At 42.6% G+C, this 72,089-nt stretch overlaps 1 protein-coding gene and 1 non-coding gene across 2 annotated transcripts; one reads left to right on the forward strand and one right to left on the reverse strand.

Moving 5' to 3' along the window:
- Nucleotides 1-1,281: 1,281 nt before the first annotated feature.
- Nucleotides 1,282-33,392, reverse strand: LOC124552548 (clotting factor C-like). Its single transcript, XM_047126865.1, has 6 exons — nucleotides 33,247-33,392; nucleotides 20,678-20,839; nucleotides 14,431-14,537; nucleotides 4,905-5,081; nucleotides 1,783-1,939; nucleotides 1,282-1,678 (listed from the first exon to the last, which is right to left on the reverse strand). Exons 1-6 carry the CDS (start codon nucleotides 33,389-33,391, stop codon nucleotides 1,476-1,478), a joined length of 951 nt encoding a protein of 316 aa, XP_046982821.1. The 5' UTR covers nucleotide 33,392; the 3' UTR covers nucleotides 1,282-1,475.
- On the forward strand, nucleotides 31,145-31,219 carry Trnat-ugu. Its single transcript has one exon. It is a non-coding gene; the product is annotated as a tRNA-Thr (tRNA).
- Nucleotides 33,393-72,089: the final 38,697 nt, after the last annotated feature.

The following is a 72,089-nucleotide window of genomic DNA, read 5'->3' on the forward strand; positions in this document are numbered from 1 at the left end:
TATTGCATACCCAGGTGTGTTGAAACTATGTCTAAGCCATGCACAACCTTTAGAGGCAGTGACCACCATATCATAATTATTTAACAGGATTTTGAAACTTGTCAGCTGTCATGTAGTAATAACTCTGTAACTGGTATGAGATCAGCAAAATAGGCAACATTTTAGAACCATGTTGTAAATTTATATCATGTATTCTTCTACAAATAAGTGTCACCAGCTACAACACCCTTCAGTGTGTATATTATGCATTTGTACACTCTTACCTCCGGTATGGGATTATTTTCTGGGAAAATTCTGGAGATGCCATCAAAACATTCAAAATTAAAAAAAAAAAACATTATAAGATTAATGGAAGGGGCAGATAATCGCAAATCATGTAGACCATTGTTTCAAAAAAGGATGATCCTGCCACTTCCTTTCATATATATATATACATATATATAGATATATAATTTTGAGTGGACCACTCATCACTCAAAATTACACAATACACAGCTATGATAAAAGACAAAAATTGGATATACATGTTCAAAGCGCCAACACAAAGTTATTTCAAAATGGCCTTATCCATCCTAGTATCAAACTATACAATGCCTTACCAGATACCATTAAACACATACAAAACATTGGTCACTTCAAATCTAAACTGAAGTTGTACTTGGTTGATCACTGCTTCTACAATGTAAATGAATACCTACAAAACTAAATTTATCTGTGTTAACCCAATGTAGTCTCATTCAGAATAACATTTGTATTTTATCTCTCTGTATATAGCGTAACAACATTTATTTAAGTATTCATCATTAATTGATATATTAATGTGTTATTATGTACAAAAGTATACTATATGTAAAACTGTCAATATTAACATAAAACTCCAAATATCTCTTGCATATTGTGCAGCTGTGGATGAAAATGGATCAATAAATCAAATCAAAAATCACAAGTATGTTCATTCAGACATGTCATGTAAATTGTTACTTCAATTAATATGTTTCACAAATGTTCAAATACTTGAAATGCATACTGCTTAGAATTATTTTGCAACGTAAATTACGTTTGAGAGCCATTTCGGTTCTATAAAGAAAGAAGAAGCTTCTCTTCCGTACATTACTTCTGCCACCTTTACATACCACCTCCTCGTTTTTCTTTAAATATGGCCGTTTTCAGCTTCAACAGCTTGACCTCTCATAAAATTACTTTCTATTGCATGGCTGCAATTTATTATTTCTATAATAAAAGTCTGTTTTTACATAGACACATTTTTAAGATATCTCTTTCTAATGGCAAATAAAGCCTACAAATTCCTTCTGGAAAAATGTATTGGATTTTTTAGGAAGACACTTTATTATAGCTTAAACCCCCGCCCCTCCTGATCAAACTCTCACAAGCTTACTGACATTAAGTGGAATCCAGAATAATAAAAGTTCTTCCATGTATAATTATAGCACATGTTTCATAATGTCACTGTCTTTTTAATATTTGTCATAGTATGTCTTGAGCCAATTCAGATGACTATTCACTCTCGTGAAAAGAACCGGGTAACCGGAACACGGTTTCCGTCCTCTTGGTGAGCCTAAACTTACTATTCCCTGAATGAACCACTGCTTTGTTGTGGCTGTTACCTTCTGCTCGAACAACAAGCCACCACCGCCATCACCTGCACAAAGTGCAGTACCTGTAAAGACCACCATTTTATTAAGAAAACAACAGAGAGTGGTAATTTCCTTGAACTGCAGATTCATATTCATTTTATTTATGAAACAGTGTTAAAATACTCACCATTTCTAAATCCTGCACAGAATTTGTCAGAAGCAAATAAAGGTCTTACAGACTGGGGAAGTAGCTCGTAACACTGGCTGAACTCGATAAATGGCAATTTGGTCATTAGCAGTACATCACTTGGTTCTGGACTTTCATTGTAATCCCAGTGGGCAATCTTAAAATGACAGATGACAGAGATTTTATTATATTTGTATCATCCTTTCAAGAATGACTTATTTCTTGAATAACTAACAATAGATAAGAAAGCTTTCACATAAATTACGTGCAGTATCAGACAAGTCACCCAAACTTAAGACAAAAACTTAAAAATATGCATCAACAATTCAGACAATTAGTTTACCCAAACAAAACTGAAGTGAACACCTACAAAAATATTAGACTTGAATGCTCAGTGGAGTTCCAGTTTTACGTGTCTCAACAGCAATGGCTTTGACTGTGGGGATGTTGTCCAGTCATTCTGTTAAGCAAGATACTGCACATCTAAGATTAAGAAGAAGAGAAGAAATACTAATGTTCCACATCCGATCAATTATGACATCTTTGGGAACTGAGCCAGATCTCGGATTGACATATGATGAGACAGAAAAGGGGTTCCGCGACTTTCATAGGAACCATCAGGGCATTTTTCATCAAAGTAGACCACAGAAAACCTAAATCGAAAAGGTGTGTGTGTGTGTGTGTGTGTGTGTGATGCGATGCATATGTTTGTTTATCTAGAACACTCAGAAGCAAGTTTATTGGTGCACGTGCTAAAATAGTCAGACAAATGTGGTTAAGGCATTAAAAGCAAAAATGCCTCAAATAAAATGTCATTTTAAGATTAGAACCATTTTCTTCCATTTACATTCACCACCCAGTCGCATCTAGTCATGAAGAATGCAAAATCTGTAACTTTTTCAGTGCTAAACACATTAAAACCTTCTCCATAATAGGTTAGGGACGCAAGTCCTACATCTTACAAAAAGATAATTCCCTATTTTCAGCTGAAACAGAGTTCAGATCAACTAGTAAACTGACCTCTGCGAACTGTGCCCTGTCTCAAGTACCTCATTATGTCTCAGTGACCAGGATGTCATTTTCATTCTTGTTGTTGTTGTTGTTGTTGTGGTCTTCAGTTCTGAGACTGGTTTGATGCAGCTCTCCATGCTACTCTATCCTGTGCAAGCTTTTTCATCTCCCAGTACCTACTGCAACCTACATCCTTCTGAATCTGCTTAGTGTATTCATCTCTTGGTCTCCCTCTACGATTTTTACCCTCCACGCTGCCCTCCAATACTAAATTGGTGATCCCTTGATGCCTCAGAACATGTCCTACCAACCGATCCCTTCTTCTGGTTAAGTTGCGCCACAAACTTCTCTTCTCCCCAATCCTATTCAATACTTCCTCATTAGTTATGTGATCTACCCATCTAATCTTCAGCATTCTTCTGTAGGACCACATTTCGAAAGCTTCTATTCTCTTCTTGTCCAAACTATTTATCGTCCATGTTTCACTTCCATACATGGCTACACTCCATACAAATACTTTCAGATATGACTTCCTGACACTTAAATAAATACTGGATGTTAACAAATTTCTCTTCTTCAGAAACGCTTTCCTTGCCATTGCCAGTCTACATTTTATATCCTCTCTACTTCGACCATCATCAGTTATTTTGCTCCCCAAATAGCAAAACTCCTTTACTACTTTAAGTGCCTCATTTCCTAATCTAATTCCCTCAGCATCACCCGATTTAATTAGACTACATTCCATTATCCTTGTTTTGCTTTTGTTGATTTTCATCTTATATCCTCCTTTCAAGACACTGTCCATTCCATTCAACTGCTCTTCCAAGTCCTTTGCTGTCTCTGACAGAATTACAATGTCATCGGCGAACCTCAAAGTTTTTATTTCTTCTCCATGAATTTTAATACCTACTCCAAATTTTTCTTTTGTTTCCTTTACTGCTTGCTCAATATACAGATTGAACAACATCGGGGAGAGGCTACAACCCTGTCTCACTCCTTTCCCAACCACTGCTTCCCTTTCATGTCCCTCGACTCTTATAACTGCCATCTGGTTTCTGTACAAATTGTAAATAGCCTTTCGCTCCCTGTATTTTACCCCTGCCACCTTTAGAATTTGAAAGAGAGTATTCCAGTCAACATTGTCATAAGCTTTCTCTAAGTCTACAAATGCTAGAAACGTAGGTTTGCCTTTCCTTAATCTTTCTTCTAAGATAAGTCGTAAGATCAGTATTGCCTCACGTGTTCCAGTGTTTCTACGGAATCCAAACTGATCTTCCCCGAGGTTGGCTTCTACTAGTTTTTCCATTCGTCTGTAAAGAATTCGTGTTAGTATTTTGCAGCCGTGACTTATTAAGCTGATAGTTCGGTAATTTTCACATCTGTCAACACCTGCTTTCTTTGGGATTGGAATTATTATATTCTTCTTGAAGTCTGAGGGTATTTCGCCTGTCTCATACATCTTCCTCACCAGATGGTAGAGTTTTGTCAGGACTGGCTCTCCTACGGCTATCAGTAGTTCCAATGGAATATTGTCTACTCCGGGGGCTTTGTTTCGACTCAGGTCTTTCATTGCTCTGTCAAACTCTTCACGCAGTATCATATCTCCCATTTCATCTTCATCTACATCCTCTTCCATTTCCATAATATTGTCCTCAAGTACTTTATTTTATCTTTTTGTGTGTCATTCCTGTCCCTAGTGTTATTTCTTCAGCAATTTCAAATGACACACTTCCCTTCCATGTTAAATGCTTAATGTACGAGCACCATTTTAAAGAAATTAAACAAGGAAAGTCAGGTATTGATGCAGTGATCAGTATACGAACATGAAGATGAAACATCACAGACGACAAAAATAATAATGTTCCAAAAGATGAGTACATTATCAACAAAGCTGAACAAATGTTCGAATTTCTAGAAAGAAGTGTGTTGCATATACATACTCATACACTGGTGAGTTTAGGTGCATGCCTGATGACACTTTTAGTTTAAAGTTTAGTAATTGTGCAGTTTTAAGTGTAGTACCATCAAAGAAACATTTCTATGCAAACTAATGGAAAGGAAATAAAGCATGTTGAAAACAAAGACTGAAATCAATAGAAACATATACTCACAGAGCCAAAACTCCCAGAAGACAGTTGTTCTCTCTCATATTTACTTTCAAGATCTAGACTAGCTGGTCTCACAAAATCTGAGATTCTTATTTCATTTTTCAGAACTATTATAGCTATATCATCTGCATAATTTCGTGAAGGTCCTCTATACATATCATGAATCACAATTGACTCCACCTGCAAATTGAACACATATTATGGAATTGTATCGAAGAAGAATGCAATTGAGGAAGCTAACAAATCATGAGACAGGTTTGATGTCAAGTACTTACTTTTAAGCAGTTCAAATGTATAGTACCACCGACAGACAAATATAAAAGTGATAGGGGCACACTTCCCAGCTTTCAGAACTAGCAGTTTCTCCCTTGAAGAGAAGCATAGGTTGTGCACAGTTAAAAAGGAGGGGAAAATCATTCACATGTATCGAGGACGAGGGCCAACAAAAGTGAAAGGGGAGGTGTCAGAGAGAGCAGGGCAGACATGCTACGTTGCTAAGCACTCTGTCAGCTTCAGTCCACATGTGATAAGGACAGATTGACAAGTAATGATAGATTTGGAGAAAGAGAGAGAATAGTGTGACTGAGAATTAAGTCAGAAAAAAATTCATCTTCCTCTTCCTCTTAATCTATCTTTACTTCTCACTCTTTCCTTGTCAATCTGCTGACAGAGTGATTACGTGTCTACCGTATTGAATCTACTCCCTCCAGCACCTCCCCCTTCACCTTTATAGACTCTTGTCATCACCACACACGGCTCCTACTTATTGGGAGGCATGCCCTTCATTTTTCATCCTGCGAAACAATCCACCTCTCGTAACTGATAAGGAACTATTAGTTCTAATGTTAAGTAGTGTGTCGCTTTTACTTTTACATCAGCGCTATTCTGAATGAAAGTCTCATCATTATTTCTACATGAATACTTTGTACTAAAAACTTACACCATGGCATCGTGAACTATACATCTTGCACTATTTTTCAACATAGTTGCCACTGACATTGAGACATTTGTCTTATCTTGCAATCAGTTTGAAGAAACCGCTTTGGTAAAACTCGGTGCCCAGCGATGCAAGTAATTGTCGCAATGCTCCAACTCAGCATTGGTTTGGAAGGATATCCTGAAAGTGCGTCTTTCAATACAGGAAACAACTGAAAGTCCAATTGGGAAATATCAGGACTGCAGGCCGGCAACAAATCTGATTCTGTATGAGCCTTGCTGTGTGTGGTTTTGCATTGTCATTCAAGAGACCAACACCTTCACTAAAGGGCTCATCTCTTTCGTTGAATGGCGGACCTGAGTTTGGTGAGGACTGGAGTAGCACCTTTTGTGCCCTAGAACACTGGAGCCATAACTTTTCCTGGGTAGGTTTTTTCCTCACTGGTGAACTGGAATGCTTCCACATCGTTGAAGCATCCTTGGATTCAGGGGTAAAGTGGTGCACCCATGTGTCTCCATGTCTGTGATGATTCTGAATATGAACTTATTTCCCTCTCACGTGTACTGTGCACCAGGTGATGGAGGCTGGCTCTGATTCTTGCACTCTTGGTGATCTGGGATCAGCTTTCTCAGTACACATCTTTCAGACACTTTTTGGTAACCCAACACATCGTGGAGCATATGGTGGGCTTGAGCACAGCCAACAGGCAGCGTGGATGCTTCGCCTGACACTGTAATGTGCATGTCCACTGAAACCATGTCCTTCTACATCTACATCTACATGATTACTCTGTAATTCACATTTAAGTGCTTGGAAGAGGGTTCATCGAACCACAATCATACTAACTCTCTGCCATTCCACTCCTGAACAGCGGGCGGGAAAAACGAACACCTAAACCGTTCTGTTCGAGCTCTGATTTCTCTTATTTTATTTTGATGATCATTCCTACCTATGTAGGTTGAGCTCAACAAAATATTTTCGCAATCGGAAGAGAAAGTTGTTGACTGAAATTTCGTAAATAGATTTCGCCGTGACGAAAAACGTCTATGCTTTAATGGCTTCCATCCAATCTCGCGTATCATATCTGTCACACTCTCTCCCCTATTACGTGATAATACAAAACGAGCTGCCCTTTTTTGCACCCTTCTGATGTCCTCCGTTAATCCCACCTGGTAAGGATCCCACACCACGCAGCAATATTCTAACAGCGGACGAACGAGTGTAGTGTAAGCTGTCTCTTTAGTGGACTAGTTGCATCTTCTAAGTGTCCTGCCAATGAAACGCAACCTTTGGCTCGCCTTCCCCACAATATTATCTACACTCCTGGAAATGGAAAAAAGAACACATTGACACCGGTGTGTCAGACCCACCATACTTGCTCCGGACACTGCGAGAGGGCTGTACAAGCAATGATCACACGCACGGCACAGCGGACACACCAGGAACCGCGGTGTTGGCCGTCGAATGGCGCTAGCTGCGCAGCATTTGTGCACCGCCGCCGTCAGTGTCAGCCAGTTTCCCGTGGCATGTGGAGCTCCATCGCAGTCTTTAACACTGGTAGCATGCCGCGACAGCGTGGACGTGAACCGTATGTGCAGTTGACGGACTTTGAGCGAGGGCGTATAGTGGGCATGCGGGAGGCCGGGTGGAGGTACCGCCGAAATGCTCAACACGTGGGGCGTGAGGTCTCCACAGTACATCGATGTTGTCGCCAGTGGTCGGCGGAAGGTGCACGTGCCCGTCGACCTGGGACCGGACCTCAGCGACGCACGGATGCACGCCAAGACCGTAGGATCCTACGCAGTGCCGTAAGGGACCGCACCGCCACTTCCCAGCAAATTAGGGACACTGTTGCTCCTGGGGTATCGGCGAGGACCATTCACAACCGTCTCCATGAAGCTGGGCTACGGTCCCACACACCGTTAGGCCGTCTTCCGCTCACGCCCCAACATCGTGCAGCCCGCCTCCAGTGGTGTCGCGACAGGCGTGAATGGAGGGACGAATGGAGACGTGTCGTCTTCAGCGATGAGAGTCGCTTCTGCCTTGGTGCCAATGATGGTCGTATGCGTGTTTGGCGCCGTGCAGGTGAGCACCACAATCAAGACTGCATACGACCGAGGCACACAGGGCCAACACCCGGCATCATGGTGTGGGGAGCGATCTCCTACACTGGCCGTACACCACTGGTGATCGTCGAGGGGACAGTGAATAGTGCACGGTACATCCAAACTGTCATCGAACCCATCGTTCTACCATTCCTAGACCGGCAAGGGAACTTGCTGTTCCAACAGGACAATGCACGTCCGCATGTATCCCGTGCCACCCAACGTGCTCTAGAAGGTGTAAGTCAACTACCCTGGCCAGCAAGATCTCCGGATCTGTCCCCCATTGAGCATGTTTGGGACTGGATGAAGCGTCGTCTCACGCGGTCTGCACGTCCAGCACGAACGCTGGTCCAACTGAGGCGCCAGGTGGAAATGGCATGGCAAGCCGTTCCACAGGACTACATCCAGCATCTCTACGATCGTCTCCATGGGAGAATAGCAGCCTGCATTGCTGCGAAAGGTGGATATACACTGTACTAGTGCCGACATTGTGCATGCTCTGTTGCCTGTGTCTATGTGCCTGTGGGTCTGTCAGTGTGATCATGTGATGTATCTGACCCCAGGAATGTGTCAATAAAGTTTCCCCTTCCTGGGACAATGAATTCACGGTGTTCTTATTTCAATTTCCAGGAGTGTATGTGGTCTTTCGAACTGAAGTTGTTCGTAATTTTTACACCCAGGTACTTAGTTGAATTGACAACATTGAGAATTGTACTATTTATCGAGTAATCGAATTCCAACGGATTTCTTTTGGAACTCATGTGGATCACCTCACACTTTTCGTTATTTAGCGTCAACTGCCACCTGCCACACCATACAGCAATCTTTTCTAAATCGCTTTGCAACTGATACAGGTCTTCGGATGACCTTACTAGACGGTAAATTACAGCATCATCTGCGAACGACCTAAGAGAACTGATCAGATTGTCACCCAGGTCATTTATATAGATCAGGAACAGCAGAGGTTCCAGGACGCTTCCCTGGGGAACACCTGATATCACTTCAGTTTTACTCGATGGTTTGCCGTCTATTACTATGAACTGCGACCTTCCTGACAGGAAATCACGACTCCAGTCACACAACTGAGACGATACCCCATAGGCCCGCAGCTTGATTAGAAGTCGCTTGTGAGGAACAGTGTCAAAACCTTTCTGGAAATCTAATAATACAGAATCAACTTGAGATCCCCTGTCGATAGCGGCCATTACTTAGTGCGAATAAAGAGCTAGCTGCGTTGCACAAGAACGATGTTTTCTGAAACCATGCGGATTAGGTATCAATAGATCGTTCCCTTCGAGGTGATTCATAATGTTTGAATACAGTATATGCTCCAAAATCCTACTGCAAACCGACGTCAATGACGTAGGTCTGTAGTTCGATGGATTACTCCTACTACCCTTCTTAAACACTGGTGTGAGCTGCGCAATTTTCCAATCTGTAGGTACAGATCTGTCGGTGAGCGAGCGGTTGTATATGATTGCTAAGTAGGGAGCTATTTTATCAGCGTAATCTTTTCATTTGTGGATGTGAAGGGATGTCCACTTCAACTTTCAACCTCCATGCTCTGCCTTCCTTCTCTGAACGTGCAACACCAGCAACCAGCACCAGCAACCAACTACTTCACCATATACAGACTATAGACATTCACAGATGATGGATACACTAGTCCGCCATTACGATTCATACCAGATAACATTCACACTTCCACTGGCGATCAAATTGTCAGTACACTTGTGTCTGCCATCCTGATGGGGCATGCCAGTCTGCTACTACTCTCTCTTCTCCCATTTTCTGAGCATGCATCATTACTCCTCCTCCTCTGACCCCCCCCCCCCCTCTGTCTTTGAACCAGAAACAGCTGTGGGTTCACTATATGGCATGCATTTGTGTCACTTGATGTACCATCTCTTTAAAATATATTGATGAAACTTACTTTCAGGACATGTCTCATATTTGTCTTTCAACAGTGCTATACATTACAATGGTTTGAAACTAAGCATTAGTGATCAATTCTTCCTTGTATTTTTTCACATATTGCTTACTTATAACATAATTAAAAATTGATTATTGTAAGATAACACATTGAATTAGCATTTACATACACTTTCCACTGTAACTGATGGAACATATGGACATAAGTTCCAAAATTAGAGATTTATGTGCTGTGCAGCATATTTTCTGGTGTTTCACAAAACTTGATTTTGATGTAACATTATTCCAAATTGACCTAATAATTTCCAAACATTTTATATCACATAATATTTGTTAAACAATATAAATGGAACACTAGCAAATACCTCATGTGTGTTGCAGTGATTCAAAGAAATAAACTGTGCATGTTTAAATTCTGTAGATTGAACTACTTTTGAAAATATAATATTTTTTTGTTTTATTATTGTAAATTTGAGTCTCATGGCCAAAGGTAACATCAGTTAACATGTTTAGCTTAGACATTTTGAGTATGAATAGAATGCAAAAGCCATTTAACCTAGCTATTCTTATGATCTTCCTTGATTTCTCCTGGGAGTCTAAATACACTTGGACTGGATGAGGAAGAGTTCTAGTGATCCAGAAGTGTCAAGCTAAGCAGTGTATCGTTAGCTCTGAAGTCCCAAGTATCTGACTACCATCCTCGAAGGGAACTGGTATGGGCCTAATGCAATGAACACTGACAGATTTGCTTTGTCCCTTTAAAACTTTTTCTTTTTCTTCTTCTTCTTCTTCTTCTTCTGCACTTCAAGGCTTAGGTTCTTGTGTCTGTTCTGTCTTTACTTTTCACTGATATCTCATTCTGGGTCTTCCTGCATCCTTTCTTTCTTCCTTTTGAATGGTGCAAGGTGGCTAGATGTGGGATTCTCTCTGCATTCATTCCTTGTAGGTGATGTTCCCATAACATATTATTTTCTTCATCTCTTTATTAATATTGATATTATAAATATCTAGTTCATTCCTACTATCTTCATTTCGTATACATTTTTCCCTGGTCACACCTCTCATTTTCCTAACACTGGTGCATTGGCACGTAAAAATTAAATTTTGTGGTCTTGATGCCAATGCATCATACTTCTAGTCTGTGAGGTAGTTGCCAGTTCATTCTACTATTTTAAGAAATATGCAATAACTTGTCTGTCGAGATATGAAGTTGGTAACGTTAGTTACCAAAACTGTTTATAGAGAATAAAGGTTATTATTATCTATCTTGACAAAGAAGTTTATTTTCTCTAATATATTGTCATCGATCGCCCCTTGCAGCTCAAAACGAGTAAACCAAAAAAGTGAAACAGGAGAGGTAACAAAACAGATGGCTACCCCATATAAACAGTTCAAGGTCCTATCATATGTCCTCCATATACATGTAGTAGCAACTGATCAGAAACAGAACATAACATGTTCTTTAAATATGGGGAGTATGTCAACATAAAAGTTTTCTGTGTTTGGTATTGCATCATAATGCAAAAACTACTGCTGCTACAGAAAAGCCAACGTTTCGGCCATGATTGCAGCGGCCTTCTTCTGAGTTGAAACGTTAGCTTTTCTATAGCAGCAGTAGTTTTTACATTATGACGCAGTACCAAACCCAGAAAACTTTCATGTTGACTGACTCTGGCCGCGGAAGCCTACGCAATTATATGTGGAGTACGCATTATTCCTTCAGTTTTGTGGATAGCAGTGTTGCTGTTGTTGTCATTGTCATCTTCAATTGGAAGACTGATTTGATGCACCTCTCCATGCTAGTCTATTTTGTGTAAGTCTCTTCACCTCTGAATCATTACTGCAGCCTGCATCTATTTGAACCTCTAGTCTAGATAACAGGTTCTATTAGGTAAGAAGGAGAGTGCACAAATTTCTACATGTATGCCATAACCAGTTATAGCCATTCAATTGGATATTGTAGAGTTGACCAGTGGTGGTTAAGTTGATTGCTACATTTCATCCACTTTCCCAAGTAGTCCCAGACATCTTTTGTGGAATTGAAACCAGCCGATTTAGTGGTGTGTGTGTTTCCACAGCTTAGTGGTCAGCACAGCAGAATGATGTCACCTGACAGGCCAGAGTTCAGTTCCCAGCAGGGTCAAACTTGTCAGGAGATTGTCAAATAGGTGAATATATCACAGTAAACTGGAACTGCTAATATTTACAGAATTAATACACTGCCAGTAGGAAACATTGTTGTGCACTTTTAATAAATTTATCGTACACAAAACATCTAATCATGACTGTTGTGAACAAGTGCTGTCAGAACTGAAATCTAACAGACATTTTTACAATCTAACAGACATTTTTACTTAAGCTGGTCTAACAGTCTCTGTTAAGATATTCATCTATAGAGTCAAAGAGTTGCTTATCAAGCAATCTTTCAAACTCTGTTTAAACCGTGCTTTATCTGAAACCAAGTTTCTAATGGTCATTGGCAATTTATTTAAAATGCGTGTTCCTGAATATTGGACCCTATTTTGGACCAAGTTAAGTGATTTTATGTCTTTAAGTAGATTGTTCTTATTCCTAGTACTGATATTATGTATTGATCTATTAGTTGGAAATAGAGATATGTTTCTTTCAACAAATTTCACTAAGGAATAAATATACTGAGAAGCAGTGGTTAGAGGTTAGAATACAAAGTTCCTTGAGCAGGTTTCTACACGATGATCTCGAATTTATACCCCGAATAAATCTTCCTACACACTTTTGCATGCTAAAACTTTTGCTCAATTTGACGAGTTACCCCAGAATTTAATCCTGTATGACATAATACAATGAAAGTAATCAAACTATGCAAGTTGTTTTTATATTTATATCTCCTGTATCTGACATAATTCTCACTGCAGATAGAGACTTTTTTGGCGCGTCAGCAGTTCTGTGGTACGTGCTTCACAACTAAAGTAATTATCGGGTTGTAATCCCAGAAATTTAACACTGCTAACTTCATTCTGCATATCTTTGTGTGTTATAGGCATGCTGGAAGGAAATCTCGCACAGGTTCGGACCTGCATATAGTGGGTCTTTTGAAAGGTTAATGACAGTGAACTAGCTTCAAACCATTTATTAATTCGAGCAGGAACATGTGTGAGAGGCATTGTTAACAAGGCTGCTATCATCTTCGCCTCCGAGAATGTTAAAAAATGCAAAGACCGTACAAATCTGAGTAGGACTTCCGCTCTGAGTGTTCCATACAAATTTAATTATGTACATCCTGTAGATAGTTTTATCCATCCTGGGAATTGCGAAACCTGTCCATTTCTACCTGTTATAAACATTGATACTAGCAAAATAACGGTCCCAGGAATCCCAAGACATTCAGCAATGTTTAATTTAAAGCCTGGATTTTTTAATTTCACATTTTCTGTCGCTATTTTTCATTTATTTTATTTTGAAGTTATGTTAACATGCTACACCAATTGGCAATTGCAGATTCTCTGACTTCATCTGCTCTCATCCCTGTCCAGTTACCGGTAAGATTTGACAGAAGTCTCCAGAGAAGAAAATGGTACAGCCAGGTATAGGCCTATTATTGTTACGCAGATATCAAACTGCTGTGTGGAATGCTTCAGTGGATATTTTATGGGATGTTGGAAACTCGTTCCAAACAAAGGAATTGCAATCCTGCATCAGTTACCTGTATTACTTCACTTTGAAACATTACAGATGCTGTACGTGTCGTAGGCATAGACTGTCAGAGACAGTTTGCATCTACAATGAGCGCTGGTGTGGCATGGTAGTCAGACAGCCTTACACCTATCACCACTAGATGGCAAACTCATAATTTTCACTGTGGCAGGGGACTTCACTCCATCATAGGCAGCCAATTAGCACGACATATTTGTATATGTTATATATAAAAATGTTTCTCACGAATCACTGTACCCTTCAGTGAAAACCATATAAAAATCCTTACAGTAGTTCCTGACACTTTAGACAGATTATGAATGCAACGTAAGTTTGTAATGGCAAAAAATTATTTTTTTATGTTGTATAATTGCAGATAAAAAATTTTGGATTTTTTCCTGTACTTTTCCTGTGAAACCTTGCTTCTTGCCGAATTTCATGATTCTAGACTAACGGAAGTACCCCATAGGTTTTCATGAGAATGTTTGCGACTATCAAAATATGTGACATTAATTCCCATATCTTTTGATTGCATTGGCTTAGAAGCTTAATTTTGACACCACCAAGGGACTGTAGACCTTAATACATGATAAATTTCAACAGTATTTGTCTAGACATCCCTGAGAGAAATGGTTTTTAACAGTCAGGCAGACAGATAGACAGACAAACAGTGATCCTATAAGGGTTCTGTTATTACCGATTGAGGTATAGAACCTGAAAAACAACATCTCATTGTGTTCACAAAATTTTTTATATACATTCATCTCAGAAATTGCATCATCCAACATTTTTTAATTAAGCAGTATGTGACGCCTGTGATAACATTCCGCTTCAAAATATACTTTCTATACTCAAGACAAATGTATACTGAACTTCTACTCACTTCAAGTTGTTGTTCTTTTGGATCCTTTATATCCCAGCCTCTGTGGTGTTTGCCTGCTACAATCATGTAATCCTTAGGATTATTTGATTTTCCAAGACAGTGAGCAGCTGTAAAAACAATATTCTTTAGTTGCACGACTTTTGTGAGATAACCTAACATTGAAAACCTATAAGCTGCCACTATTTTATTATTATTATTATCAAAATTACTATCAGTGTTACAAGAAACTAGTGCTGATGCCGTTGTAATTCTGACAGACAGCAACGAACTTGGAAGAGAAGTTTAAAGAATGAACATTGTGTTGAAAGGAGATTATTAGAGGACATCAACAAAAACAAAACATGGGTAATGGAATGTAGTCAAATTAAATCTGGTAGTGCTCAGGGAATTACATTAGGAAATGAGATGCTGAAAGTTGAAGATGAGTTTTGCTATTTGGCAGAAAAAATTACTGATAATGGCAAAAACAGATAGAATATGCATTGTAGACTGTCAGCAGAAGGAAAAGCATTTCTGAAGAAGAGAAATTTGTTAAGATCAATCATAAGTTTAAATGTTAGAAGTTCTTTTCTAATACCCAGAGTGGAGCTAGCCTTGTATGGAATTGAAACATGGGTGATGATCAGTTCAGAAAAGGAAAGAATAGAAGATTTTGAAAGTCAGTGCTAAAGAAAATAGATGAAAATTATGAGATATGTTTATAAAATAAGGCCTCCAACTTTTTTCACATAGAAACCAAGTTTATTGGCAATGAATGTCATGTTGATGATAAGACTGAGCTTTCAGATATTTTTTGATGTAGTTACTGTTGTGGTCATTGCAAGTTTGCATGTGGTGTGGTCCTTTGCATACACCCCTGTCACAGAACTCCCTTGCCATATTGTGCAGGTAACACTCAACTTCGTTTTCCAAATCATCATCTGTCTGCAAATGCATTCCACCGAGATGTAACTTCACCTCAGGAAACATAGGTACTAGGTACTATGTCTGGGCTGTAGGGGTGAGGATGCCCAATCAGAACTGGGCCAAGAGATTGGCTGTTGCATAGGCAATATGGCAATGAGAGTTGTTGTAATGAAAACACACTCCCTTTGTCAGCATTCCCCTCCTCCAATTAGGAATGACATGGGTTGTTTCAAAGTCTCACAGTAGTGGGCAGCATTTATTGTTCTGCTGGTAGTTATAAACTATCACAACAATTCGCCTTATTCTTCCCAGAACATTATCGCCACCACTTTGCCAGCAGACAATATTTGTTTGAACTTTCACGGTTTTGGCAAATTCTAATGCCACCCCTGACAAGGCTTTTCATTAATTTCAGGTGCCGTGTAGTGTAGTATACCCAGGTTTCATCACCCATGACAACTGAACCAAAAAACTCCTTGCCCTCTTCTGCATAGCACTCCAGGAATCTGTGGGCCACTTCATCACGTTGCCATTTATGGCATTTGTTCACCATTTTGTGGATCGACTTCACACACACGTTGTGATAATGCAAATGTTCAACCAATATCTTGTCAATCGTAGTCTGATGGACTTCAAGCATCCTTTCACACAGTTCATGAATCGTTTTACACCAATAGTCATACATTTCTGTCTCCACTTATGGATTTGTTTCAGCCAAAACCGAGACCCAACCAGAATTCTGTCCATTGTGGATGTCTGTCTGTTTGTTCTTGAACTCTCTCACTTCCACATTTTTTCAATGTCCATTCACTTTGGCCCATAGACTTTGCATAACTGACAACGCATGTTAATGGGGGTAGTGCCCTCGGCACTCAAAAAACTAGATCACTGCAAGTAAATGGCACCTACAAGAGAAACTAGGGAAGAGCCATCGCAAACAGCTGCCCAGTCAAGACTGTGTGTTGCAGCAGTCTGAGATTAATGGGGATTTGAAGGCGGGGGGGGGAAGCCAAAACCGTTTTTCATGGTTCCAGTTTCTTGGTGATCTTACTTTATGGACGCATCTCGTAGGTAGGTAGATTGCATAACTAATGAGGAGGTACTGAACAGAACTGGGGAGAAAAATTTACGGCATATCTTGACTAAGACAAGGGATTGGTTATAGGATACATTCTAACACATCAAGGAATCATTGGTTTAGTATCGGAGGGAAGTTTTGGAAGTAAAAATTGTGGAGGGACACTAAGAGATGAATACAGTAAGAGCAGATTCAGACTGATGTAGTTTGAAGTAGTCATTTGGTGACAAAGAGGTTTCTACATCACGGAGCAGCATGGAAAGAGCTGCATAAAACCAGTCTTTGGACCAAGTACACAATAACTTCATGTAAGAGAAAGTAGTATGTTGTCAGACATGACTCTTCTTGAAATGTAAGTTATATAAATTTCAACAATAAGTGTCGGCCGTTGTGGCCATGCGGTTCTAGGCGCTTCAGTCTGGAACGGCGTGACCGCTATGGTCACAGGTTCGAATCCTGCCTCGGGCATTGATGTGTGTGATGTCCTTAGGTTAGTTAGGTTTAAGTAGTGCTAATTTCTAGGGGACTGAGGACCACAGATGTTAAGTCCCATAGTGCTCAGAGCCATTTTCAACAATAAGTTTCTCTGTTGCAGCACAATGACACACTTGTGTGCTATTCACACTGCCTGTCCTTCACCTTTGGGGCTCCAGTTGCAATAATGTGTTCACTATCCAGGGGAACATCATGAATGTTTGTTGGTGGTGACGATTCCCAAACGTGGCAGATGAGAGTGCTCACCGCCCCAGTGAGCGTAAAGTGTGCTTCATCACTCCAGAAAATGTTCCAAGGCCAAATGTCCTTAACTCTTGCAAGAAACATAAGAGCAAAGTCTACTCAAATGTTTGCATCAAATGAAAAAAGTAGGTTAGTTCAAAATGGTTCAAATGGTTCTGAGCACTATGGGACTTAACATCTATGGTCATCAGTCCCCTAGAACTTAGAACTACTTAAACCTAACTAACCTAAGGACATCACACACGTCCATGCCCGAGGGAGGATTCGAACCTGCGACCGTAGCAGTCGTGTGGCTCCGGACTGAGCGCCTAGAACCGCTAGGCCACCGCGGCCGGCAGTTGGTTAGTAAAGAGATTAGATTAGATTAGATTAGATTAGATTAATACTAGTTCCATGGATCATGAATACGATATTTCGTAATGATGAGGAACGAGTCAAATTTTCCAATACATAACATAATTAAGTTAATTTAACAACATACTTAAGTTAATATAACAACTTTTTTATTTTCTTTGTGTGTTTTTTTTATTTTTTTAAATATTTTTTTCTTAATTTATATCTAAAAATTCCTCTATGGAGTAGAAGGAGTTGTCATTCAGAAATTCTTTTAATTTCTTCTTAAATACTTGTTGGTTATCTGTCAGACTTTTGATACTATTTGGTAAGTGACCAAAGGCTTTAGTGCCAGTATAATTCACCCCTTTCTGTGCCAAAGTTAGATTTAATCTTGAATAGTGAAGATCATCCTTTCTCCTAGTATTGTAGTTATGCACACTGCTATTAGTTTTGAATTGGGTTTGGTTGTTAATAACAAATTTCATAAGAGAGAATATATACTGAGAAGCTACTGTGAATATCCCTAGATCCTTAAATAAATGTCTGCAGGATGATCTTGGGTGGACTCCAGCTATTATTCTGATTACACGCTTTTGTGCAATAAATACTTTATTCCTCAGTGATGAATTACCCCAAAATATGATGCCATGTATGGATTCCTTTTCATGATTGCAACACTTTTTGAACGGTGGACCATTGGTAGTTCAGCTCATGCACTGCCAGGAGATGGCATTTTTTAGCTATGGCAACAATAACTTCTTCAACAATTTGTGGCACGATTCACTGTCGGCTTCTCGCCAGTTAATTCAAACTTCTGAATCATGTTCTCCAACTTGATGTGGGTAGAGGGCCTTTCGTTATTCCTTTCACACATTGATGCTCACAAAGAACATCAGTCCTGCTGCTGTTTTGATAAAAAAAAAAAATCTTTATGGGTAAAGCTCCACGCTGAATGTCTGCAATTGTTTCAACTCAGCGTTGCCATACCAGTACCAGCTTCTAGGTCAAGACATGACCCTGACACTACTAACAATGCAAATGCTCCAACACAAAGTCTGGACAGTATTCCTATAAAGTTGGCTACCTGTACAGTAAATAGCTTTCCATGTACATTGGCGGAAGTAGCGAAAGTTTAATTGTAATGAACACATACAGGGTGTCCAGAAAAGGACTACCTGATTTCAACATTAAATATCTCGAAAACAAAGATCGATAGAGGAATGCAGTAAACGGTATGTTTATTGTGAAAGCTGTAAGAAGTTAGCAGTTTGAAATAATAGTTACAAAAGCTGCCAACAGATGGCGCTGTAATCGCCTTACGTAATACCTAGTATAAATAGTGATCCGAAGCCCAGAGCGATCAGTTCCACTATTGAAACGTGAAAGGAGGTTAGCGTACCGAAGGAAGTGATTAAAACCTTGTACTCCACTGAACAACGCGTTTTTCTGGTGCTAGAGTACCACAGGTTAGAAGAGAGTCCTACGGCAACAAGGCGAGGTTTTCAAGCACGATTTAATGTTCCAAAAGGACCCGATGCGAAAACCATTCGTACGCTCTTCGCAAAATTTCAATGAACAGGCAGCGTAACTGATGATCTAGTGGGGCATGTTGGCCGCAAGCAAACCGCAGTTACGCCTGAAAATATCGCCACAGTTTCTGGAATTATTCAGCGAAATCCAATGTCATCCGTCCGTAGAATCGCATCTGAGACTGGTTTGAAGCGTTCCAGCTCGCAGAAAATACTGAGAAAGAGCCTACACATGTTTCCATTCAAAATTCAAACGCACCAGGCCATACCTGTACGAGCTGTCTAACAAAGGGTTGCCTTTGCTAATCAGATGCTCACAATGATTGATAGTGAAGGATTTGATGTTGGCTGCATCTGGTTTACAGATGAAGCACACTTCCACCTGAATGGATAAGTGAATAAGCAGAACTGGCGATTTTGGGGTTCCGAAAAGCCATATTGGTGTGAAGCGAAATCCCTGTATTCTCCTTAAGTTACTGTGTGGGCTGCAGTATGCAGCAGAGGCATTATTGACCCTTTTTTCATTCGAGAAACGGTCACTGGTGCACGTTACGTTGCGATTTTGGAACAATTTGTCGCCAGACAGCAAGCGTCAGAGGATCGACCAGGTACTGAATGGTTTATGCAAGATGGCGCCCATCCACATCGGACCGAACAAGTGTTTCGCTTTCTTGAGGAATACTTCTGGAATCGAGCCATTGCTTTGGAATATCCCAAATTTACTGGTGCTGGCATGGATTGGCCTCCATATTCGCCGGATTTTGACTCCCTGTGACTTTTTTTGTGGGGCACAGTGAAAGACATGGTCTACCCGAAGCATCCCGCCACGCTGGACGAGCTTGAATCGGCGATCTCTGTGGCAGGTGAATCCATTTCGGTTGAGACACTACGAAATGTGATGGCGAATTTCATTCTTCGTTTGCACCACCTCTGTAGTGCCAATGGTGAACATTTTGAAAACATTGTGATGTGATTGTTTGCAAAGATTGTTTTCATACGATTAATTCACTTATGTATGCTGATATGAGCTGTACAGCGTACAGCGCCATCTGTTAGCAGCTTTTATAACTATTATTTCAAACTGCTGTATAAACTTCTTACAGCTTTCACAATAAACATACCGTTTACTGCATTCCTCTATCGATCTTTGTTTTCGAGATATTTAATTTTGAAATCAGGGAGCCCTTTTCTGGACACCCTGTATAACAGAGTGTCATGGATCACATAATCAATATTTGGTATTTGTAGCTCAGCTGCAAGAAAGCTAAGCAATATGTTTTAGATCTTGTTTATGTGCCTGTCTCCTGCTCCGCTCTTCAAATACATTGTGGGTGATTGTCTGTGCTCTTTATTGTTGCTTATACTCTTTGTAGATTTGTGCAGACTGGGAGTTTACGAAGGTATGTCAAGACAATCAGGTAAGTTTGTTGGAACAAGAGAGGGATACTGCAACAAAATGAGAGGCAAATACACAACAAGATGCAATAAACAGTAAGATTTACAAATCTCAGGTATTCAGAGGGGTAAAGAGGGAGTGAACAAATTATAGACTTACTGCCTTTAGAGAAGCAGCTTGGGTGATACTATGTAATGCAATCCATAATACGTTACCCTGAAGTAACACACACCGTAGCAAATATTTAACTTGTAAATAACTCACCAGTTAGAACCAACTTTCTTTTTATAAGGGTTCCACTACATAGTTGTAAATATCCATCATTTTCATGTAAATATATTCCAACATGCCATGGAAATTCTGCAGCCAGTGAAGGCTTTCCATCAAGGAGATACGATTCGTCTGTTGGAATTGGTTTTACACACTCTGCAACATTTTTATAATCACACATTTGATTTTACTTTCTGCATTATTTTAGTATTTACATGTATGATGATAAAGATCAAGCTGACAAATTTGTATTGGTGGCATAAAGTTTACAATTGTTATTTGCCAGACAAGTTCAAGCAATGTAGGCAAAATAAAGTGAATCTTCAGGAAGCATAATTTTACATCTACCTCCACATTAATACTATGGAAATTACTTTGAAGTGCAGGGAAGAGGATATTTTACAGTATGCTCATGATTCAGTAAAACAGTAGGGTACATGAGCAGAGAACAAATAATTCACAAGTTGGTTAGTATGAGCGTTTACTTAATATTATTACAGGCTGGGTAACAGTTTTTTACTTTCATACATTAAAAGTTATACATATGTTTCATAAATATAAATCTTGTCTTCCTCAGGTTTAGTAAACAATACTATTACAGAACACTCTATCATTTATCTGTACTGATCTTCCGTAAAATGGGGATCTAATACTAATTGTTTTTGAACTCACTTTAAATTGGAGAAGAGATAATAGTGTTGGCTATTAATTGAGCCCCTTGCCACAAGTAAGATAACATCTGCTGATTTCCAGAAACAATGTCTTGGTTTCTAGCAACATTATCTGTCATCGTTCATTTCACCATGAGGACCATGAAGTCTATCACTTGTATTACTATCTTTCATTGACTATCCCATTATGTTGTTGTTGCATGTTTCCATGTTTATGCATTCTCTTTTTATTGGCTCCTTTCGTTATCCACTGAAGTGATAAAAGTCATGGGATAGTGATATGTATATATACATAGTGGTGACAGTGGTATCTTGTACACAAGTTATAAAAGGACAGTGTGTTGGCAGAGTTGTCATTTTTTATTCTCAGGTCGCTATGTCAAAAAGGTTTCTGACGTGATTATGCCCACACAGCGGGAATCGAGAGACTTTAACGCGGAATGGTAGTTGGGGCAATCTCTTTTGGAAATTGTTAGGAAATTAAATATTCTGAGACCCATAGTGTCAAGAATGTGCCGATAGTACCAAATTTCAGGCACTACCTCTCACCACGGACAACACAGTGGCTGACAACCTTCACTTAACGACCATGAGCAGTGGCGTATGGGTAGAGCTGTCAGTGCTAACAGACAAGCAATGCTGCATGAAACAAACGCTATAATCAATGTGGGACATATGAGGAACATATCCATTAGGGTGGTGCATCAAAATTTGGCGTTAATCAGCTGTGGCAGCAGATGACTGATGTGAGTGCCTTTGCTAACAGCACAACATCACCTGCAGCTCCTCTCCTGCGTTCGTGGCCATGTCTGTTGGATCCTGGATGACTGGAAAACTGTGGCCACAGCAGATGAGCCTCGATTTCAGTTGATAAGAGCTGATGGTAGGGTTCGAGTGTGGCACAGACCTCACAAAGCCGCAGACCCATCTCGTGAACAAGGCACTGTGCAAGCTGGTGATGGCTCCATAATGGTTACATGCAATTGACTGGTTCCTCTGGATATTTCTTTACTTGGAAACCATTTGCAGCCATTCATCAATTTTATGTATCCAAACAACAATGGAATTTTTAGGGATGAAGTTGATGCATCATGTCACCACGCCACAATTGTTCATGACTGGTTTGAAGAAGACAGCGGACAATTTGAGCAAATGATTTGGCCTCCCAGATCACCAGTCATGAATCCCATCGAATATTTATGGGCCACAATAAAGAAGTCCTGCACCAGCAACACTTCTGCAATTATGGATGGCTATAGAGGCATCACCACGCAGTGTTTCTGCAGTAGGCTTCCAGCAAATTGTGGGGTCCATGCAGCCTCGAGTTGCTGCGCTATGTCAGGCGAAAGGGGCTCTGACATGACATTAGGAGGTATCACATGACTTATGTCAGCTCAGTGTATATTGAACTATCTTATTTATTCATTGGCATGTCCATTTTGATGCTGCTGTTCACCTTCCATGTTTTCAAAGCAAGGAAGCAGGAGTTTATGTTTCACATTTTGTACAAAAAAGAAAATACACTCAAGATGAATTTAAAATTGCTGGCTCTTACTTACCTTCAGGATACTAAGCTGTAGTGTGTTGCTACTACTCCATCTGTTATACTTTCTGCTCCCAAGAATAATTAATTTTTTTTTTTGCTATTTCATTCTATATGTAATGCAGCTGCACACTTAATAGATAATGTGTACAGTAATATAAAATTGTACTTTATGAAAAATTCCATTTAAAGTCACAGTTTATTTGTTCATATTTACGTTGTATTGTATGTACTGTATTGTATGTTAACCAGTGGCCTAGAGACTATGGAGAGGCTCCGTCGCTGCCGCAGCCGCAGTGGTCCACAACCCCACGACGACTACCGCAGTCCACTTCACCCCTCCAACACCCCACACCGAACCATTCTTTCAGGGTTATTCACATTTACTTTCCTTGTTAATGATGCAATTGACTTTACTAGAAGCCTATATAATTAAATGACCAACTGAGGTTATGACATTTAATCAGGAAACATTTTGCAGGAGAGGGAGCATAGGAGGTATTGCTACCACTCATTCAAAAGCAGACTTCCCAACTTTTTGAGAACATATTTTGAATTATCTGAAACTAATCAACTCATGAAATGATTAACATTAATAAAAGTTCAGAACCTCACAATTCCAACTGCCTATTTTGCTTTAACACCTACAAGATTCTGAAGTATGACAATGTATTTTTGTTGCTATATTTTTTTCTGAATGAAACAACACCTCTCACTAATTAATTCAATCACAGACAGAGATTTTGTATAATTTGGGGTCATAACAAATTTATTCCAAGATGGATTTCATACATGTAAACAGCGGGTTTCTGACTCTCTCTCTTTCCAAGCATTAATCTCGACTGGTGGGGTCTGCTGGTCAATCGGATGTGGCATGTTAATTTGAAGGGGTGGCCGGATGCTCTTCGTGTCACCACCCCGTACCCCCCGGGAAGGGATTAGTGTACCCCAACTGTCTGCACCTAGTGTAATCCATGGAATAGTGTGCAGATGTCTGCAATCCGTGTAACTGATGCAGAACGTGGGGACCAGTCCAGAAGTCACCTAGCGGGATGTGGAAAACCGCCTAAAAACCACAACCACGCTGGCCAGCACACGAGCCCTCGTCAGTAATCCGCCGGCACACCTACACGAGTCCAGCAAGCAGTGTGTTAGCGGTTTCAGCTACACTGGTGAGTAGGGGATTTCTGACTAAGGATGAATAATAATGTTCCATATATTTTATGTTTTACTACCATGAAACCTTTTTTTATAAACCAGATAATAGTAAAACTGTAGAGTACATGCAGTATAGCAAAGTCTACCCCAGCCAATTTTCAAAACATTATGTAGTTTCAGAAGTCACATAATCTTATGCCTGTCTTTAAATAGTCAACGTCCCACAAAGTCACCTGTCACTAACCAATGAGCAACCAGGTAAGATCTCTATGTAGGGCCATTACAGTCCCATCGAGTAAGTATGTAAGAACTAGTTTAAAGTGAAACTTCGGAGCTGCCGCCAGCTTGTCTCCGTCCTGCAGAACGGAAGTCAAGTAGCTGTTCCACTGGAGGACGACGGATTCGCACACTCCCGTCTGCTTGATGAAGAAAGTGTTGGGATTCATCAGATGAAGAAAAGCTCTGCCACTGCGCCAACGTCCAGTACCGATGGTCACGTGTTATCATTGGCATTTTTTTTTCTCCTTTATTGAGTTGCGATTCCCCCCGAAGAGGGCGGGCTGGCAGCAGCTTAGTACGCCGCTCTTCAGCCTACAGAATTTGTTTAAAAAAAATGAAAATAATAAATAATAAAAGCTGGCGATAAAATCGGTGACATAAATGGTCAAATGGCGGAAAATTGTGGAACTTAAAAAATAAAACAAAGGGTTGATGATGCTAATAAAATAAACAGGAAGCAGAAAAATAATAGACAGACAATTAAAAAACACGGCGACAGTCTGGTTTCTGTTTGCAAAGGATATGAAATTCACACCCAGCGACAGCATGATTTCTGTTTGCAAAACTTTGGATAGATGCACAACACTGAACACTCACTTGAACACTGCACTAAAAAGTTGGCACAAATATGACACACCACAGCTGAGGGAGGGCAGACGGGGGGAACTGGGACAAACAATGGGAAGGAAAAGGGGGGAAGGAGAGGAAAAGACGATGTGGACGGCAGGGGGGAAGGAGTTGATGGGGGACGAGGACCCATAACAGGGGGGGGGGGGGCAGACGTGACAGGGACTGGGGAATGCAAAAGGACTAGGGGGGGGGGGAAGGGAGGCAGAGAGAGGTTTGGTGGAGGAAAACAGGACGAAGAGGGGGGGAAGAGGGGGGGAAGAGGGAGCCCAGGGAAAGGACAGAGGAGAGGAGGGGGAGATGAGGATCAGAGTTGATAGGTGGGATATATGAAGGGAGAGAGGGCATCAGCCAGGAGGAGTAGTTGATGGAAGCCACCTTGGGAAAGGAGATGAAGGGTGTAGAGGTGGAGGGTAGGGGGGACACAACAGTGAAGGTGGGGTAGAGGGCGGGGGTTGAGAGGAGCAACCAGGGGGTGAGGGGGATCAAGGTGGTGGGAGGTGTAGAGTATGCGGATATATTCGAGGAATAGGAGCAGATGGGGGAAAGGAATGAGGTCATAGAGGATCCGCATGGGGGACGGGATGATTGCGTCGCCAGCTGCGGAATCCCATGATTAGGAGTGGTTTCACCTTGGTTTCGCCACGTGTAGAGGACACTCAACACAGCAGTGCTCGAACACCCGATGAGTCATGCGGTTTACGAATTGCTCGAGCCAAGCCTACGGGCCATCACGATCTGAACTCGACCAAACTCAGATGTAACGCGTACCTTGCCCTTTCTACACCTGGACAGTACGCCCATTGATACCGCATGCACCGTGCGTGTGACTGTCTGACTAGCAGTCGTTGCTCACCAGGTGATGCTGCTATCACCTGGACGGGTTTATATCGATAGTAGAACGGTTGTCATAATGCTCTGGCTGATCACGGTACTTGCATTTATGTTCAACACATGGCACTCAATTAGGCAGTCTATGTAAAAACACATGCGTATTCGAATTCAACGTTGTGTCCAAATTTCGAAGCAATCGCCGAAGAACTTTTGTAGATTTCAGATTTTGAATAACGAGCCTTTATAATTTTCTTTGTATAGGTGAAAGTGAACATTGAAGAGTTCAGCACATTAGAAACTATCAACAAAGTATGAAACTTCCTGACAGATTAAAACTGTGTGCCCGACCGAGATTCGAACTCGGGACCGTAGAGCACTTGCCTGCGAAAGGCAAAGGTCCCGAGTTCGAGTCTCGGTCGGGCACACAGTTTTAATCTGCCAGGAAGTTTCATATCAGCGCACACTCCGCTGCAGAGTGAAAATCTCATTCTATCAACAAAGTAATTGCGCAACTGTTGTGTAAAATTCTTATGGGTGACTGTGAGCATCACAACTACTGTACATCTATAGTCTGCAAACTACCGTGAAGTGCATGGCAGAGGGTATGTCCCATTGTACCACTTATTAGGGTTTCTTCCTGTTCCATTCATGTACGGAGTGCGAGAAGAATGATTGTGTGAACGCTTCTGTGCGTGCAGTAATTATTCTAATCTTACCCTCAGGATCCCTATGTGAGCGACATGTAAGAGGTTGTAGTATATTCCTTGAGTAATCATTTAAATTCGGCTCTTGAAACTTTGTTACTAGACAGTCTCGGGTTACAGAATGAAATTTTCAGTCTGCAGCGGAGTGTGCGCTGATATGAAACTTCGCGGCAGATTAAAACTGTGTGCCCGACCGAGACTCGAAATCGGGACATTTGTCTTTCGCGGGCATGTGCTCTACAAACTGAGCTACCCGAGCACGACTCACGACCTGTCATCACAGTTTCAATTTCGCCATAAGCTGGTAGAGTATTTGCTGGCGAAAGGCACATAGTTTTAATCTGCCAGGAAGTTTCAATATTGGGTTAGTTTACTTCTGTCTCCAAGACTCTGCCAGTTCAGTTCCTTCACTATTTCTGTGACACTCTCCCACGGATTAAACAAACCTGTGACCATTCGTGCTGCCCTTCTCTGTATACATTTAATATCCCCTGTTAGTCCTATACGTTAAGGGTCCCACACACATGAGCAGTATTTTAGAACTGGTCGTACCGATGATTTGTAAGCAATTACATTTTGTAGACTGATTGCACTTCCCTGGTATTCAACCAATAAACGGAAGTCTACCACCTGCTTTACACACAACTGAGTCTATGTGACCACTCCATTCCATATCCCTACAGTGTGTTCCTCTCAGGTACTTGTATGAATTAGCCGATTCCAATAGTGACTTATTTTCCGCCCCTGGTAGCTGAGTGGTCGCCAGCATGGTAGCTCAGCGTGTTCGGTCAGAGGGTCAGCTGCCGTCTGTAATAAAAAATACTGAGTTAATCGATCAACAACGAACTTAAATGAATGTCTTACGACGTCCGCCCCGAGCAGATGCAAGGAACAAAAGCGAACAAAATGAGATTTAAAAAAAAAAAAAAGAAGCGGTCAGCGCGACAGGATGTCATACCTAATGTCCCGGGTTCGATTCCCGGGTGGGTCGGAGATTTTCTTCGCTCAGAGACTGGGTGTTGTGTTGTCCTTATTTTTATCATTTTGTCCTCATCGACACGCAAATCGCCGAAGTGGCGTCAACTCGAAAGACTTGCACCCGGCGAACTGTCTACCCTACGGAAGGCCCTAGTCACACGGCATTTTTGCAGTGACTTTTTGACTGTTTCGTTTTGTGAAACGCAAAATTTTACATTCCGAACATTTAGAACAAGTTGGAATCTCTTCACCATGTTGAAGTCTTATCAGGATCTGACTGAATATTTAAGCAGATTACCTCAGATAGTACTTCATCATAGATAACTGCATAATCTGCAAAAAGCCTGATTTTACTCTTAATATTGTAGTTTTCAGAGAACGCATTTAGTAAAGTTTGACAGGATGTCTTATCACGCCCTCTACTAACAAAACTGTAATTTTCCCAATCAATTGCTGGATGATTTAAGTCTCCACTGATAATTAAAGTATGATTGGTGAACTTAGATACAAGTGAACTGAGGTTTTCTCTAAAGTTTTGGGTTAAATCAGGAGACGAGCCTGATGGGCGATAAAAGGATTCAATTATTTTATGTCCACCGCTAGTCTTGCCCAAACATCTGACTCGCACTGATGAATGTCACATGCAATGGCAATCATTATACCACGGCGCTGTCACATACGAGGGCTGTTCAAAAAGTACGGTATCTTTTCAAATTGTGCGGGCAGCATACAATCCATTAATGATCTCTTTTTGTTATGTTGGTGCACATGTCCCGAACATATGTTCACAGTTTCAAGTTACAGCATACTTCGTTTGTTTTTGACAGATAGAAAGTTTAGACGTGTTTTAGTGTACTCGGCGATTTTCTAATGTTATAAAAAATGGAGCAAAGAAATTGCATCAAATTTTGTGTGAAACATGGAATCAAGTGCTCTAACACACTTGAAATGTTGACAGTGGCATACGGTGAGTCTGCTCTAAGTAAAAAAAAAAAAAAAAAAAAAAAAAAAAAAAAAAAAAAAAAAAAAAAAAAAAAAAAAAAAAAAAAAAAAAAAAGGTTGCAAGTGGTACAACTTCTTCGAAGATGGCCGAGAAGATGCCAATGACGAACCTCGCTCTGGACGCCCCAGCTCATCAGCAACAGCTGATCACGTCGAAGCTGTGAAGAAAATTGTTTTGGAAACTCGTCGAATTACCGCATGGGAACATGCTGAGGATGTTGGCATATCTGTCGGCTCGTGTCATGCAATGTTTTTCGGATGTTTTGGACATGAGACGTGTCACAGCGAAGTTTGTTCCAAAACTTCTCAATTTTGATCAGAAGAACCGTCGCATGAGCATCGCTCAGGAGCTCTCGAATGACATCAGTGATGATCCTGATTTGCTCAAAAGGGTCATACTGGTGACGAAACATTCGTTTACGATTATGACGTCGAAACCAACGCCCAGTCGTCCCAATGGAAGCATCCCTGAGAGCCAAGACCGAAAAAAGCACGCCAAGTTCGATCAAATGTCAAAGTTTTGTTCGCTGTTTTTTTCAATTACCGTGGTGTAGTGCACCTTGAATTTTTGCCAAAAAAGTCGTACAGTCAATAAGGAATATTATCTCGACGTTAAGCGTCGTTTGCGGAAGCAATACGCAAAAAATGTCCGGAATTGTGGGACAACAATTCGTGGTTTTCGCATTACAACAATGCACCAACTCATTCGTCGTTGCTTGTGAGAGATTTTTTGGCAAAAACAACACGACAGTCATGCCCCAGCCACCATATTCATCGGATATGGCCCCTGCGACTTTTTCCTGTTCCCAAAACTGAAGAGACCTACCAAAGGACTAAGATTTTCAACGATTGATAAAATAAAAACTGCATCGCTGCAAGAACTGAAGACTGTATCAGAATGTGCTTATGAGAAGTGCTTCGAGGATTGGAAGAAGCGTTGGCACAAGTGTATTGTATCGGAGGGCGATTGCTTTGAAGGGACAACTTGAATAAATGATAATTAATTGAAACCCTCAGCTGCCGACAGGTGTTATTGACATACCTTGATGGGGACAGCTGAAAATGTGTGTCCCGACCAGGAAACGAACCCAGGATCTCCTGCTTACATCACAGACGCTCTATCCATCGATAAATGATAATTAATTGAAACCCTCAGCTGCCGACAGGTGTTGTTGACATACCTTGATGGAGACAGCTGAAAATGTGTGCCCCGACCGGGACTCGAACCCAGGATCTCCTGCTTACATGGCAGACGCTCTATCCATCGATAAATGATAATTAATTGAAACCCTCAGCTGCCGACAGGTGTTGTTGACATATTTTGATGGAGACAGCTGAAAATGTGTGCCCCGACCGGGACTCGAACCCAGAATCTCCTGCTTACATGGCAGACGCTCTATCCATCCATAAATGATAATTAATTGAAACCCTCAGCTGCCGACAGGTGTTATTGACATACCTTGCTGGGGACAGCTGAAAATGTGTGCCCCGACCAGGAAACGAACCCAGGATCTCCTGATTGCATGGCAGACGCTCTATCCATCCATAAATGATAATTAATTGAAACCCTCAACTGCCGACAGGTGTTGTTGACATACCTTGATGCGGACAAAAAAAATGGTTCAAATGGCTCTGAGCACTATGGGACATAACTTCTGAAGTCATCAGTCCCCTAGAACTTAGAACTACTTAAACCTAACTACCCTTAGGACATCACACACATCCATGCCCGAGGCAGGATTCGAACCTGCGACCGTAGTGGTTCCAGACTGTAGCGCTTAGCACCGCTCGTCCACCCCGGCCGGCCTTGATGCGGACAGCTGAAAATGTGTGCCCCGATCGGGAAACGAACCCAGGATCTCCAGCTTACATGGCAGACGCTCCATCCATCTCACGCACCGAGGACACAGTGGATAGTGCGACTGCAGGGACTTATCCCTTGCATGCTTCCCGACAGACCGACAGATGGCGCTTCATCTGATCAGAATAGCAATAATTAGCATAACAAAGTAAGACGAAGCAAAGCTGATGTTCTTTACAGGAAATGCTCAATACGTCCACCATCATTCCTCAACAATAGCTGTAGTCGAGGAATAATGAACAGCACTGTAAAGCATGTCCGGAGTTATGGTGAGGCATTGGCGTCGGATATTGTCTTTCAGCATCCCTAGAGACGTCGGTCGATCACGATACGCTTGCGACTTCAAGTAACCCCAAAGCCAATAATCTGGGGAGCTGGGAGGCCAAGCATGACGAAAGTGGCGGCTGAGCACACGACCATTACCAAAAGACGCGCGCAAGAGATCTTTCACGCGTCTAGCAATATGGGGTGGTTCTAATAAAACCCCATGTCATTCCAAGCATGTGTGTCAATTTTTACCTCTCTATCTACATTACTCTGTGGTTTATTAAGTTTTCAAATTTATACTGACTTTTTGATCACCCGGTACATACGTAATGTTCCTAATAGATACTTATCCCATGCGAGTGCTCACAGGTTGCCCGAACTCTTACGGGAACCGTCAACTTAAGTGGGAGCAAGTAATGAGTGGATGGGCAAAGTATCTATTAGGAACATTATGTATGTATATTGTGGACAGTTGGGAATGTGGGTCTCACGGGGAGCGTGCAAGGGATAAGTCCCTGCAGTCCCACTATCCACTGTGCCGTCGGTGGCTCAGATGGATAGAGCGTCTGCCATGTAAGCAGGAGATCCCGGGTTCGAGTCCCGGTCGGGGCACACATTTTCAGCTGTCCCCAATGAAGTGTATAAACGCCTGCTTGCAGCTAGGGTGTCTATTTAATTATCATTTCATTTCTAGCAAAGCTGCATGGTCATCCACGGTAACTGTTCTTTCGGGAACAGATACTACCGTCATATATAGTTAAAAATATGGGTTCCCGGCCATTGACCTTCTTGTGCGAACGCACACGCTATGCCCGAACTCGTACGGGACTTGGTAGATTAATCTGCCACGAGCAATGAGTATGATGGGCAAACATCTATTAGGCGCACTACGAATGTAGTGTTGTGGACATGTTGGGAATGTGGATCTCACGGGGAGCGTGCAAGGGATAAGTCCCTGCAGACGCGGTGGCTCAGATGGATAGAGCGTCTGCCATGTAAGCAGGAGATCCCGGGTTCGAGTTCCGGTCGGGGCACTCATTTTCAGCTGTCCCAATCGAGGTATGTCAACAACACCTGTCGGCAGCTGAGGGTTTCAACTAATTATCATTTATTATAGAGAAGTTGCACGGTCATCAATGGTATCTGTTCTTTCGAGTTATACTATCTTCATAGACAACGTGAATATTAATGAATAAATAAATATTTTTTTTCATAAAAATATAAAGTCGCCTTAGTTTTTGAGCACACCTCGTACGCGACAGATCGTTAATGTAACGCGGCAACTGTGGCTTACAGGTCGCCTCGTAAATAGCACTTCGCAGCTACAAAACTAAATACGTGTATCTGAGCAATGCAGACTCGTGGTCACGTAACACGAGCCGCATCACGCCAATGCTTCACACAACCAAAACGCGATGAAACAATAATTTTACAAAGTACTTTTAATAACGTCAGAAATATGTGGTAATCAAAATAAAGAAAGTTGTAGAACATTAGATTATGTGAACCTATCCTCTGGGTTGTGGTTTCAATAGATACTATAGATGAATACTCCGTTTCACAATGCCAGCACGGTTATTATGTGATTTAGGTAAACATTTATATCTCCAAAAGTATTGGAGTTATTGATTTGAAATTTTAACGGTGTGGTTGTATTATCCATAGAATTTGGTATACAAAGTATGAAAAAGATCGATTAATATTTAATAGTTGTAATGACTTGGCAAGACAGCCAAGCCACTCGGAGGTAGCCGAAAGGCACGCGTTTAAGCTCACGCAGACTGGCGTGAGGTCTGGAACAGGACAATGTCTTGAGAATTGCAAATAAAGTACGAAGATCTTGGAATACTTAACTTTAATCCATAATTGGAGAACATCGCTCTTGATGATACATAATTTATAACCTCAATATAAACTGGTAATGGCGCCTTGCTAGGTCGTAGCAAATGACGTAGCTGAAGGCTATGCTAACTGTCGTCTCGGCAAATGAGAGCGTATTTGTCAGTGTAGCATCGCTAGCAAAGTCTGCTGTACAACTGGGGCGAGTGCTAGGGAGTCTCTCTAGACTAGACCTGCCGTGTGGCGGCGCTCGGTCTGCAATCACTGACTCTGGTGACACGCGGGTCCGACGTATACTAATGGACCGCGGCCGATTTAAAGGCTACCACCTAGCAAGTGTGGTGTCTGGCGGTGACACCACAATAGTACTTCTTCATATTCACAGCGAGTACGTGTAACGTACTGCATGCAGCGTTAATCAAGTACACTGCTCGCTCGGCCCTGTAGCAAAGCGTGAGATCCAAACACCCGCTCTCTCACTGGCTCCACGGCAAGCTAAGCGTTCAGTGCAAGGTGAAAACTCTTAATGATTTGCTACTTTACATACCGACTCATAAAAGTGAAGTGGGCGACAGAAGTGCCTCAGTGGATAATAAATGTTAATCGCATCATCTTTAGTCTGCGGGCCCGTCCACAGTGCCACGTAACGTAAATGGGAACAAAGAACGAAAGAATACCTGTACCAGGGGTTTGGGCACTGGCCGAATATAACGGCAGACAGACTGCAGCGGGTTGGCCACATTTGTCAGGCTGATGGATTCGTCCCCTACCGACTCCCCAACTTATTGGCTGGTACTTACGAGCGGTGAGCAGCAGCAAGAGCGCACACAACTGCCCTCGGCGGAGGTCCATCGCGCACTGCGGGGCTTCACCAGCACCGTGCACATATAAGCGAGGCCGTTGGCCTCTATTGGTCGCTGGGGATACCGGGAAGTACCGCAACATTGAGGAAGGCCAGCAAGCTGAACGGCGCCGCGGTTCAGCGAACGAAGTAGGAACTCACCAAGGACGACAACAAGCTGTTAGCCAATACAGCGTAGAGCTCATCATCTGCGTCCGCAAGGTGGTGGCAGAGAGGGCGGGGGTGGAGGCAAGACGGGGCACTCGCCCCCTGCTGGAGTCTTTCAGACTTTTGATTCATCACAAAATTCTCTGAAACTCGTAGCAATCACTATCTGCGACACCATTGAACTCCAGATTTCACACTGCCGACCGCTATGGGAAGTACTGCAGATGTGTAGCGGATAGGCAAAATAATGTGTACTTACTTGGGAATGGTTTATTAATGAGGAGTTGGACCCCCATTTGCCCGTAATACAGCTGCGATTCTTCTTGGAATACTGGCATATAACGATTGTATAGTCTCCTGTGGAATGTTATTTGTAATATTAGTATCTGTTTCGATAGCTTAAATAAACTTGCATGCGATAATCTAATCATGCAGGTTCATAAAACCCATCTGTGTAAAAATTTCTTAGATCGTCGCTGAGCAGCGACCACCTGATATTTCAAAGAATACCTTACGCGCGACGGCGCGGAATACGAATTGTTCATAAATTGTATCGATAGAGATATTTTGTGTTTCTTACTTTTTTGACAGCTGAAGAATTGTAATCCTCTTCTGTTAACACAGTCGTGATATTTTTTAAAGACAGCGGACGCGTATATGGCGTGGGCCGCAATCACTAATTAGTTATTATAAAATATTATTATTGTTCAGTGCTATGTAAGAATTTATGTGTGCATCTAAGATGAAATATCGAAAATGTTAAAGGACTTTATTTAAAGAAACAGCCAGAAAGATAGAAAATTGAAATCGTACGGAACCTATAGTTAGCAATAAAATAAGTTATTGTGCTCTCAAATGCAGTAGTGCCTGCTTATTACTTAAAGTATTTCTATGCTATCCATCTCCTATTAATAGCAACAGAAATAACGGCGTTTTTATAGCTACCAGGGATGGACTGCATGTCGGCAAACGTCGTAGTTAAGGCAGTAGGTGTATTGCTATTTACCTTGTTTGTGATTTAAATCTAACTTCTTTTAATGTGTGGTGTAGTATAGCAAAGAAAATTTCCAGCTCTGTCTGGTCCCTTAGGTTTCTCTCTTCGTAGTTGCTACGTCTCATATCCGGTCGTGATCGAACATGATCACGACACAAATAAATTAAGTGGCAATGCGAACTCTGTTCTTGATCTTGAGAACGCTACGCCTTCTGCAAACGATTTCAGGTGACATATAAAATATCACATACAGTACTTAAGTTTTTTGAAAAGTCTTTGCTCTTCCTGCCAAGAAGTGGTGCAAAACTCACAACAGATTTCTGAATCTTCACAAGAGAATAATAATTTGATCCGAATATAAATATCTTTTTTAAAAAAGAAATACACCACATATCCCACTCTTCGATCAGAACATCTTTTAACTCCTGTAGTGACGAGGGAGGTGGAAATATGCTCCGAACACTGCGCTCCAATGCCGCCCACAAGGGCAATGGTCCGATAATGTTCAAGTCTGGGGACTGTGCTGGCCAGGTAAGACGCTGCAGTTCAGTTGCATGCTCCTCATACCACGACTGTACTGTCCTGGCTGTGTGAATGGGTGCATTATCGTCCTGAAATATCGCATCATCGTTGGGCAACAACATTTGAATCATGGAGTTCACCTGATCATTTAAAATGTTCACATAATCGTTGGCTGTAACGCGGCCTTTGATAGTAATTATAGGACCAGCAGAATTCCATGATATGGCTGTCTACACCATCACACTTCCACCTCCATGCTTAACAGCTGGAATTAAGCAATCAGGATTGTAGTCTTCTTCTGGCGTTCTCTAGATGTTTGAAATTAAGGAAACGTTGACTCGTCAGACTATATGACGCGTTTCTATTGATCAGCCGTCCAGTATATAAGCTCCTGATACTATGTTTTACGCTTCTTTGCGTTGGTTGTCGCCACTAATGGTTTCAGTATAGCAGCTCGTCCACGAATATTCGCTGCATGGAGTTCTCGGCGGACAGCGTCGATAGATACGGGGTCTCGAAGATGGCTATTGAGCTCTGCAGTCACTTTAGCCGGCGTAGTATTCTGTTGTTTTGACACAATTCGTGTTAGCTTACGCCGATCTCTGTCATTTAGTTTTGATTTGCGTCAATTATTACGTTTACACGAAGACGTCTTTCCATGTTTTGTGTAGGCTGTCATGGCTGTTGAAACAGTTGCTCTCGAAACATCCAATAAGTTGGCTGCCTTGCTTGCTGATGCTCCAGCTAATCGGGCCCCCATAATCTGCCCTCTTTGGAACTCTGTTAGGTCTTGCATTGCACGTCCACCTCGGCCTCTGAATGCAAATATGAAGTGTGCACTACTCGTAAACAACCTGCACTGATGCCTAGTCCGTACTGAAAATGCACAGTTCAGTGCGACATGTGCCTTACCTTCTCTGTTGACCATCAAACAGAACTATCTCATTACTACCACTGTCCACATTATTTTGCCCATCCCCTGTAGTAATCACTACTGTAACATTTTTGTCACTAAATATAACTGGGTTTTCTCTTTTGATGCTAGTCAATTGTCAGGATGAGCATTCTAAAGCATTATGTCAGGGTGAAAATACTAAATTAATTAATTTTTCTCTCTTAACAACATGTGGGCAGGGTGGGTTCTTCCTTGGCTCGGGTATGAGGTCGAATGAAACATCATTTTTACATAAGATAACTTTTATTGAAGATTTGTACAACTGTTTCTTACTCGATGTTCTGGCTCGGAGAGCGGCAGCTGTGTCGTTTGCGAAGTCTTCTGCTGCGGCAGCGGCGGCGGCGGCGTCTGATTACGCGTAGCGGTGTGTATCTCGTGTCGCCGTCTCGCCCAGTTGACTGGAGACGCGCAGCGCGAGGTGGCCCGTTTAATTATTGCGAGCGAAGTCGTGCATCGGATGATACCTTGGATGTGGCGTCCCAGTGTTTCTCTTCTCTAAGCGGCCTCGTGTGTTGTGCATCGGCCAGCGGAGCGGCGCGGCGGGGCAAGGCCAGTGTCCCGAACTCGAACCACGGACTCCCGCTTGCCAGTCTTCGGCTGTCAGGTTTTCATCCCAGCTCACAGGTGACTGCTGATGTGAGGCCGTCTCCTTCCCGTCCTCACGAGTCACCCGGGTACTTAAAATCAGACTTCAAATACCTTTTAACTTCTCTCTTCTGGCGCCGCGGCTGCTGCTTACTATTCCATTACAGCGGCGGACTTGGTTCGTCTGTGCATGATGCAGACTCTTCTTGCATGACGGTCTTCAGCACCGAAACTGACTGAAAACTACTGCTACGCTTCTTCACTTCTTCGTCTTCTTCGTCTCTCGTCTCCGTCTCAGGCTCACTGCGTCTCGCGTATTTATTCACTTCAGTTTACTGGAGGTGAACGACTTCACGGTCATTGCCTCTTCTGTCACGTTGAACAGCTTCTCGAAAAATCTTCTTAACATCGGTCATTGGCTCTTGGAATGTAGGCGATGGCCTTTGATCACACGTGATGACTGAGAAACACGTGAGCCGGTCATTGCCTCTTCTGTCACGTTGAACAGCTTCTCGAAGAATCTTCTTAACGTCGGTCATTGGCTCTTGGAATGTAGGCGAGGGCCTTTGCTCACATGTGGCGACTGAGAAACACGTGAGCCGGTCGGGCGATGCCCTGACGGCTGAATCGACAGCGCCCGCTTATGTGGAACTTGCTGACTTCACGGTCATTGTCTCTTCTGCTCTGCTGTTCTGCCCGCTGTTTGCCAGTATGTAGCTCTCTAAACTAAACCAAGTTTTTCATTTATATTCTAATTTCCAGTTCAATTTGATTTCACTAATTTATTTACTTAAGTACCACTCAACACTACATTACTAGACTTGTCTTAGCTGTAACTCTGTTCATCTATACCTACATGCATACTCCTCACCCCACCGTACAGCGAATGGCGAAGGATACCATATACCACTCCTAGTCATTTCCTTTCCTCTTCCACTCGCAAACACGGGGAAGGGCAAGCGACTGTGTAAAAACATCCGTACCACCTCTACAAGCTGATTCCGTAAGAGTGTGCATAAATGTAACAGGGCATAGAGAATGCAGGATGGATGTGAAACATTAAGGAACAACGCCGAAATAACGCCTTCAATCTTTTTCTGTAGTTTCCTCGGTCAGCTCTTACCCTGCTCAGAAAGGAGCCAGATCACGACCCACGTGCACGAATTCCGGCGCCAGTTCGCAACACCGCCATGTAAGTGACGGTCATCGATACCCGATTCCCATAAAAATGCCCTTGCTGTGCAGTGGAGTCACGACTGTCTACATCTAAATCTGCATCTACATGTACAGACCACTGTGAAATGCATTGTCTAAGTTATTAGGGTTTTCAGTTGAAACTTCCGGGCTGAGAGGCCGTGGTCGATGTACAAAATTTCCACCTAACGTTTCGTCTGCATCTGCAGGAGACATCTTCTGATGTCATCTGGCTACTGCCACTGAGGCTCCAGGTACTCTCGCATTTATAGAGCGCATAGAGGGCACCACCATTCGTCACGTGATGCGGACGGTATGCCTATCTTTGGAAGGCGTCATCATTCTCCATTAAGAGTAATCGATTGTCATTCTGCTGGCGCAATGTTGACATCCATCTTTTGTCCAACTTTTAAACTTCCTCTTTTCTGTTAAAATTATTATGGTTTTTGTGAGATGGGAACCATGCAATTAAATTTAATGAGACAAGAGTTCTAGCACGAACATACCATTATCATGAGCGCATGTTTAAAGAAGCAATAGAGTTTCACAAACTCCATAATAATTTTAACAGAAAAGAGGAAGTTTTAAAGTTGGACAAAATATGGATGTCGACGTTGCGCCAGCAGAATGACAATCGATTTCTCTTAATCGAGAATGATGACGCCTTCCAAAGATAGGCATACCGTCGGCATCACGTGACGAATGGTGGAGCCCTCTATGCGCTCTATAAATGCGAGAGTACCTGGAGCCTCAGTGGCAGTAGCCGGAAGACCTCAGAAGATGTCTCCCGCAGATGGAGACGAAACGTTAGGTGGAAATTTTATACATCGACCACGGCCTCTCAGCTCGGAAGTTTCAACTGAAGACAACACCGGCAGTGAAAGCCTACATTGTATGATTATTAGGGTTTGTTCCCGTTTCATTTACGTATTGAGCGTGGGAGGAATGATTGTTTGAATGTATTTCTGGGTGTGATAATTAATCTAATTTTATGTGAATTGAAGGTGGAGAGGGGGTGAAAGGAAAAGAAAGGAAAGGAAGAGGAAGGGATCACTACTGCCATCTGCATCGGGACATTACGTGGAATCAGCGGCGACGAGTGAAAATGTGTACCGGACTGGGATTCGAACCCAGGATCTCCTGGTTACTAGGCATGTGCGGTAACCACAGCGCCATCTGGGACACAACGTCGTCGCAACTACACAGACTACCTCGGTATGCCTCACAGCCGATTCACAGTCCCATCGAGCGCCACCTATCTGCAGCCACTCTGAGATTCCCACAGGAAGTCGGACGTATTTGTGTACCTGCGCTGAAGAAGGTAGATCCATTGCCCAGCTAGGCGAATCAGTTATACACTATGTGATCAAAAGTATCCGGACACCTGGCTGAAAATGACTTACAAGTTCGTTGTGGCCTCCATCAGTAATGGTGGAATTCAACCCTGTGTTGGCCCACCCTTGGCCTTGATGACAGCTTCCACTCTCGCAGCCATACGTTCAATCAGGTGCCGGAAGGCTTCTTGGGGAATGGCCGCCCATTCTTCGCGGAGTGCTGTTCTGAGGAGAGGTATCGATGTCGGTCGGTGAGGCCTGACACGAAGTCGGTGTTCCAAAACATCCCAAAGGTGTTCTATAGGATTCAGGTCAAGACTCTGTGGAGGCCAGTCCGTTACAGGGATGTTATTGTCGTGTAACCACTCCGCCACAGGCCGTATATTATGAACAGGTGCTCGATCGTGTTGGAAGATGCAATCGCCATTTACGAATAGCTCTTCAACAGTTGGAAGCAAGAAAATGTTTAAAACATTAATGTAGGCCTGTGCTGTGATAGTGCCACACAAAACAACAAGGGGTGACAGCCCCCTCCTTAAAAAAACACGACCACACCACCGCCTCCGAATTTTACTGTTGGCACTACACACGCTGGCAGATGGCGTTCACAGGGCATACGCCGTACCCACACCCTGCCATCGGATTGCGATATTCTGTACCGTGATTCTCTCTCCACACACCGTTTTCCCATTGTTCAATCGTCCAGTGTTTACGCTCCTTACATAAAGCGAGGCGTCGTTTGGCGTTTACTGGCGTGATGTGTGGTTTATGAGCAGCCGCTCGACCGTGAAATCCAAGTTTTCTCACCTCCCGCCTAACTGTCATAGTATTTGCAGTGGATGCTGGTGCAGTTTGGAATTCCTGTGTGATGGTGTGGATAGATGTCTGCCTGTTACACATTACGACCCTCTTCAGCTGTCGGCAGTCTCTATCAGTCAACACATGAGGTCGGCCTGTACACTTTTGTGCTGTACGTGTCCCTTCACGGTTCCACTTCACTATCACATCGGAAACAGTTGACCTAGGGATGTTTAGAAGTGTGGAAATCTCGCGTGCAGACGTATGATACAAGTGACACGCAACCACCTGACATCACATTCGAAGTCCGTGAGATCCGCGGAGCGCCCCATTCTGGACTCTCACGATGTCTAATGACTACTGACGTCGCTGATATGGAGTGCCTGGCAGTAGGTGGCAGCACAATGCACCTAATACGAAAATCGTATGTTTTTGGGAATGTCTGGATACTTTTGGTCACATAGTGTGTAGGAAAGTGATGAATTTCACCTACTGAATTTTATTCACATCTGTATGCAGTGGCCCGTAAACAGAGTATGCTACGTCAGACAAGTGGGATGGCCGTCGGTATTTAATGTTACCCATGCGAAGGCGGAACGGGTCGGTAATTTGTGCCAAAAATGCACTTTGATGGAATATTACAATTTTGGCAGTTTGCAACCAAGATAAACAGCAAAGAAGGTAAGCACATTCTCACCATTCTTGCACTTCTAAGAAGAGAAGTACCGAGTGATGTGGCGCAGTGGTTAGCACACTGGACTCGCATTCGGAAGGACGTCGTTTCAAACCGGCGTCCGGCCATCCACATTTATGTTTTCCGGGATTTCTCTAAATCGCTTCAGACAAGTACCGGGATGGTTCCTTTGAACGCTCACGGCCGACTTCCTTTCCCATCCTTTCCTAATCCGATGGGACCGATGACATTGCTGTTTAGCCCCTTCCCCAAATGAACCAACTGGGAAGAAGTAATCGCAAACCAAACAGCTTTTATCAGTCTCTACTGCTTCCTGGTCATTGTCTAAGATCGGGTTTGTTATGTGACGATTGAAGCACATTTTGTCGTGTTTTTCATCATTTATTAACATCAGATCGTCAGCTCCCGGTAGCTGAATGGTCAGCGTGACGGATTGTCATATCCTCTGGGCCTGGGTTCGATTCCCGGATAGGTCGGGGAATTTTCTTCGCCCAGGGACTGAATGTTGTGCTGTCCTCATCATCATCCTACCGTCCTCTTCAGCTGCAGGTCGCCGAAGTGGCGTCAGATTGAGAGACCGGCACCCGGCCAACGGCCTGCCCGACGGGGTGCCCTAGCCGTACGATTAAATAAATAAAAACATCAGATCAGTTGTTCACCACGCAACTACAAGAGAAAAGTGAGACAAATGAGAAATATTATCATACAAGTGGCATAGTATCTTTCAAACAATAAGTTAATCACAGACTAACTGACATGTACCTTTTAGGCCAAATGCTAAGCACAGACCCAAACTTCGGACGTTGTTGTTGTGGTCTTCAGTCCAGAGACTAATTTGATGCAGCTCTCCAAGCTACTCTATCCTGTGCAAGGTTCTTCATCTCCCAGTACCTACTGCAAGTGTCGGAAGTTCCATGCGGCTTTTCGCGGATGATGCTGTAGTATACAGAGAAGTTGCAGCATTAGAAAATTGTAGCGAAATGCAGGAAGATCTGCAGCGGATAGGCACTTGGTGCAGGGAGTGGGAACTGACCCTTAACATAGACAAATGTAATGTATTGCGAATGCATAGAAAGAAGGATCCTTCATTGTATGATTATATGATAGCGGAACAAACACTGGTAGCAGTTACTTCTGTAAAATATCTGGGAGTATGCGTGCGGAACGATTTGAAGTGGAATGATCATATAAAATTAATTGTTGGTAAGGCGGGTACCAGGTTGAGATTCATTGGGAGAGTGCTTAGAAAATGTAGTCCATCAACAAAGGAGGTGGCTTACAAAACACTCGTTCGACCTATACTTGAGTATTGCTCATCAGTGTGGGATCCGTACCAGATCGGTTTGACGGAGGAGATAGAGAAGATCCAAAGAAGAGCGGCGCGTTTCGTCACAGGGTTATTTGGTAACCGTGATAGCGTTACGGAGATGTTTAATAAACTCAAGTGGCAGACTCTGCAAGAGAGGCGCTCTGCATCGCGGTGTAGCTTGCTCGCCAGGTTTCGAGAGGGTGCGTTTCTGGATGAGGTATCGAATATATTGCTTCCCCCTACTTATACCTCCCGAGGAGATCACGAATGTAAAATTAGAGAGATTAGAGCGCGCACGGAGGCTTTCAGACAGTCGTTCTTCCCGCGAACCATATGCGACTGGAACAGAAAAGGGAGGTAATGACACTGGCACGTAAAGTGCCCTCCGCCACACACCGTTGGGTGACTTGCGGAGTATAAAAGTAGATGTAGAACCTATATCCTTCTGAATCTGCTTAGTGTATTCATCTCTTGGTCTCCCTCTACGATTATTACCCTCCACGTTGCCCTCCAATACTAAATTGGTGATCCCTTTATGCCTCAGAATATGCCCTACCAACCGATCCCTTCTTCTAGTCAAGTTGTGCCACGAACTCCTCTTCTCCCCAATTCTATTCAATACCACCTCATTAGTTATGTGATCTACCCATCTAATCTTTAGCTTTCGTCTGTAGCACCATATTTCGAAAGCTTCTATTCTCTTCTTGTCTAAACTATTTATCGTCCACGTTTCACTTCCATACATGGTTACACTCCATACAAATACTTTCAGAAACGACTTCCTGACACTTAAATCCATACTCGATGTCAACAAATTTCTCTTCTTCAGAAACGCTTTCCTTGCCATTGACAGTCTACATTTTATATCCTCTCTACTTCGACCATCATCAGTTATTTTGCTCCCCAAATAGCAAAACTCGTTTACTACTTTAAGCGTCTCATTTCCTAATCTAATTCCCTCAGCATCACCCGATTTAATTCGACTACATTCCATTATCCTCGTTTTGTTTTTGTTGATGTTCATCTTATATCCTCCTTTCAAGACACTGCCCATTCCGTTCAGCTGCTCTTCCAGGTCCTTTGCTGTCTCTGACAGAATTACAATGTCATCGACGAACCTCAAACTTTGTATTTCTTCTCCATGGTTTTTAATTCCTACTCCGAATTTTTCTTTTGTTTCCTTTACTGCTTGCTCAATATACAGATTGAACAACATCAGGGAGAGGCTACAACCCTGTCTCACTCCCTTCCCAACCACTGCTTTCCTTTCATGTCCCTCGACTCTTGTAACTGCCATCTGGTTTCTGTACAAATTGTAAATAGCCTTTCGCTCCCTGTATTTTACCCCTGCCACCTTTAGAATTTGAAAGAGAGTATTCCAGTCAACATTCTCAAAAGCTTTCTCTAAGTCTACAAATGCTAGAAACGTAAGTTTGCCTTTCCTTAATCTATTAAGATAAGTCGTAGGGTCAGTATTGCCTCACGTGTTCCAACATTTCTACGGAATCCAAACTGATGTTCCCAGAGGTCGGCCTCTACCAGTTTTTCCATTCGTCTGTAAAGAACTCGTGTTAGAATTTTGCAGCCGTGGCTTATTAAACTGATAGTTCGATAATTTTCACATCTGTCAACACACAATTCGGACGTAACTACCCATAATTACAATTTCACATTTCCCGCGTTAATTTAGGCGAAAGTGAAACTTTTTAATTACAATAATTTTGTAATGAGCAAAATTTTCATAAAAAAAATAACTTGTAGTAAGCTTCATGACGTTCAGTCGAGGTGTTCCATTTTCTGCTCAGTATTTCGGTTACAGATCCAGGCGTCTTTTCAGGTGCAAATGGCACTGAGCACTATGGGACTTAACATCTGAGGTCACCAGTCCCCTAGACTTAGAACTACTTAAACCTAACTAACCTAAGGACATCACACACGCCGCCCGGTGTGGCCGAGCGGTTCTAGGCGCTTCAGTCTGGAACCGCGCTACCGCTACGGTCACAGGTTCGAATCCTGCCTCAATGGATGTGAGTGATGTCCTTAGGTTAGTTAGGATTAAGTAGTTCTAAGTTCTAGGGGACTGATGACCTCAGCAGTTAAGTCCCATAGTGCTCAGAGCCATTTGAACATCACACACATCCATGCCCGAGGCAGGATTCGAACCTGCGACCGTAGCAGCCCCGTGTTTCCCGGCTGAAGCGCCTAGAAACGCTCGTCCACAGCGGCCGGCTCTTTTCAGGTGCTGCGAGTTTCGCTATCGCTTTGTTAACATGCGACACATCTTCCAAAAGACGAAGACCGAATTTCGGAAACCGTTTATCGCTGTCGTGCTTACATATTAAGGTGCCAAGCGGATTCGCTAGCCCAGTTAAATATGGCGCCTGGAAAACAGGTGTTATAGTTTCTGATTTAGTCAGCACAATCGCTATTTATCTTCAAGTAGACGAGGTGCAAACAGCTTCAGTCTAATATTTCTGCTTATCCTTCTCTGTACACAAAGCTATTCCGTCCATGTTAGCCGAAATTTTTAAAAATAAGCCGAAACCTAGCAGCCAAACCGGTTGTGTTTACAGGGAAGTGAAAATCGATTGCGGAACTGGAAAACTGGCAACCGGTAGCGGATTTCCGGAACTGATTTTGAAGTGTTTACATGATCATCCAGAAGTGATATTGGGAAAACGCTTTACGAAATTCGGTTTTGGGAGCCCCATGTAAACGGGATGTATTATGAGTATTCGCTGCCTGAACTCCAACCAGATTGCAAGCTATATCACTTTTTTTTTTATCTCTTTGATACTCTTTTGTTTTTCAAAATCAAATGTGTGTGAAATCTTATGGGGCTTAACTGCTAAGGTAATCAGTCCGTAAGCTTACACACTACTTAACCCAAATTATCCTAAGGACAAACACACACCCCCATGCACAGGGAGGACTCGAACCAACGCCGGCCAGCCTTACAGTCCCTGACTGCAGCGCCTAGACCGCTCGGCTAATCCCGCGCGGCCTTTTGTTTTACAGAGTACGCGCTGATACTCCATGAAACGCAAATTCCCTTCGATTTGGTTACAACAATATAGCATTGGTTATTAAAACGTTATTCAATTTTACAAAAAATATATTTTTACAATGCGAAAGTTTTTACGGCTATGGCTCTGAGCACTATGGGACTTAACTTCTGAGGTCATCAGTCCCCTAGAACTTAGAACTACGTAAACCTAACTAACCTAAGGACATCACACACATCCATGCCCGAGGCAGGATTCGAACCTGCGAACGTAGTGGTTGAGCGGTTCCAGACTGTAGCGCCTAGAACCGCTCGGCCACTCCGGCAGGCAAAAGCATAACTTTTCATCAAATTATTTTCGGAAAGGTGGAGCAAAAGGTGTCAGTTGACATATGTCAAAGCTATTACAAGTAACTTCCACCTACCTGTATGTATAAATCCTAGCAATACATAGTCTGCAGGTGTCGTAATTTTATGTTTTTAGAATATATTGATTACACACCACATACTGTATTTAATAGACAGTTGAAAAAAAAATATTACTTTTTTTTAAATGTGATGACGAACTTCTATGTGTTAAACACACGTGTTGTGTTTGACTATAGCTGGAAAAAATATTTTTATTAGCTGCTTTTGTGATCACATGTATCGCATAATTAAGAGGTAATAAGTTAGTATCGCGAGTTTTTATAAATATTGGTAACACCCACATTAATGTAAATGTTACCGTCGCACAGTCTCTACCCCCCTCCCCCCCCCCCCCCCGTCCCAAATTTAATTTCAGTACTACATTGCGGAAGTGGAAAACTGGCAACCGGGAGCGGGTATCCAGAACTGATTTTGTAGTGTTTACATGATCATCCAGAAGCGATATTGGGAAAACGGTTTACCAAATCAGGTTTTGGGAGCCCCATGTGTAATATGAGTACTCGCTGCCTGAACTCCAACCAGATGGCGTTGATGACGTTTAATTTCTTGAGTTGCAGGGGATTTTGTGGTTTATCTTTCATTAACGAAAACCAGTGGATAATATCTGTATTAATAAAAACGGATTTCCGTTCTGTCTGTACACATGCGTTCCACTTGTTCTGCGTTCCAAATACAAGTTACCCTTTAGCGCCTCCGTTCCTTCATGTTTACGTTGGTGGCAGAAACTCTGTAAACGCGTGAGTTCTGGTTCGTCTGCCATCCTCCGCATCGGCAGGATGCGGTGGCAGAGACAGGATAAGGAAGCGGTTATCGCTCCTGCAGTGACACGGGGCGTTGCAGCTTCAGGATATCGCAATAGCGGGAGATCGTTCCCGTCCTGTTTTGTACCTCTGCGGTTCCGCTTCTGCTGCAAAAACACTCGCAGTGTAGCTGAACTGGTTATGCTAAACTCGACGGGACACGTAACAGATCGTTCCAAATACACGAAAAGGGGTGTGTAATGCAGTGACTTTGTCAAGTTCATGGCGAGACCACAGCATCTGTCCAGACCAGTCCTCACCACAAAGGAAGACACAGATACAAAATTATTGCATTAATTCTGGAAATACTATGGGACGACGAGACATACTTGAAGTTCTCTAACGCTATACATACAGCAATAAGGAATAGCTCAGTAGGCAGCGCAGTTGAAGAGGAATCGACATCTCTAAAAAGGACAATCACAGAAGTTGGAAAGCAAAGTATAGGTACAAAGAATGTAACTGCGAAGAAACTATTGGTAACTCAAGAGAATTACTTCGATTGATTGATGAAAGAAGGAAGTATAAAAAAATGTTCAGGGAAATTCAGGAATACAGAAATACAAGTCACTGAAGAATGAAATAAATAGGACGTTCAGGGAAGCTAAGACGAAATGGCTACATGAAAAATGTAAAGAAATCGAAAAAGACATTATTGTCGGAAGGACTGAATCAGCATATAGCAAAGTCAAAACAGTCTTCGGTTAAGGGGAGGTTTACTATCTTTGGCCCGAAAAAAGCATGTTCTTTGAGAATTTTTTTCTCGGGATGTGTTATACATGTCAATGTTAAATTTGGTCCATTGATATTTCCTCTACAAACTGGAATTTTTCCGACCGGAAATGTCGAAGAGAAGAGGCGGAAGTGCCGTCGGAACGAAACAAAATTTCGATATAGACCTCAACGCGCGGTATGTCATAGGTCAGCCGGCTCGTCTGAAATCAAAATTGATTTGATGTTAGCGAAGTATATAAGATTCTTTAGGAGTTAAACATCGCTTAAGTTATCTGGGCCACAGAAAACAAAATGGCGGCGATTTGAAAAAAATAGGGTTTTTTTCATCGATTTTTCGACTTCGTCGGGGTAGTAAAAATATTTATATTTGATGGATCGGAATAAAAGTGGTACAACTCCTAGACAATTTAGTTAGCTTCGTCGGAAACAAAGAATCATGCCAATCGGTTCAGTAGATTTGAAGTTACCACACCGCGCGATAAAAAAAAAATCATTTCGAGAAAAACGCGTTTGAAGTTTCGGTATTATGCAACCAACGTTCAATCTGCTATTCCGGGTCCATAAACTAGTCCTCCCTCTTCCTCACAGAGGGCGTTCTGCTCGATCTGCGCTGCCCCAGAGCCGCTCGTACGGCCGGTGACAAGCGGTTTTCCGCCGCTTGAATCCGGTGGTCGTCCGAATGCTTGGCGAACTGCGTCGAATAGAGTCCCAGGGTGACGTCCATCGTTGTCATGGTATTCAGAATTGCTGAATACCCGTCGTTGAAGCTGCTCACTCCCAGGAAAGTCGCAATCACCACAGTCTTCGCACCAGAATGCAATTGTTTGGGGGCTAACTTCCAAACACACGCGTTCAAACTTTCATTTGAATTTTGTGTGTTCCCTCCCAAGCACTGGTACAGTAACTCGTCCTCCGAAACAAAAAAACTGGTGCGCGAAAAATGCCGGTTTTGGGCAGGTGCATTTTTTTGTTCAACCGCGAATAACAAACATTTCCGTTCAGTATTCGGAAAAACCGTTTCAGGGATGGATTCTAAAGACTTTTATGGATCCAAAAATGAAATTTTAAAAAATCGATTTTTTGAAGCAAAATATAGTAAACCTCCCCTTAAGTTACAAACAAGGATGGTAACGTTAACAGTGCAACGGGGATTCTGCTGTTAAATACAGAGGAGAGAGCAGATAGTTGGAAAGAGTGAATTGAAGGTTTCTATGAGTAAAAGATATGTCTGGTGTGATAGAAGAAGAAATAGGGGTCGATTTAGAAGAGATATGGGATCCAGTATTAGAATCAGAATTTAAAAGAGCTTTGGAGGACCTTAGATCAAATAAGGCAGAAGGGACAGATAGCATTCCATCAGAATTTCTAAAATTATTGGGAGAAGTGGCAACAAAACGACTATTCACGTTGGTGTGTGGACTGTATGAGTCTGGCGACATACCGTCTGGCTTTCGGAATAATATCATCCACACAATTCCGAAGACTGCAAGAGCTGACAAGGGCGAGAATTATCGCACAATTTGCTTAACAGCTCATGCATCCAAGATGTTGACAAGAATAATATACAGAGGAATGAGAAAAAAAATTTGGAAAGTATTGGTGACGATCAGTTTAGCATTAGAAAAGGTAAAGTCACCAGAGAGGCAATTCTGATTTTGTGGCTGATATTGGAAGCAAGACTAAAGAAAAATCAAGACACGTTCATAGGATTTGTCGAAAAAACGTTAGACAATGTGAAATGGTGTAAGATGTTCGAAATTGTGAGAAAAATAGGGGCAAGCTATAGCGAGAGACGGGTGATATACAATATGTACAACAGCCAAGAGGGAATAATAAGAGTGGAAGACAACGAAAGAAACGCTTGGATTAAAAAGGGTGTAAGACCGAGACTTTGTCTTTCCCACCTACTGTTCAATCTGTACATCGAAGAAGAAATGACGGAAATAAAAGAAAGGTTCAGGAGAGGATTTAAAATTCAAGGTGAAAGGATACAAGTGATACGATTCGCTGATGACATAGCAGTCGTGAGTGAAAGTGAAGAAGAATTACAGAATCTAATGAATGGAATGAACAGTCTAACGCGTACAGAAAATGGACTGAGAGTAAATCGAAGGAAGACGAAAGTAATGGGAAGTAGCAGAAGCCGTTTGGGGTAGCCGCGTGGTCAGGGCCACCTTGCCACGGTTCGCACGGCTTCCCCCCGTCGGAGGTTCGAGTCCTCCCTCGGGAATGGGTGTGTGTAAGTTAGTTTAGGTTAGATTAGGTAGTGTGTCAACCTAGGGACCGATGACCTAAGCAGTTTGGTCCCATAGGAACTTATCAGAAATTTTACAAAAAGTAGGAGAAATGAGAACGTCAACGAACTTACTAGGATTGATGGACACGAAGTTAAGGAATTCTGCTATCTAGGCAGCAATATAAGCAATGACAGATGGAGCAAGGAGGACATCAAAAGCAGACTAGTAGGCCCTGTTGTCAAAAAGGGCATTCCTGACTAAGAGATGTCTACTAGTATCAAAGATAGGCCTTAATTTGAGGAAGAAATTTCTGAGAATTTACGTCTGGAGCACAGCATTGTATGGTTGTGAAACATAGACTGTGCGAAAACCGGAACAGAAGAGAATGGAAACATTTGAGATGTGGTGCCACAGGCGAATGTTGAAAATTGGGTGCACTGACAACTTAAGGAATGAGGAGGTTCTATGCAGAATCGGAGAGGAAAGGAATATGTGGAAAACACTGATAAGGAGAAGGGACAGGATGATAGGACATCTGCTAAAACATGAGGGAATGATTTTCGTGCTACTACATGGAGCGGTAGAGGGAAAAAACTGTAGAGGAAGACAGAGATTGGAATACATACACTAAATAATTGAGGTTGGAGGTTGCAAGTGCTACTCTGAGATGAAAAGGAATTCGTATCTGGTCGCATCAAACCAGTCAGAAGACTAATGACTCCCGCCTTAAAAAAAAAAAAAAAAAAAGAAAAAAACTGATCACAGATTCGAGCTCTATATCAAATTCCAAGTGAACTGATACCTAACTCCAACCAGTCGAATAATTAACAATTCATCAAACTTGATCATTGAATTAATACCACTAAATTAAATTTTTCAAAATCCACAGACACTAGCGAGGTATTGTCTACATAGAGAACCATCGGTTAGAGAGGGCAGTATGATTTTAGCATTGTCCGTTTAATTACTATAGAAAACGCCCAGAATGGCAAAATCTAGTTTGCTATTCTGGCCATTATTTCAAGTCGTCGTTGCAGCCACGCTGTGGCGGGGGCGCACACGGGTCTGCCGCCTTCTGAGAATTCTCGTCAGTTCAGAGCATCCAACGCTAGGGACGGAAATGTACCACTCCAGGCGGCCAGAACAGCAGGAACAGTTCCACCTCTACGAGGGCCTTTTCACGTACCTCGGAGGTGCACTGCAGCTCATCGACTGAGCCCTTAAATAACGTGAAGAGCAGCTCTCCAGCGCTATTCCGCTGCAGTTTCTAGAGGAGTGAACATCGCGAAGTTCGGTGTAGAGCAGTTACCGCCATTTAATGGACAGTGCTTCCCATTGCCCTGAAACCCGCGTAGGTTTAGTCATCCGGGAACCATTCGTGATGTTTCTGAAGCACTCCGCAATTACGAGATTGCAACTGCGTCAGAGCTACGAGGCCTGTTCAGAAAGTAAGCTCCGATTGATTGCCAAATTGAAACCACAGTGAACATCAGAAATGTTTTACTTGTAACAATTAGCTACACCTTTCAGCTACTTCTCTACGTAGTCGCCATTCTGACTTAGGCTTTTGTCATTGCGTTGTACCAACTTTTCAATATCCTCATCATAGAAGGCAGCCGCCAGTGCTTTCCGCCAATTCTCCACGCTGGCCTACACCTCGTTGTCTGTGTCAAAATGTTGTCTTCAAAGACAGCGGTTCATGTGACCAGAGATGAAACTCAGGGGGAGACAATTGCGGACTGTATTGTGGGTAATCTAACATTTCCATTTGAAAACGATGCAGGAGCATCTTCATTGCCCCTGCAGAATGCGGCTGAGAATTGTCGTGAAGACGAAACAGCACGACAGTTATGTAATGTTAGCTGCATAGCTTCAGGCGAAATTTCTCACCAGGCCCTCGTACTTGGCGGCAGACACTATTTTCTAGACATCTTTACGCACTCACTGCGAGCTCAGAAATGAGAAGAGCGACGTGATGCTAACTGGGGTTATACTAGAGACACTACCCAACACATCTGTGCAAAGCTTTATCGGATTTTCATAGACGTTTTCATTTCGCGACCAATCGGAGCTTACTTTCTGAACGCCCCTCGTATATTGTGAAAAGCAATGGTCCCACAACACTCCCCTGTGGCACGCCAGAGGTTACTTTAACGTCTGTAGACGTCTCTACATTGATAACAACATGCTGTGTTCTGTTTGCTAAAAACTCTTCAATCCAGCCACACAGCTGGTCTGATATTCCGTAGGCTCTTACTTTGTTTATCAGGCGACAGTGCGGAACTGTACCGAACGCCTTCCGGAAGTCAAGAAAAATAGCATCTACCTGGGAGCCTGTATCTAATATTTTCTGGGTCTCATGAACAAATAAAGCGAGTTGGGTCTCACACGATCGCTGTTTCCGGAATCCGTGTTGATTCCTACATAGTAGATTCTGGGTTTCCAAAAACGACATGATACTCGAGCAAAAAACATGTTCTAAAATTCTACAACAGATCGACGTCAGAGATATAGGTCTATAGTTTTGCGCATCTGCTCGACGACCCTTCTTGAAGACTGGGACTATCTGTACTCTTTTCCAATCATTTGGAACCGTCCGTTCCTCTAGAGACATGCGGTACACGGCTGTTAGAAGGGGGGCAAGTTCTTTCGCGTACTCTGTGTAGAATCGAATTGGTATCCCGTCAGGTCCAGTGGACTTTCCTCTATTGAGTGATTCCAGTTGCTTTTCTATTCCTTGGTCACTTATTTCGATGTCAGCCATTTTTTCGTTTGTGCGAGGATTTAGAGAAGGAACTGCAGTGCGGTCTTCCTCTGTGAAACAGCTTTGGAAAAAGGTGTTTAGTATTTCAGCTTTACGCGTGTCATCCTCTGTTTCAATGCCATCATCATCCCGTAGTGTCTGGATATGCTGTTTCGAGCCACTTACTGATTTAACGTAAGACCAGAACTTCCTAGGATTTTCTGTCAAGTCGGTACACAGAATTTTACTTTCAAATTCACTGAACGCTTCACGCATAGCCCTCCTTACGCTAACTTTGACATCGTTTAGCTTTTGTTTGTCTGAGAGGTTTTGGCCGCGTTTAAACTTGGTGTGGAGCTCTCTTTGCTTTCGCAGAAGTTTCCTAACTTTGTTGTTGTACCACGGTGGGTTTTTCCCGTCCCTCACAGTTTTACTCGGCACGTACCTGTCTAAAACGCATTTTACGATTGCCTTGAACTTTTTCCATAAACACTCAACATTGTCAGTGTCGGAACAGAAATTTTCGTTTTGATCTGTTAGGTAGTCTGAAATCTGCCTTCTATTACTCTTGCTAAACAGATAAACCTTCCTCCCTTTTTTTATATTCCTATTAACTTCCATATTCAGGGATGCTGGAACGGCCTTATGATCACTGATTCCCTGTTCTGTACATACAGAGTCGAAAAGTTCGGGTCTGTTTGTTATCAGTAGGTCCAAGATGTTATCTCCACGAGTCAGTTCTCTGTTTAATTGCTCGAGCTAATTTTCGGATAGAAAAAGAAATGAGCTAGGGGCTGTAAAATAACTGCTGAAGGGATCGTAATGCCTATGGAGGATAGCATGGTTCGTACAGAGGTTTCAAACTCGCTGCTGGAGGGATAGGATAGCACATCAACATGACGACAAGAGGATGCACTCGCGCTTGTCGAACTTCGACTGCAGTTAGTTGCGTTAAGGAGGCTTGAAACCAAGAGCAAAGAGCTGTATAGTGCGTTTCCGTGCAGATGAAGGAGTAGGGGAAAGCTAGCCAAGAAATGGCACTAGTGAACAGAGAACACTGCATGTCTGTTACAATTCCAATTTGAATCCACTTACTTCCTCGTAACTCTCTATAGTTTATGCATAACACATCACGAGATGCGAGCTTGAAATTCATATGGGTGACTGCAAAATGACTCCACTACTGCCAACGTACATTTCGTGAAGGCCACATAGAAAGTATGTTTAGGATGAACGCGTATAGACAGTGCTACTAGTATGTCCCTCGCTCCATTTGTGAGAGGATAGAAAAGGGAATGATTAGAGGTAAACATTACCATACATTATGGGGAAATATACTTTGACTACACAATATGTGACTGCCAAATTCACGACAGAACACGAAGTAGACAGAATGAGAATTTTTTTTTTAAATTGACAGTTTATAACAAAAACGGCAGATGTGCATTTCAAATATGTACGAAATCAACAAGTAGTGATATGAATATCAATGCCCATTCCAGTCATGCTCTACATCAGAAACATGAGAAACATGCATACATTTACTCTGTGACACACAGAGTAATATGGCGTCCACTACGCCAAGGGGAATTCCAATCCCGCGTCTGGCCATCATGATTTAGGTTTTCCGTGATTTCCCTAAATCGCTCCAGTCAAATGCCGGGATGGTTCCTTTGAAAGGGCATGACCGACTTCCTTCCCCGTCCTTCCCTAATCCGATGAGACCGATGACCTTTCTGTTTAGCCTCTTCCCTCAAACAATCCAGTCCAAGCAGAACTGAAGAAAGAATTAGTCCTTTTAAGACAGGTCGCCCTTTCAAATGAATATGACCCAGTAATAGAGAACACCATAGAAATGGTGAAATAGTGTAATTTTTATCTTTACTGTGTAATTTATTTGAAATTAATGCAGTATGTACATTGTTATATGGGAACATAATTGCATACATTAAAAGTCCCTTAAATTTCCATGTAGGCACCTCTCGCTTCTACCAATCTCCTCAAATGACCTGAAACAGAACCCACAGCTTTCTGGAGGAAGTTGTGTGGGATGTTGGTAAGAACTTTCCAGATCTGTGCTTCCCATTCGTCCAGTGTGTGAGGGTTTCGTCTGGTACACCTCCTCTTTTGCCCAGCCCCATAAAAGGAAGTCACACAGAGTCAGGTCTGCACTTCTCTCAGGCTCCAGAATGAGATTTTCACTCTGCAGCGGAGTGCGCGCTGATACGAAACTTCCCGGCAGATTAAAACTGTGTGCCGGGCCGAGACTCGAACTCAGGACCTTTGCCTTCGCGGGCAAACGCTCTACCAACTGCACTACCCAAGCCCGACCAACGCCCCCTCCTGGCAGAAGTAAAGCAGTGAGGACGGGGGCGTTAGTCGTGCTTGGGTAGGTCAGTTGGTAGAGCACTTGCCCGCGAAACGCAAAGGTCCCCAGTTCGAGTCTCGGTCCGGCACATAGTTTTAATCTGCAAGGAAGTTTCTTTCAGGCTGTTTGTGATGTCCATGTCTCCCCAGTCAACGCCCTGGAAAATCCTCATCCAACCAGTTCCGCACGATATTTGCAAAGTCAGGCGGTGTGCCATCTTGCATGAAGATGATGTCATCAGTATTTTCCCATCCAGATACCGTGGACCAAATGTAATCCTGCAGCATTTGTAGGTGCGCTCCCTGTTCACTGTATCACATTCGTAGCCGTTACTCCACACCACATGTTTCTTTTTGGACGAGAATGCATCTTTTCCACCACAACTCCAGGACCCTGTGCCATCCAGTAATACCAACTGTGCCGATTGGTAAAACCCCTCATGCAGAATACGGCCTCATCACTCCAAAGGTTGAGGTCAATCTTCATGCCAATCCAACATCATCTCCCCATATTCCATTGTGTGCTCGGAATTTTAGTTCTTTATGCAACACCTAAAGCTCAGCGTGCCATGAGAGTCCGCTCTCACGAGCTGCCTGCTGTGTCGATCTTCCCGGGCTACTACTGAATGTGTTCTGTACAATCGCCACATTCTCAAGACACCGAGACGCGGATGGACGATCTGTTTTCGCTGTATCCTTTACCGACCCTGTGGTCATTAGCTTCCTGAGCAAATCTTTATTTCCTCCAGATGAATTGTGTTATTTTATCCCTTCACTGTATGCCGCCGTCTTTACACAACAACGATCGAATTCCATACCTCATAGCGTGAATCAATCTGTGCTCGTTCTCGAACTGTAAGGCGATCGGCCATCTTTGTTGTTGTTGAGTCTAACGCCTCTCGTGGCCACCGTCGGTACTACGCCGCATGAAAAATCACTATCCTTTTTAATGTTGTGTACGTTTGCGATATTTCCAATACTATTCAAAAAACTGGTTCTGAGCACTTAGAACTACTTAAACCTAACTAACAAATATTAAAAACTTAACATCCGGTTAATGATATCTAGTTACATCCCGCCCACTGTGTATATTGCGCATATCTTTCCCTTAATAAAACAACTGGTGGGCGTAAAAATTGGGAGTTATCGTTGGTGAGCTTTACTGGGAATTTCTATAAGTTGGCGACGATAACTGCCATTCGGGTCACTGTCACAGTTCAAACACCCTGTTCACCACTGAAAAATGTCTCATAGTGATGTACTGTGACAATAACTTCCTCAGTATTCCAGACGGTTTCGTGTCGTTTCTGTCAAGCCCTGTGTTATTTGGGAATCAGATTTCAACGCTCTTCCACTTGTAGCGTTTGGGTTTTTGGTGGAAGTAACTGTAGCAGATTAGCAATGGAGCTCCGATTGACAATGTTCCCTAGCAGATCACTCACCTGAGGATATTCTGCATGTGTTTCGTAGCCTAGTAAGAAATTGGCTTTCAATAGGGGCAGCAGAAAAGCCACAGACAGTGAAAGTCTGGATAATCTGGCGAAACATATATTCCGGAACAAGTATTCATATGTTGTTACACGTAGGCAGGGGCGATTCTAGAAGTCGGTCAAAGGGGGGGGGGGGGGCTAATGGCGAGGGGGAGGAGGAGGGGGCTTGGGAGAATAGAATATCGCTTAACAAAAGGAGAGCTGGGGTCCTCCACCGACAAACTGGTAAAATTTGGTGTTGCTTAAAGTAGTTTTTTAGTAGCTCTTTTGGAGTTCAGGGTAAAAACGTGTCTACAGAATGTGTGTGCCCGGGGAAACAATACGATGTCCGACGATTTCGAAGTTTTTGTCTGGGGTCAGCAATTTAAGTGTTGGTGGGCATGCCCGGCATATTTAGCTTTCTTGAATATACGAGGGACGTTCAGAAAGTAACCTCCGGTTGATTTTAAAAAAATTCACCAAGTTAAATAAAAATATTTTAATATATACATCTTACAACTACATCTTTGCACTATTTTCTACATAGTCTCCATAGCGATTGAGGCACTTATCGTATCTCTTCATAAGCTTTGAAATTCCTTCTGCATAAAAATCACCCGCTTGTGCCTGGAGCCAGCCTGTGACCGCATCTTTGAGCTCTTCGTCGTCATCAAACCGCTGTGACCCGAGCCATTTCTTCAAATGCATGAAGAGGTGATAATCACTTGGCGCCAGGTCTGGGCTGTAAGGTGGATGGTTGATAACGTCCCACTTGAAGGACTCAAGAAGGGCCGTTGTTCTGCGAGCAGAGTGAGGACGGGTGTTATCGTGGAAAAAAACGATACCGGAAGTCAGCATACCACGGCGTTTGTTCTGTATAGCCCGTCGTAACTTTTTTATTGTTTCACAGTACACGTCTTGATTAATGGTCGTACCACGTTCCATGAATTCAACCAACAACACCCCTTTGGCATCCCAAAACACCGTTGCCATCAGTTTTCTGGCAGAAAAATCTTGCGAGGCTTTTCTTGGTTTGGTAGGCGAATTTGAATGTGCCCACATATTTGATTGTTCTTTTGTCTCAGGGTTCACGTACTTAATCCAGGTTTCGTCACTGGTCACGATTCTGTTTAACAATGGTTCTCCTTCGTCCTCATAACGTGACAGAAAGTCTAATGCAGAGGCCATTCTTTGAGTTTTGTGGTGGTCGGTAAGAATTTTGGGCACCCATCATGCACAGAACTTACGGTAACCCAATCTTGCTGTCACTATCTTGTACAAGAGAGTCTTAGAAATCTGTGGAAAACCAGTAGACAACTCCGACATTGAGAAACGTCGATTTTCACGAACTTTTGCATCAACTATCTGAACGAGTTCGTCAGTCACCAATGATGGTCTACCACTCCTCTCTTCATCATGAACGTTTTCTCGTCCACTTTTAAATAAACGTACCCATTCACGGACAACTCCTTCACTCATAACTCTTGGTCCGTACACGGCACAAAGCTCACGATGAATAGCTGCTGCAGAATATCCTTTGGCTGTAAAAAACCTTATGACAGCACGCACTTCACATTTGGCGGGGTTTTCTATTGCAGCGCACATTTCAAACTGCCACAAAAACTAAACTAGCGCAGGTACGACGTTCACTCGACCACGGCTTGATGCCGACTGACCTGTTGAGTGCGTGAACGCACACATGGCGTCGCTACTCCCCCCACAACCTGCACTGTGACCAATCGGAGGTTACTTTCTGAACCGCCCTCATATATAAATGACCTAGTAGATAGTGTCGGAAGTTCCATTCGGCTTTTCGCGGATGATGCTGTAGTATACAGAGAAGTTGCAGCATTAGAAAATTGTAGCGAAATGCAGGAAGATCTGCAGCGGATAGGCACTTGGTGCAGGGAGTGGCAACTGACCCTTAACATAGACAAATGTAATGTATTGCGAATACATAGAAAGAAGGATCCTTTATTGTATGATTATATGATACCGGAACAAACACTGGTAGCAGTTACTTCTGTAAAATATCTGGGAGTATGCATGCGAAACCATTTGAAGTGGAATGATCATATAAAATTAATTGTTGGTAAGGCGGGTACCAGGTTGAGATTCATTGGGAGAGTGCTTAGAAAATGTAGTCCATCAACAAAGGAGGTGGCTTACAAAACACTCGTTCGACCTATACTTGAGTATTGCTCATCAGTGTGGGATCCGTACCAGATCGGTCTGACGGAGGAGATAGAGAAGATCCAAAGAAGAGCGGCGCGTTTCATCACAGGGTTATTTGGTAACCGTGATAGCGTTACGGAGATGTTTAATAAACTCAAGTGGCAGACTCTGCAAGAGAGGCGCTCTGCGTCGCGGTGTAGCTTGCTCGCCAGGTTTCGAGAGGGTGCGTTTCTGGATGAGGTATCGAATATATTGCTTCCCCCTACTTATACCTCCCGAGGAGATCACGAATGTAAAATTAGAGAGATTAGAGCGCGCACGGAGGCTTTCAGACAGTCGTTCTTCCCGCGAACCATACGCGACTGGAACAGGAAAGGGAGGTAATGACAGTGGCACGTAAAGTGCCCTCCGCCACACACCGTTGGGTGGCTTGCGGAGTATAAATGTAGATGTAGATGAAGATGTAGATGTAAATACCCCTTCTATTTAATATACACCGAACAGCCAAAGAAACTGGTATGCCCAACATCGCGCAGGACCCCAGCGAACACACAGAAGCGCCGCAACACGACGTGGCATCGACTCGACGTATGTGTAAAGTAGTGCCGGAGGGAACAGACTCCATGAATCCTACAGAGTTGTCCATAAATCCGTAAGAGTACGAGGGGTCGAGATCTGTTCTGAACAGCACGTTGCAAGGCATCCCAGCTACGCTCGATAATGTTCATGTCTGGGGAGTTTAAACTCAGAAGAGTGTTCCCGAAGCCACTCTGTAGCAATTTTCGACGTTTGGTGTGTCGCATTGTCCCGGTGGAATCGCCAAAGTCCGTCGGAATACACAATGGACACGTATGGATGCAGGTGATCAGACAGGATGCTTACGTATGCGTCACCTGCCAGAGTCGTATCTGGACGTATCAGGCGCCCATTTCACTCCAACTGCACATGCCCCACACCATTACAGAGCTTCCACCAGCTTGAAGAATCCTCTACTGACATGCAGGGCCCATGGATTCGTGAGGTCGTCTCCATATCCATGCACGACCATCTGCTCGATACAATTTGAAACAAGACTCGTCCGACCAGGCACCATGTTTCCAGCCTTCAACAGTCCAATGTTGGTGTTGAGGGGCCCAGGCGAGGTGCAAAGCTTTATGTCGTGCAGTCATCAAGGATGCACGAGTGGACCTTTGGCTCCGAAAAATGGTTCAAATGGCTCTGAGCACTATGGGACTTAACATGTGAGGGCATCAGTCCCCTAGAACTTAGAACTACTTAAACCTAACTAAACTAAGGACATCACACACATCCATGCCCGAGGCAGGATTCTAAACTGCGACCGTATTGGTCGCGTGGTTCCAGACTGAAGTGCCTAGAACCGCTTGACCACACCGACAGGCTGGCTCCAAAAGCCCATATCGATTATGTTTCGTTGAATAGTTCGCAAGCTGACACTTGTTGATTGCCCAGCACTGAAATCTGCAGCAATTTGCAGAAGTGTTCCATGTCTGTCACGGTGAGCGATTCACTTCAGTTATTGTTGGTCCTGTTCTTGCAGGAACTTTTTCCGACCGCGGCGATGTCGGAGATTTGATGTTTTACCGGATTCTTGATATTCACATTCCACTCGTGAATTGGTCGTACAGGAAAATCCCCAGTTCATTGCTACCTCGGAGATGCTGTGTCCCATCGCTCGTGCGAGAATAGGGGGGACGTGAAACGAGCTGGAATCCTATTTCCATTAATTTTGCGACTACAACTGCTGAGGTTTGTGCTGGTGCATTGTCGTGATGGAAAAGGACTTTTTTGTGGTCCAATCACCGGCGTTTTTCTTGCAATTCTGCTTTCAAACGGTCCAGTAATGATGAATAATATTCACCTGTAATAGTTTTACCCTTCTCCAGATAGTCGATGAGGATTACCCCTTGCGAATCCCAAAAAACAGTCGCCATAACCTTTCTGGCCGAAGGAATGATCTTCGCTTTTTTTGGTGCAAATTCTCCCTTGGTAACCCATTGTTTAGATTGTTCTTTGGTCTCAGGAGTACAGTAATGTAACCACGTTTCATCCACAGTGACAAAACGACGCTGAAAGTCCTGCAGACCCCTGAACAGCTTCAAACCATCCTTGCAACACTTCACACGATTCCGTTTTTGGTCAAGCGTGAGGAATCGCGGAACCCATCTTGCAGATAGCTATCTCATGTCTAAATGTTTATGCAAAACATTATGTACCCGTTCATTCGAGATGCCCACAACACTAGCAATCTCATGTATGTTAACTCTTCTGTCACCCATCACCATATCATGGATTTTATCAGTGATTTCTGGAGTCGTAACCTCCACAGGGCGTCCAGAACGTTCAGCATCACTTGTGCCCTTATGACCACGCCAAACATTTTGAAACCATTTATAAACTGTTCTAATCGAAGGTGCAGAGACACCGTAATGTTTATCAAGCTTAACTTTAGTCTCTTGAGGCGTTTTGGCTTTCAGAAAGTAATGTTTAATCACCACACGAAATTCCTTTTCGTCCATTTTTTGACAATCACTCGGCTTCCTTGATTCACACGAATTCCAAACACAAAGAAATAGGCCAATATGGCTGAAACTTGGTGTGTGTTCTTTCCAAAGACGCTACTAACTGAACATGACCTTGATAACACGCCAGTGGTGCCATCTCTCGGACTTTGCACGGACTTTTCAAACGCCCCTTGTTACAGTGTAACAAGTTCAGATTTTTTACTTGATTTGTAGTGAAACCTTGCTTCTTGCCGAATTTCATGATTATAGGTCAATGGAAAGTACCTTGTAGATTGTGACCAGTGATTCTGTGAGCGTCAAAATAGATGAAATAAATAACAGAATATTTTGATTATAACAATATAATGAAAAGGATAGTTGCTGTTCACCATTGAGCGGAAATTCTGAGTCGCAGAAACGCACAACAGAATGACAGTCGGAAGGTTAGCTTTCAGCCGACAAGGCCTTTGTCAGAAATAGACAGCATACACACACTATCGCTAACGCAATTCATACACACGCGTTTGCGTTGTGTCTATCAGGGACTCAGCATCTCCGGTACATGGTGAGTACCAACTGTTTTTTTCATTATACTGCTACATTCCATCCCAGATTTTCCATTGTTAGAATGTTTTAATTACATTGACTTAGACGGTTAAATCTTTGACACCGCCAAGGCACCGTAGACTTTAGTATGTGACATATATTTGAACTTGATATGTCTACGTATTCCAGAGAAAAAGGGGTCTTTAAAGTCAGACGGACAAACAGACGGATAATAAAGTATTTTATTCATGTGATATAAATACAAATTAACAGTTTTCGTTTTTTTTTTCACTTTACTTGGAATGCGAAACCGTGCTTCCCGCCAGATTTCGTGATTCTAAGGCAGTGGGAAGCACCCTAGAGGTTTTGATGAGGGAATTTCCGAGTATCATAATGAGTGACATTAATGGCCATATCTCTTGATTGAAGTGATTTACAAGCTTAGAAGCTCCTACTCGTTCCTGAGAAAAAGGGTTCATAACAGTTGGACAGGCTGACAACAAAACGATCCTATTAGGGGTTCCGTTTTTACAGACTGAAGCATGGAATCACAATAATGGGAAAAATGTTGTTACGCATGTCCATTTAGTACTATTTTGGAATATACAGCGTTTTCCTTGACAATCCTTAATCGTAGTCTTTCTGTATGAATTATTAAAATACTACTCCTTGCACATCTAGTCTAGCCAATGTACTGCCCTTTCCAAATGATCCTAGATGTTGGCACTGGCCTAAGCACAGAATGGTGCAGTGGGTCTGGGCAGATGACTCGCCAGGCCCGGTGGGGAGGGGGAGGTGAGGGGGGAAATTGTTAAGATTCCGATATTTCTTCGGAGGCAGGGCGTCGTCGTCACGAACTATACACTCTGTGGTAGGTTGCGGCTGATGGAGTGTCAGCTAGCAGGTCTAGACAGATGGTTTTGTGCTCACTCGAAAATCTTGCCTGCAAGCTTAAAAACCTCTCCAGAAGTCGCCTTCATTGCCAAGATCACTAACGCACACTTGTGCGCTAGCACTCGTGACCCAGTGGTAAACCAACTCTAATCCTTATGGTGGATGAAACTTTCATTGCCAGTATTTGGCTCCACCCTGGGAAGCCAGTTCGAATCCTGGTGGTGGATAAAATTTTCATTGCCTACATTTGGCCACAAAAAGGAGGAGAGGTGGTTGCATAAAGTTCCTTTATTATCACCAGTCTTTGTGCCAGTGTTCTTCATTAACCTCCAAACCTCTCCACAGTCTGTCATGAGCTGAGGGCATGTGACGCTGTTGATGGTGATCCATCCATCAGATTGGGACGTTAAGCTTGGTGGTCCCCTTTGTGCTATTCACGAGGAGTAGGCTGTGTGCTAGCTCCAGGATTCAAGTCTTTCCCTTCTTCTCATCATCATCATCATCATCATCATCACCCTCATCCTCATCATCATCTCATACAACACAAACATATCCACTGCACACAACATGCACACATAAAATAAGTATGTGAAGTATTACAACTGTTGTAATGGAGCATGCTACAAATAAATAAAGAAAAACAAAGAGGAGGAGGAGGAGATTAGTGTTTAACGACCCATCAACAACGAGGTCATTACAGACGGAGTGCAACCTCGGGTGAGGGAAGGACGGGGAAGGAAATCGGCCGTGCCCTTTCAAAGGAACCATCCCGGCATTTGCCTGAAGCGATTTAGGGAAATCACAGAAAACCTAAATCAGGATGGCCGGAGACGGGATTGAACCGTCGTCCTCCCGAATGCGAGTCCAGTGTGCTAACCACTGCGCCACCTCGCTCGAGGCCCCTCCAGACACCATAGGCTGGAGGGTGCACAGCATAAGCATAAAGACATAATTTCTCCACAGTCTGCTTCCCAGGCGCAGTCATTAGGACTATTGAACCTAACCATTTCTAAGTAATAATATTACACACCTAAAGACTTTATCTAGGAAATTGCTTAAGTACGTAATGGTAGTCCACACACTAGGCCGTGTCTTCCATCCAGGGACTACCATTTCTGCTCACAAAACATTCCTGTATTACTCGCAGGTAGATCGATCTCCTTATCAGTGTTTTCCACATATTCCGTTCCTCTCCGATTCTGCGTAGAACCTCCTCATTCCTTACCTTATCAGTGCACCTAATTTTCAACATTCGTCTATAGCACCACATCTCAAATGCTTCGATTCTCTTCTGTTCCGGTTTTCCCACAGTCCATGTTTCACTACCTTACAATGCTGTACTCCAGACGTACATCCTCAGAAATTTCTTCCTCAAATTAAGGCCGGTATTTGATATTAGTAGACTTCTCTTGGCCAGAAATGCCTTTTTTGCCATAGCGAGTCTGCTTTTGATGTCCCCCTTGCTCCGTCCGTCATTGGTTATTTTACTGCCTACGTAGCAGAATTCCTTAACTTCATTGACTTCGTGACCATCAATCCTGATGTTAAGTTTCTCGCTGTTCTCATTTCTACTACATCTCATTACCTTCGTCTTTCTCCGATTTACTCTCAAACCATATTGTGTACTCATTAGACTGTTCATTCCGTTCAGCAGATCATTTAATTCTTCTTCACTTTCACTCAGGATAGCAATGTCATCAGCGAATCGTATCATTGATATCCTTTCACCTTGTATTTTAATTCCACTCCTGAACCTTTCTTTTATTTCCATCATTGCTTCCTCGATGTACAGATTGAAGAGTAGGGGCGAAAGGCTACAGCCTTGTCTTACACCCTTCTTAATACGAGCACTTCGTTCTTGATCGTCCACTCTTATTATTCCCTCTTGGTTGTTGTACATATTGTATATGACCCGTCTCTCCCTATAGCTTACCCCTACTTTTTTCAGAATCTCGAACAGCTTGCACCATTTTATATTGTCGAACGCTTTTTCCAGGTCGACAAATCCTATGAAAGTGTCTCGATTTTTCCTTAGCCTTGCTTCCATTATTAGCCGTAACGTCAGAATTGCCTCTGTCGTCCCTTTACTTTTCCTAAAGCCAAACTGATCGTCACCTAGCGCATTCTCAATTTTCTTTTCCATTCTTCTGTATATTATTCTTGCAAGCAGCTTCGATACATGAGCTGTTAAGCTGATTGTGCGATAATTCTGGCACTTGTCAGCTTTTGCCGTCTTCGGAATTGTGTGGATGATTCTTTTCCGAAAGTCAGATGATATATCGCCAGACTCATATATTCTACATGTGGAATGTGTGGAAAACACTGATAAGGAGAAGGGACAGGATGATAGGACATCTGCTAAGACATGAGGGAATGACTTCCATGGTACTAGAGGGAGCTGTAGAGGGCAAAAACTGTAGAGGAAGACAGAGATTGGAATACGTCAAGCAAATAATTGAGGACGTAGGTTGCGAGTGCTACTCTGAAATGGTTAGCACAGGAAAGGAATTCGTGGCGGGCCGCATCAAACCAGTCAGTAGACTGACGACCAAAAAAACAAATGCTCTAGCGGACAGTTCCCAACTAAAATTTCTTATTGCCTGCACCGTACATTTCCGGAACTGATTCCAATTTTCAACTGCGTTTTTGTGACGTCACCCACAAAATAAAACAGATGGGGGCTGGACTTTATATGGTTATAGCGAGTCCTTGCTACAACTGAGTCCGTAAGACAATCGCCTCTCCAGTTGCTATAACTTCTACAGACACCAGAATTATTGTTTGTTATCCTCTTGGGTTATTGTCAGTCATTCTCCATATTCTACTGCCTCCCTCAGACTGATACTCCCTCTGAATTTATATATAGTTCACATATATAGCTTCATGCTATTCACACAAAAACAAAAATTGACTGTATCATTAATGGTGACCATGTCTGTGTTGATGCAGTAACTGCATTTACTACAGTATAATGTCCTTCAGATGTGCATGCATCTCTGATGGAAGAGGCACCGTTTTTGACCATTTCCAGCTGTGGAAATCACGAAATGGTGTTACATACGGTAAAAACATATTAGCGTCAACTACTTGTTGTAAAAGAAGATTTGAGCTGGACAGGGACTCGAACCCAGATTTCCTGCTTGTCATGGCATGTCGCCTTAACCGCTTTGGCTGTCCAAGCACGTCCTCAGTGCCGGTCCAAACCTCCACATATCACACAGTCAGGTTCCAAATGCTCATACATTCGTGAAACCAAGCATAGGAACGCCATTATTATTTAGTATCGCCATTTTAGTCCAACCAGTGTTGTGACTGTGTGACATGCAGGTGTTAGGACCACCACTGGCAGTATGCTCTTATAGACGAAGAGGTTAAGGCGACCGCTCATCCCATGTTTGAATCCTGGTCCGGCACAAATTTTCATTCAAAACATGCAACTGACATTAATATATATTCACCACATGTGAATCTATTTCATGATTACCAGAGTTGCAAATTGTCATTTGTATATGAGTGTGCAAGAAAAGGATGTTGGTAGATCTAAATTCATATGATCTGATGCAGGCAGTGTTTTTTCCAACTAGGGTGCAGGGGAACAGTAGCACAGCCATAGACAATATTATTCATTCTTCATTAGTAGATGGGCATTCTGTTAGTAAAAGTGTGAATGGCCTTTCAGACCCAGATGCACAAATTTTAACACTAAAACGGTATTATACTCAAACAAATGTCATATATAATTACAAACTATGTAGGAAAGTTAATCCAACAGCAATAGAGAGTTTTTTAACTCGCCAAGGAACAAGAGTGGCAGAATGTCTGTAGTGCCAATAACACAGATGACAGATATAATGCTTTCCTTAACACATTTCTCATTCTCTTTGAGAGTTGCTCTCCATTGGAATGTTCTAAAAGGGGTACTAGCAGTAAAAGGCAGCCTGGGTGGCTGACTGGTGGGATAAGGATATCATGTAGAACGAAGTGGGAATTATATCAAAATGTTAGAAATAGTTACAATCAAGTTACAGTAGCCTATTACAAACAGTATTGTAAGGTGATTAAAAGTGTTATTAGAAAGGCAAAGAGTATGTGTTATGCAAATAGAATAGCTAATTCACAGGATAAAATTAAAACCATTTGGTTAGTTGTGAAGCAAGTGACTGGTCAGAAGTACAAGACCAACAATATAAAGTCAGTTTGTAGTAAAAATATTTCTGTTGCCGATAAATCAGTTTTATATACAGTATTTAAAAATCATTTTCTGAGAATTGCTGTTGAATTAAATAAAAATCTAGTTTTTATAGAGAATCATAAAACTCTCATGGCAAATCCCTTTCCAAGATTGATGTCTGAAATACTCCTCTGTGGTACAGAAAAGGGGAAGATTGAGTCAGTAATTAAGTCACTGAAGACTAAAGACTCTCATGGATATGATGGAGTGTCTAGCAGAATATTAAAGTACTGTGTTGCACATGTTAGCTCTGTATTTAGCCATATTTGTAATTTTTCCTTTAGGAATGGTCACTTTCCTGAACTATTAAAGTACTCAGTAGTAAAGCCATTTGATAAAAAGGGAGAAAGGGTTAATGTAGACGATTTTAGACCTATTTCTATGCGATCAGTGTTTGCCTATAAGGCTGCGTATGTAAGGATAATTGATCATTTTATATCACATAATTTCCTGTCAAATTTACAGTTCGGCTTTAGAAGTCGTTTAACAACAGAAAATGCTATATTCTCTTTTCTCTGTGGGATACTTAATGGGTTTAACAAATGTTTTCCAACGCTAGGCATATTTTTTTATTTAACTAAGGTGTTTTATTGTGTTGATCACTGCAGAAGTTGGACCATTACGGAATACAGAGAGTAGCTCACAATTGGTTCATCTCTTACTTTAAAAACAGACAGCAAAAGGTCATTCTCACAGTGTTGAAAATGGCTGTGATGTGGGGTCTGGGTGGGGTACCATCAAATGGGGGGTCCCCCAGGGATCATTATTGGGGCCACTTGTGTTCCTTTGTAAGATGGCGGCGCGTGTAGACGTACTAATAAACCGATCCGCGGAAAATTACGAGTTTTTAAATCCTGTGTGTGTAAAATGCAGTAAGAAGGTGAAATATGGTGTTAAATTATGTTCGTGGTCACAGAAATGGATCCATCGTCAATGTTTAAATGTCTTAGAGGAAAAAAACATGACCTGTGACTGTGGAAATGTGCACTGTAACTATCGTCATATCGTGTGTTTACAAACGGAATGCGAAGAAGAATGCACGACTTCTTCATTAAAATATGATCTTATGTTAGCTAAACTATATGTAGACATTGAATCAGTGATAGATAGTGTACAGAAGCTGGAAGAAGTGATAGACCATTCAAAGGGTAGTGAAACGGTTGTAAACGAACAAAACGGTAACTTTATTGGGCCTATAAAAAGTTTTGTCGTGTTAATCGTAACGAAAACAACTTTCGTCTCCCACAAGTAAATAAGTTTGAATTTTTAACGTGTGATGAATATGAAATATGTGAAAAGAGCCAAAGAAAGGAAGTACTTTCATCAAATGCAGCGACCACAAATCATTTCAGTAGGCTTACGAAGTCCTGTAAAAACAAGAAAGGAAATACCAGAAAATACATGGAACATACTTATTGTGCAAACAAGATATCTACCAATACAGGTAAGAAGAAAAAATAAGATATTTTCATACTTTCAGACAGTCATGGAAAGGGCTTAGCCGACATTTTGTGTAACATGCAAACTATATTCAAGGTTAGTGGAATAACGAAACCGGGTGCCCCTTGGCGCGAAATTTTAAAAGACTGTGAACATTCTTCGAAGCTTGGAAGCAACTGTCTAATAATAGGAGGTGCTAATGATGTTTATAGGAACGAGGGCAAACTCGCCACAAGAGCTCTAAGAAGTACATTACAGAAAATTACAGATGTTAACTTCTTCATTGCCAGTATCCCACAAAGACGTGATCTTATAGAAGAATCCTGTGTCAACAAAGAAATCACAGTTACTAATAGGAAATTTGAGAAAATCTGCCGAAGCCTCCCAAATGCCACATATGTGGACGTACCATCCGCAGAGAGAAGTCATTTTACAAGGCATGGGCTTCACAGAAATAAACTCGGAAAATCATTCATTAGTCGAGAAATCCTTAATGCAGTGAAGGCAGTTAAGGACAAGAATAGCACGACCATACCGCTTCCACCACCAAACACAGCAACTGAAAATTTCCAACAAGAAAATGAATCACTGACAACAGGTACAGCACTACAATCTCCACTTTCGTCAAAAACAGCTGAGATAAATGATTCAACTAGGACAGAAGTTTCCAAAGCAGCTCCAGCAGAAGCAGCTACATACTACGCAACTGCATCATTAACAAGAAAAAAAACGCCTGATGTGCCAACAGCCAATGACCTTTCATCAGTATTGGCCGCTCCTCAGTCTTCAACAGTGAAAGACTTTTCACCAGCTTCACCATCATCAGCAGTAACAGAAGCAAACAGAAGAAGCACAAGAACCAGGAAACTTTCAACCCTGCAGGATTTTTGTTACCCGGCCTCAGTTACAAGACTAACATAAGGCAGATACCTTCAGATACACCAACTTCCAAGTCAAACCGGCAACAGACTCACCTCCACTGTCATCAACAGAAGAATAACTATGCCACCAGCTCATCTGAAGGATTTTTTAGCATCAGGTCTAAAGGGAAAGGCGCCACCAAGATAAGTGAAAACAAATGCCTAACAGTGTTTCACCAAAACATTCAAGCTATAAAGAACAAAGCACAACAGCTAGAAGTAGAATTGGAAAAATTTGATAGCCAAATTTGACATATTCTTCTCAAAACTGAATCAAAGCTTAGACAAGGTTTCTGGACCAAAAGCAAATGTAATTATCTGTGGTGACTTAAACATTAATATGATGAAGCCTGATAAGGCTAGCAACATATATGTGAATATTCTAAGCTGTTATGGAATATCCTCCCTTGTTAATTGTCCAACTAGAATAACGAAAGAATCCTCCTCATCTATAGATCATGTAGCTACAGATATTGATAGTAAAAAATGTCATATTGTTGTCCAAAACCTGGGCCTAGCAGACCACCTCTGCCAGATCTTAAAAACTAACATTCATGTAGAAACTCCTCCTAAACTTTGTACATACAAAAGAATGTTTTCCAAATCAGCCCTGCATCAGTTTAAATCCCAGCTAGAATATGAAGATTGGAGGGAAGTCTATGCAGAAACCAACGCAAATCAGAAATTTATCAAGTTCATGTCAATTTTTAAACTCAGATTTGAAGAGATGTTTCCCAAAACTCTTTATCAAATTAAAACTACAAAGAGAAATCAGTGGATGACTACAGGTATCAAAAAATCCTCAGAAACTCTTAGATATCTCAACTCCATAAAAAATAATCAATCTAACCCAGAAGTTCTGCAATCCTACAAAAAGTACAGGAAAATTTACAGAAAGGTGTTGCTAGCCGCAAAAAAACTTTCAAACAACAAAATATTACTTGAAGCTGAAAACAAGAGCAAAGCAGCCTGGAACATCGTCAAACAGGAAACATCTAACTCTGCTAAAAAGGACCTCAATTCACATATTAAAAACAAAGATGTACCAGTAGGTAACCCTAAAAAATTAGCTGATTTTGTAAACTCATATTTCAGTAGTATTGCAAAAAAATTACAGCAGAAATTTCCAGATACGTATGATTTACCTACTCAGAACCAGCCAACAAACTCAATGGTGCTCTTGCCAACTACAGAAAGGGAAGTGGCACTAGTAGTACACCAACTAAAAAATAAAACTTCAGTAGGACTTGATGAAATCCCAGCCTGCATAATTAAAGATTGTATAGACTCCATAAAGGGCCCATTAACAGACATAATTAATGAATCTTTCGAATCTGGATACTTTCCAGAGTACCTAAAACAAGCAAAAGTTATACCTATCCTTAAAAACGGAGATGTGGAAAATGTAGAGAACTACAGGCCGATCTCTATACTGTCTATCATTTCTAAAATAATAGAAATACTAGTCAAAAAGAGACTGCTAAATTACCTGAATAAATATAATCTTCTTTCCAATGACCAATTTGGTTTTAGGCCCGGAAAAGGCACACAATATGCTATAGCACAGTCCACTAAAGTAATTTTAGAAGCACTTGACAAAGGTGAAAATGTAAGTGGTATCTTTTTAGACTTGTCCAAGGCCTTTGATACAGTTGACCACAAAATCTTACTTCATAAATTAGGGCAAATAGGAATAAGAGGTGTGACAAAGAAGTGGTTCAAATCATACTTGGAAAACAGAGTTCAACGAGTTGAGATATCACAAGTTTCAAACAATTCCCTTATAACACACCTGTCTGATCCAGAAAATGTGAATATAGGCGTCCCACAGGGAAGTGTATTAGGCCCAATATTGTTTCTTATATACATTAACGACTTCCCACAAAGCATCAGACATGGAGAAAAAATACTTTTTGCTGATGACAGCAACATTGTAATAACAGGTGAAAATCCAACGCAACTGTCAGAAAGAGCTAACGAGGATCTCAATGATGTCCACAACTGGTCATTAAAAAATAAAGTAACCCTAAATGTAAAGAAAACTAACTACACTCCTGGAAATGGAAAAAAGAACACATTGACACCGGTGTGTCAGACCCACCATACTTGCTCCGGACACTGCGAGAGGGCTGTACAAGCAATGATCACACGCACGGCACAGCGGACACACCAGGAATCGTGGTGTTGGCTGTCGAATGGCGCTAGCTGCGCAGCATTTGTGCACTGCCGCCGTCAGTGTCAGCCAGTTTGCCGTGGCATACGGAGCTCCATCGCAGTCTTTAACACTGGTAGCATGCCGCGACAGCGTGGACGTGAACCGTATGTGCAGTTGACGGACTTTGAGCGAGGGCGTATAGTGGGCATGCGGGAGGCCGGGTGGACGTACCGCCGAATTGCTCAACACGTGGGGCGTGAGGTCTCCACAGTACATCGATGTTGTCGCCAGTGGTCGGCGGAAGGTGCACGTGCCCGTCGACCTGGGACCGGACCGCAGCGACGCACGGATGCACGCCAAGACCGTAGGATCCTACGCAGTGCCGTAGGGGACCGCACCGCCACTTCCCAGCAAATTAGGGACACTGTTGCTCCTGGGGTATAGGCGAGGACCATTCGCAACTGTCTCCATGAAGCTGGGCTACGGTCCCGCACACCGTTAGGCCGTCTTCCGCTCACGCCCCAACATCGTGCAGCCCGCCTCCAGTGGTGTCGCGACAGGCGTGAATGGAGGGACGAATGGAGACGTGTCGTCTTCAGCGATGAGAGTCGCTTCTGCCTTGGTGCCAATGATGGTCGTATGCGTGTTTGGCGCCGTGCAGGTGAGCGCCACAATCAGGACTGCATACGACCGAGGCACACAGGGCCAACACCCGGCATCATGGTGTGGAGAGCGATCTCCTACACTGGCCGCACACCACTGGTGATCGTCGAGGGGACACTGAATAGTACACGGTACATCCAAACCGTCATCGAACCCATCGTTCTACCATTCCTAGACCGGCAAGGGAACTTGCTGTTCCAACAGGACAATGCACGTCCGCATGTATCCCGTGCCACCCAACGTGCTCTAGAAGGTGTAAGTCAACTACCCTGGCCAGCAAGATCTCCGGATCTGTCCCCCATTGAGCATGTTTGGGACTGGATGAAGCGTCGTCTCACGCGGTCTGCACGTCCAGCACGAACGCTGGTCCAACTGAGGCGCCAGGTGGAAATGGCATGGCAAGCCGTTCCACAGGACTACATCCAGTATCTCTACGATCGTCTCCATGGGAGAATAGCAGCCTGCATTGCTGCGAAAGGTGGATATACACTGTACTAGTGCCGACATTGTGCATGCTCTGTTGCCTGTGTCTATGTGCCTGTGGTTCTGACAGTGTGATCATGTGATGTATCTGACCCCAGGAATGTGTCAATAAAGTTTCCCCTTCCTGGGACAATGAATTCACGGTGTTCTTATTTCAATTTCCAGGAGTGTATATTAACTTCCAATTGAACAAAAAACACAATGCCACTAGAATAAAAGTTAATAATAATGAATTAGAATGTGTAACAAGTACCAAATTCTTAGGGATGAATGTAGACAGCCAACTGAAATGGACAAACCATGTCAACATTTTGCCAAAGAAATTATCCACAGCATGCTATGCTCTTAGAATCCTTGCACCGGTATGCAATAATACCTGTCTTAAAATAACATATTACGGATATCTACACTCAGTCCTCAGCTATGGGATCATGTT

This window comes from Schistocerca americana, chromosome 10 (genome assembly GCF_021461395.2).
Source record: "Schistocerca americana isolate TAMUIC-IGC-003095 chromosome 10, iqSchAmer2.1, whole genome shotgun sequence".
NCBI classification, from domain to species: domain Eukaryota; kingdom Metazoa; phylum Arthropoda; class Insecta; order Orthoptera; family Acrididae; genus Schistocerca; species Schistocerca americana.

What these genes read in the sequence shown, in the direction of transcription:
- LOC124552548 (XM_047126865.1), bottom strand. Translation starts at nt 33,391, where the DNA reads ATGTTGCGGTACTTCCCGGTATCCCCAGCGACCAATAGAGGCCAACGG. An exon ending in AAGAAAGTTGGTTCTAACTG is followed by an intron (nt 14,538 to 20,677) that starts GTGAGTTATTTA and finishes TTGTTTTTACAG; the next exon opens with CTGCTCACTGTCTTGGAAAA. An exon ending in CAAAAGAACAACAACTTGAA is followed by an intron (nt 5,082 to 14,430) that starts GTGAGTAGAAGT and finishes TTCAATTTGCAG; the next exon opens with GTGGAGTCAATTGTGATTCA.